Source organism: Gouania willdenowi, chromosome 7 (genome assembly GCF_900634775.1).
Source record: "Gouania willdenowi chromosome 7, fGouWil2.1, whole genome shotgun sequence".
NCBI classification, from domain to species: Eukaryota; Metazoa; Chordata; class Actinopteri; order Blenniiformes; family Gobiesocidae; genus Gouania; species Gouania willdenowi.
This window is the reverse complement of record NC_041050.1, coordinates 921,419-972,001: the sequence shown is the minus strand read 5'-3', so window position 1 is coordinate 972,001 and position 50,583 is coordinate 921,419. Positions and strand designations below refer to the sequence as shown.

Here is a 50,583-nt window from a genome sequence, read left to right as displayed (position 1 = left end):
TCTCTATGTTATTATTATTTTTATTATTATTAATAATAATAATAATAATAATAATAATAATAATAATAATAATAAATGTTCTCTATGTTCTTCATATGAAGGACGACAGCTCTGACCTGAAGCTCCAGCTCCACTTTGCTAAGGAGGAACTAGCGTTGATGTGTAAGAAGCTGACAAAGCTGGTGTTGGAGAGCGAGACCATGAGGGAGGAGCTAAATAAGTACCAGGCAGCGTTCGGAGACGCGGAGGCTCTGCCAAGCTCGGGCCATAGCAGAGAGGTGGAGGTCAAAGGTCATCTGAAGCTGGTGGAGGAGGAAGCCATGCTCCTCAGCAGACGCATCGTGGAGCTGGAGATGGAGAACAGAGGACTGAGGGCGGAGATGAATGACCTGAGGATGAAGACTGGAGCACGAGGAGAAGAGGAGGATGAGGACGGTAGAGATGCGGAGGAGCAGAACGGGTCTCTGGGAGGACCAGGGAGGAGCAGAGAAGAAGAAGAAGAAGGTCTGACACCTGGAGCTGTGACATCTGAGCAAGAGAAAGAGAAAAATGAGGCTGAGGCGTCGTCCAGAGGATGTGACATCACACGAGAAGGTCCCATAGGAGGAGAGTGGGATCCTTCAGACCCTGGAGAGGAGAAACCTCTGACAACATCCAGGTCCATGTCCACCAAAGACCTTCAGCATCTCCTTCAGCTTAGAGAACATTCCTGCATCCTCAGCTCAGCCATTAAACTCCTGACCTCCAACGGCCCTTCTACGTCAACCCTCTGTCCCTCTGAGGGGACCAGGACCAAGGTTGACCTCAGTGAGTCTCTGGAGCTTCTACAGGCCATGCTCTCAGCTTTCATCCAGAGGGTGGAGACACTTCTGACAGAGGACGAGTCTATGGGTCTGTGTCATGTGGACGGAGGACAGACATGGGACGAACAGAAGGTCCTGATTGGACCAGGAACGCAGAAAACTAAGAGCTACGACTCAAAGACACGCCTTTCACTGAAGGTTCTGTGGATTGTTCATCAGTGGAGTCAAATAAAGGGAGAGGACACTCACACTGAGGTGAGGGCATCAGACCATAGTCCTCATTTATCAACCGTTGGTACGTTCAGATCTGTGCGTTGGGCGTACGACTGGGAGATATGGAGCAAAAGATGTCTCCATATACGATATAAATCTCAATAATTTTAATTCAAATGACGTCTGACCAGAAAGACAATTCTTGGTTAAATTACTGATGCATAATGCCACACAGGCACATTTATTAACAAACTTTTGGCTTTTTCTCCTCTAAGGGACAGCACGTGTGAGTGAGTTCTGTAGTGTGGCTTGTCTAGGGGAAGGTCTGGGTCAGAACGCACTCAGTGAGCTTGAAATGATGTTCTGAGAAGTGATGAAAGCAACAACTTTTAAAAGAAGTGTTTTAAAACAAAATAAGCTATATACAATATATCTTAATGTAACCTTTATTCGTCACCGTAGTGAAATTATTCTCTGCAGTAGTTTAGTGGGCTGCTAATTTCAGGTGCCCAGGGAGCAGTTGGGGTGTGGTTAATCAACATCCCACAGCAATGGCCCAGATGAGATTTGAACCAGTGACCCTATATCAGTCTGAGGCTGATATAAATGTCATATTTCCATTGTGTCTCCAGGATCTCTGTGTGAGGTTTGGTCCCAGTGCACACAGGGGGGCAGACATCACCTGCTCAGTAGCTGATCCTTTACAGAGCGTTTAAATGAGCTCCTTTAAGTCCAGTTTTCACACGTTCTAAAAACTCAACTCAGATGTTTGACCTCAGTGGGCGGGGCCTCCAAAACAGGAGGGCGTAACATGTTAATAACGATGGAATTCAGCCGCCGCATTTATCACCACCTGATCATTGGTGCGCTGGGATTAGTCAGATACCAATGTTTATAAATCACATGTTGGTCCTGTCCTACGACACAGTGTGAACTCACATTTACACACAAGGTTGATAAATGAGGGACAATGTTTATATTTCCTGCTCTGATCATGGACTGGGTTCTGTGTTTCTTTGTTCTCACGTCCAGACTCTGTCAGCGCTACGGGATTTGTTGCGTGAGCTGAGCGTGGAGCTGCAGGAGGAGGAGCTAAAGGAGGAGCTAAAGGAGGACGGAGCAGTCGAGGTGAGATGATGATGATGATGATGATGATGATGATGATGATGATCCGTCTCCTGGCTGCTCCTCTGCTACAGTATTGAGGTCAATCTCCTACAGCTGCAGCCAAACGGGACGAAGCATCAAATCCAGAACACGAAAACACCAGTTACTTCCTCACAAACTGAATCATTTAAATCAGCTTCTGTCATCATCATCATCATCATCATCATCATCATCATCATCATCATTCTTCCTCATACTTCAGACTGACAAATAAACAAAACGCCCTCAGGTTGTTATTTCCTGGGTTGATTCGTCCCTCGTCTTGTTTCCGATGCAGATTTGGATTAAAAATGGATGAAATTAGAGAGTAAATCACAGACTGTTGAAGTCCTTCTGGTTGGGAGTCCTTCAACAGTCTGTGATTTACTCTCTAACTTCAGCCACCAGAGCGTGTCAGCACACTGTTTAAGGGAGAGTAAAGGTCCCCGAGGAGAGCTCTTCCTCTCTGCTTCGTTGTCTACCACCAAACCTCAGAGTTGGAACTGTCGCCCCTGTGGTCACAACTATTTTTATCCTCTTTCTGTAAACAAGAGGTTTACATCAACATCTTTAACTTTTCCTGTTTTTTTTAAAGCAACTAAAAGCAGTTATTATTATTAGGGTCCGATGTCCCAGAATGGGACAGAGGAACCTATTGTTTTCGCTTTTATTTCCTATTATTATTATTATTATACCCCGCCCGCCTTTGATCGTTAATTCGACCCCCTAAAAATGCCCGAAAACTCACCAAAATTTGCACGCACCTCAGGCCTGGCGAAAAATTTGATAATTTGGTGGCGTAAAAAAAAACGGACAGAAAACGCACGCATAGCGTGCGTTTTCGCCGCCAAAACAAACGATGGAACCACACGACCGCCAGATCTGACCGATTTGCACGAAAATCGCCACATGTAGTCTTCGCCCCAGAATGAGCAAAAAGTTACATTGTGACCCCGCCCAAAACCAAACAGGAAGTCAGCCATCTTGGGTCAAAGGTCAAAAATGGCGTTTCGCCCTCGAAACGCATCTGTGCTATCTAGTCTGAGGGGATTCATACGATTCGCTTAAAACTTGGCAACACCACATAGGAACCATTGAAGATGAAAAGTTATCGAAAGAATTTCCGTATCTGTCACGGTTTGGTCGTGGCGCCGCCACAAAACTGCAATGCTAATTTTCGTTAGCACGCAAAAAATTCCAAATCTCCATAACTCTGACACACAAACTTCGATCAGCTTCAAATTTCACACAAAGGACATGTGCCCAAGCTTGGTCATGACTGCTTTGAAACATTTCCCATCATGCCTTGTGTTTTCGACCGGTGTCATTTAAGGTCATGTACACGGTTAGCATTTACAGAACGCCGTTCTAGGAAAAAGCTTATAACTCTAGAATGCAAAGTTCAAACTGCTTCATATTTGATACACATGATGACCGTACAGCCATTAACAAAACTCGAGAACCAATTTACCCATAATGCCTTGCGTTCTCAGAGGGCGCCGCTTCTGTGGTCGTCCAACACGAGCAGCTGTAGCGGACAGACGATATGTCGTGTTGACTTCAAAACACTGTAGGATGAACCTACACAGAGGGTAGCAAATTGCTATGGAAGAAAAAACAGGCTGTGATCAGTGGGAGGGGCCTATAATGACACGGGAGAATCCTTCGCCATCAGCACGCTATAATAGGAAAATGTTTATAACGCTTCAATGCAAAGTTCAAACTGCTTCATATTTGATACACACGATGATTGTCCATCCATAAACAACGCTCGATGACCAAATTACCCATCATGGCCAGTGGGAGGGGCCTATAATGACACACAAAAATCCCTCGCCATAACTACGCCGTTATACGAAAATGCTTACAACTCCAGAATGCAAAGTTCAAACTGCTTCATATTTGATACACATGATGACCGTACAGCCATAAACAAAACTCGAGAACCAATTTACCCATAATGCCTTGGGTTCTCAGAGGGAGCCGCTTCTGTGGTCGTCCTACACGAGCAGCTGTAGCGGACAGACGATATGTCGTGTTGACTTCAAAACACTGTAGGATGAACCTACACAGAGGGTAGCAAATTGCTATTGAAGAAACAACAGACCGTGGTCAGTGGGAGGGGCCTAAAATGTCACTGCAAAATTCTTCGCCATCAACACGCTATAATAGGAAAATGCTTATAACGCTCCAATGCAAAGTTCAAACTGCTTCATATTTGATACACACGATGATTGTCCATCCATAAACAACGCTCGATGACCAAATTACCCATCATGGCCAGTGGGAGGGGCCTATCATGACACAGGAAAATCCTTCGCCATAACTACGCCGTTTTACGAAAACGCTTACAACTCCAGAATGCAAAGTTCAAAGTGCTTCATATTTGATACACATGATGACCGTACAGCCCCAAACAACAAACGATAACCAAAAACACCCACAATGCCTTGCGCTCTCGGAGGGCGCCGCTTCTTGGGCCGTCCTACGCCAGCAACTCTAGCGGACAGACGATATGTCGTGTTGACTTCAAAACACTGTAGGATGAATCTTATTAGATGGAAGCACATTGCTATGGCAAATAGAGCAGGCTGTGAAAAGTGGGAGGGGCCTATCATGACAGGAAAATCTTTCACCATTTCTTGGTAAATGCAATATCTCAGTTGTTTTTACACCAATTTACACCAAATTTGCTCAGGCCAATTCCCAAAACAGTGGTATACGTGACCGTGGGTTACCGCCCCCGGCCGCTTCATCGGAACCTATGACGCCGCTCGCGGCTTTAATTATTATTATTATCGTTATTGTGACTGAAAAATCTACTAAATAATCAATAAATGTTTCACTCCAATAGAAAACAATGAGATGTTTAGAGGCAGTGGGGCCGTGTGACATCATCAATCACATGATTTCAAGATGGAGGAACACAGGCTCTAAAACTGTAAAGTAGTGCATATTTTTAAAAGACAGTTAAATGAATATGGTGAATAATAATGTTTTGTTAAACATAAATCTACTAATAAGTACATTTAGAAGATTTTAGACACATTTATAAAAACAGTGGAGGATCTATTTAAAGAGAGAGGGAAAGTCATAAAGAGACAAGGCCCCCTGAGTGGAAACAGGAAGAACCCAATCACTCTGACATACCAGACACAGACAGAGACCAAACTGGGACTTGAACCCACAACCTTAGACTTAGATGATCATCTATAAATTAATGTTCCAATAATCTGAACTGTGGATGAATTCTGCTCACTTCCTTTGTCACTTCCTGTTTCTCTGGTTTCAGTCGATGTTCCGTGAGGATGTTCTTCTCTCTGATGGAGGTCGGCAGGTCATCAGGTCAGTGCTTCCTCTTCTTCTTCTTCTTCATCCTCTCACTGAGGAAGACTCTGATTAATGTTTGGACTCCACAGCTCCAGGAAACCCCTGAGGCAGCGCTTTTCTCCACATGGCTTCACTCAGAAGAAGAACTGGTGCTTCCTGCTTCCTGAGCTCCCTCAGCTGAACGGAGAAGACCCCATGAAGACGTGGGACCACCCTCTGATGCCGCTCAGCTTTCCTGACCTGGACTTAGAGCGTTTGCTGAGGGGGAGGAGCCACACGGCTCCAGAGAAGTCGTCTGTGAGGATCTACTACAGTCCTCCATCAGAACGTAGAGTCCATCAGAATCAGATGAAGCAAAGCACTGAGTCAGCAGAGACGCCGTCTGATTGGTGCACGCCACCCACCTCCTTCTCGCAGCTCTGCCTCAACGATCTGAAGGAGAAGAAAAGTCTGGAAGCTCCAGAGAAGGAGAAATGCTCAGATTCTCAAACCGTGGTTCGGCCTCGGATGGTGAGCGTCGCTCAGCAGACGGACGTCCCTCAGGTGAGATAAAAAAATACGTTTATACGTCTGTGAAAAACACAAACTACAGTAGAAGAAGCTCTCGCTCTGCTGTGTAAATATAAAAATAAAACTTGAAATACAATCCTTTAGGACAGGGGTTCTCAACCTTGGGGTCACGAGACACTAGGAGGGGGTCTCCAGATGCCTTCAAGAAACAAAGAATATTTTAGAACAATTTGAGCCCTATTTTTCTTAGTTTTGCCATTTTTCTGCAACTACAACAAACTCACCATATTTGAACCTATTTTCATCACTTTTTCTTGCCATATTTTTGCTCCTTTTAATGTATTTTTGCTACATTTCTCCCATTTCTGACACTTCTACATCACATTTTAATGACTTTTCCACCTAATGTCACATATATTGACCCATTATTGTCACTTTTAACCTCTTTTCACCAGATTTCATGATTATTTTTGCCAATTTAACCAATTTTTTTGGGAACTGCTGAACCATTTGAATGTCCCCCATTTGTTGATCAATAAAGTTTATCCTCATCCTTATTCACGATTTTGTCATGTCATTTTTCCCACTTTTTAAATGACATTACTACTATTTGACGCCCAGTGGACAAATTAGGAGTAGCAGATACTGTTGGGATAATAAATAATTCTGTTTTCTATATTTTTACATTTACCCTGTCGTGACCACAGATTTAGGAAAAAAAGAAATAGATCATGTTTTTATTTTGAAGGTGTTTTATTTATTGATTGACAAGCTATTTAGAGGTTTATTTAAACTGGATTGAAAGTTTAAATTAGTTTGATTTGTGGATTAAATTCATTACTAACTCTGTGTTCACAGGACGCTCTTCTAGGACCTTTATTATCTCAGATCATTTGTTTCCAGGATTTTAGATGATTTGTGTGTGTTTATGATCACTGATGATGACCTTTAACACACATCATCTTGTTTTGTGTCTCAGGTGATCAGCAGCTCCTTCAAAGTCCTGGACAGGATCTCAGGTCGAGCAGAGAGGTTCAGATCCTCCACATCATCTCCTAAACTCTACCGTAGACCCTCCTCCCTCCCCTCGTCCCCCAGCCTCTGCTCCTCCTCCAGGGAGGGGACGCTGTGGAGTCTGTCCAATCAGAACGCAACAGGCCCCTCAGCCTGGAGTCGACAGAGCTCACCGAGAGGAGGAGCCATGCCAGGGGGAGGAGCCTTATCGAGGGGAGGAGCCAGTTCGAGGGGAGGAGCCAGTTCAACACACAGCACATATAGTACTAGGACGAGCAGCAAACCTGCAGGTAGGAGAAAAGCTCCAGAACATCACGGGAACACCTGAATGGAAACAAAAGGGAAATCTACGCAATTGCTTTGCACTTACACACAGACAAGAGACGGAGTGGAGTGGAGGGGGGGGGGAGGTGCTAAACACACCAATGAACAGAAAGAGAAAAACTCAGCAGCTAAACAACATCTGATCATCAGAACAGAAATAAATAAATAAACACTAAATCAGTCACAGCGTCTAATGTTCCACCGTAGGTTCCTAATTATTCACAACGAGTGTCATTTGATTGGTCGTCTATCCTCCAATCAAAGGCAGTGATGTCAGAGCTTGTGATAAATGTTCACAAAGAAGGACAGGATTTAAAATCTGTTTAAATAAAGCAGGAGACGCTGAAACACTGCGTTACTGCAGCTGTAATAAACAAATGTATTCATATTTAATAAACAATCAATAACAGTGTTAATATTAATAAACAAGTGTATTAATATGTAATAAGTAAACAATAACAGTAAGAATATTTAATAAATAACACAAACTGAACATGTTACATCTGCTCCATCTTTTTTCAATGACTTTTCCTTTCGCTGCCTCTGATTGGAGGATTATCTGCCAATCACATTCCATTCCTATGCCCCGCCCTCCACACTTATTTTAATTCAATTGCGTTTAAAGTGATGGCGTTTGTTTGGAATATGAAACGACGCTGCACAGAAAGAGGAGGAGATGTTTAACCTCTGTGTGCTTCCTGGGACACTTACAGGTTCTCACCGCTGTGGCCTGGTGACGGAGTTCCTGCGCAGAGTGAGTGGGCGGGGGGAGAGGGCGGAGAAGGTGGAGAGGGCGGGGCCTGTTCAGAGGATGAAAAGTCCCAGGACAATGGAGGGGGTCTCGAGGCCGCCCCCCCCCCTGCAGCGTGCCGACAGCGTGACCAGGATCGTGAACCAGAGGTTTATGAAGCAGAGGGAAGAGGTGGGGCCAGTAGAGAGGGGGCGGAGCCTAAAGCACAACCTGAACGCTGCCAGGAAGGAGGTGAACTGAAGCTTTGCAGTTTTTATATACTTTAGCATTGTAGTTTTAGAACCACAAAGTGAATCTGAACTGTTTGTAACTCCATGAATTTATGGCATTCTTTAATATTTCTGTAAACTTCATTTAAATTACGTTGATGCTATGTTTAAATATTGTGGTGAATCAATGCCTGAGGTTGATGGTGTGACTCCCTGTTCTGTTCTGTGTTCTTCCTCCAGGACAGAACCATCGACCATAGCTCCAGCAACTCTCTCTCTTTCTGCTTCGCTCGCCCAAACAAATCCTTCCAGAAACAAAGTTTGATCAAAACTCAGAGAATGAGAAACGCTCAGAATGAGGCTGGAGCTGCTGTGAAGCCCTGAGCACCAATCACAGGTGGTCACATGATCAATCACAGGTGGTCACGTGATCAATCACAGGTGGTCATGTGACCAATCACAGGTGGTCATGTGACCAATGTGATTGTCTCTGGTCTTTGGAGAGAGCAGACGTGTTTTCATTTGCTCCGATAACACGACCTTGGCTACAGCTGAACAGCCTGAAAAACTGGGCCCAAGACTGAAGGAAAATGGTGAAAAAACTGCAGGGAGGCCCTTCAGAACCCAATTCGGGTTTGGAAGAGGTCAAGGAGATGATACGCGAGGGTCTACGAAACCTATCTGCCGAGATAAAGTCGTTGGAAAAGACGCTGGAAAACTCACTGGAAAACCTACAAAGCGAAGCAAAGGTACTGAAAGAAAAGAATGAAAGAAATGCTGAAGAGATAAAATTGTTGAACGCCAGGGTTGAACAGCTGGAACAAAAGGAAAGAGAGAAAGATGTCATCATCACAGGCCTAAAGATAAAACCCAGGAGTTACGCGAGTGACGAAGAAACAAAATCGATTGAACAACAGGTCATTGACTACCTGGAGTCGAAGGACATTGTCCTGAACCCTGACAACATCAACTCCTGCCAAAGAAAAATGATAACAGAGCTGTAAAAATAACCTTCACGAATATGAAATTCAAAGGAGAACTACTGAAGCAAGGAAGAAAGCTAAAGGAAACGAAGGTTTTTATTAATGAAAGCCTGACAAAAAAACATGCAAGCATCGCATGGAAGGCATGCCAAATAAAAAAGGAGGAAAGATTTTAAAGAAGTGGACAAGGAACTGCAGGATTTACATCACACCACTGGGAGAAGAGAACGGAAAACCAATCCCCATCAAAACGATGGAAGACTTGGGAAAATATGAAGGATCCACCTAAACAATAACATTACTGATGGTAATCATGGATATGGACCCAGATCTGTATAAACACTGGAAACAAAACTCACTGTGATTATTTTACGGAGACTGAATTAAATGTGGAAACCAAGAGTAAAAAAGGTCTGTCATTTATTCATTTCAATTGCTAGGTGGTGGGGTGATTAAGGATTACATTAAATTTAAATTCAAAGTGTTTATTGTCATATGTGCAGTTAGAAACACATTTTCCTGTACAATGAAATTACTACCTTGCTTATGAACTAAAATATAATAATGTGTTTATACAAGTTAAATCTAACAGTGGAAAATACAACACTGCTAATAGAACTAACAACAGCTGGATTAACCTTGATGTAGAGACAAAACAAGCTGCAAACTTGTGTGTCCAAAAGAGACATTCCCGAGTGGTGACATTATGGATGAAAAGGGAAAAACCTTCCAAACACCTTCGAAAGAGGAACTATTCTTGAACTGGAGGAATGCTAACAACGTCTGGCAGGGAACAAGGCCAACAAACAACGATAGAGAGGAGGAGGAATAAAAACAAGACAACACTGACTACAGATGAGAATACACAAGAAAGGACTGTTCAGAACAACTCAAGAATGTTTGACCAGAGAGACATGTAAACCCATGTAAATTTGCGATGGTAAAACAGGGGACGGGACCCAGATAAGCAAACTGCTTCTCTCGTCTCCTTTTCGGCATGTACAAAAAAAAAAAAAAAATGTAAAAAAAAAGTGAATGTAACCATGTCGGAAATAAACTCAATAAATAAATAAAATAAAACAAATGTGAATAAATATGAGAGTGATGTTGTGACGTGTTGGTCTCATCCTTCACAGTAATCTGATTACATCAGACACTCAGAAAAGGAAAGTGCAGCAGTGAAACCGTTAATGGGATGAAAGTCGACCTTTGTGACCCTAAGGAGTGATAATCAGCCAATCAGAGCCAAGTATACACCAGGAAGGAATTATTCACTTTACATTGATCTGAAGGTCACATGATCAATATTCATTGTTAGCATTCATATAATGACCAATCAGAGCAATAACATAGAAAATAACAGAGTTTGTGTGTTTTGTTATTAATCATTTTGTGTATTTGTTTTGGTGGTGACAACTAGAGTGAGTCAAACTGTACTTTTCCACATGCAGTTATAGACCAATGAAAATAGTTTATATAAACAGTATATGTTCATATCCAGAGTGTGTGTCTAGAACCAATGTATATCTGTGACTAATCATTAGTGATGTGAACAGTCTATGTTCATAGCTCTAAGCTGATCACATTACAGGGAGCTGAGACATATGCTAAGTAGTTTACTGAAGACCCAAACATGTTCCAGAGCCAAACACACACTGACTTTGTGACTATTTAGAGGAGCTGACATGTCCACCAGATAGGATGTATAGCAGATCTATTTCTATATTCTGAGAGAGTGGGTGGAGCTTATTACTATACCATATTTACCTTTCTATGTGATGAGTTACAGATATATTGGAAGATGAAAATGGAAGATAAATAAGGACCCCCCCACTACATTATCCATATCTATAAAGTATTGATCAGATCAAACTAAACATTTACAGTACAGTGAGAATATTGAATAATCACTGAACAATTGTTAAAAAATTCTGAATTTTTTTTATACTGAAGTGCGTGGAATGTGCTGAAAATGTGTTGTTATTACATGGAATGACCCTTAAAGCTGATATCCAGAGTTTCTGAGAAATCTATGTTTATATATGATTCTTTTGAAATTCATAAAAATCCCTATCTAGTCTATTACTATGGTCTACTGCTGGTGGTCATTCATATACATTAATGTACAGTATATAAGTCCCTCCTTCATCCTATAGACCCCTATACAAATGGAAACGATCGCAGAGTACGCCCAGCCAATAGGCTTCCACTTCCTGTTTTTGAGACTGTCAATCAAAGTGAATATAGAATTGTTCACAGAAACAAGGCCGCACGTCACAAACGCAAACAGATAAATATGATTTTGGCTCTTACCTGACCATAGACATATATCAATATGACCTGATGCAACCTTGTTTTGTTCCACGATGCATGTGCAGAAAAATAGAGGCGTGGCTTCTGGTAGATTGGCAGAGGCAGTGAGAGGAAGTGGAGCTGTTTAGGGCGGGACATGGAGATGTTTCTCAGAAACTTCGGATATGAGCTTTAAGTCGTTTGTTCATAATAATTTAGCCAATTTTAAAGTCTGTGTAAAGCAGAAATAAATGTGTGTTATGAGTTTGTAACAACACAGAAACGTGTCATTAACCACTGAGACACATTTGAAAGATGAAGAAATCTTTAAGTATATAAAATTATGTCTCAAAATCATGGAAAAACAAGCACTTCTCTCTGCTCTGAGACACTGGGGGCGTGTCAGTTAGAAGCACTGGAACCACGCCCACATGCAGGAAAGGCACTGTCTCCTTGTACTGTGTCTATGGGAGAGAGCAGTGTGAAAGTGGCTCCAGCAGCGTCTCTCTCCCATTGGTTTTGCCAAAGTGATTGGATGGGGTGTCAGTGGAAGGGTCTGCTTCGCCCGAGTCCGAATATGTGCATCTCTCCTGGGTAGAGTCAGAACTGCGCCCGCTTGAGGCAAAAAACACAGTCGCAGTGCAAGAAAAGTGCTCATTTCATGGAAAATGTGGCACCAGCGGATGCGTTTTATTCCCCTGAGTCTGAATATGTGGTTTGTTTTTGGCTAGGGGCTGAATCGCGCCCGCTAGGGGCTGAGGATGTTTGATGTGCTTCAGCAGCAGGGTCAGGTTTATGCTAATAAGGACTCCGTTACGTAACGTGGCTATAATTTCTGACCCGCCCATTAAATCCTGAACACAGAAAAGTGAAACACAGTGTTTGAAGCCTAGCTCCATAATTACATTTTAAATGGTTGAATAACTTTGTACATGTTTTAAGAAACACATTTATGACCTATTTAATGTGTTTGGAAGAAAATGTCAGAATTTGCTTTATATGGACTTTAATAATCCTGTCATTCAGTCTTATCCTGAATAATATATTTTTATTTTTCACCCACAACATGCTGGAATAAATGTGATATAAATATCACCAGTGTAGTGAGCTGTTTCATTGCGGGCCTGCAGGGGGCGCTGCAGCCTGTTAACGCTCCACACACGGTCACGGACTGATTGGTCACCGACATGGATTCAGAGTCGGTTTTTACTCGGTTTGAATCGTTCGACTTCGAAGCAGATCGGCGGTTTGTGGACGGTGTGTCTTCTTTACACCGTTTAAAGGACGGAACCGAAATCCTGGATCTGAAACTGTTCTTTTATAACCGGTGAGACACATGGTGTTACGGTTCTTCTGGTGACTCTTTTAACTGGTGGCAGGAAGCGAGTTAGTGTCTGACTATTTGTATTTAAAACTGGATTAAAACATACAGCTGTACACATTTAAATCCTGTTCTGTTTGTTAGAGCTTTTAAAAAACGGTTTAAACAACCCCGTGAGCTCAATTAGTGACATTTAAACATGAGACGCACAATAAACATACATTAACCGCGACGGCGTAGAAAAACAATGCGTTACATTAAAAAAAATTCCAATTCCTGTTTTAAAGGTTTATTTTGCGTCTATATTTGGAAAATTCAACAGGTGCAGTCACCTACGGTCACCAGTTGTAACGGTCACCAGTGGAAGAGGAACACCAGCCATAACTCAGACCAGATGGAGTTGTGACAACGGAAGTCCAAAATGTTTGACCGTCACGTGATTCATGTAAGGCTGAGTTTGTTCCCGGAAGTCATTGGTGGACCATTGGAATCCATTGATTCCTAGTGACATAACTGGGATTTTCGGTAATTTGTCATCAATAACTGCATTTATTGACAATATTTATACAGTACACCGTCATATGTATGTGTATATACAATATATGTTTATGTAGTTCCATAAATAGTTTTTTTTTTCCTAACGTAAATTCGTATTAATAGTTAGTGTAAACAGCATACCTGCTTTTTTGACATATTTAAGGCCAACATTAATTTGGTTAAAAAGATTTATATGTATTGTATACAGGATGTATTGCTTTGAATTTTCTTTTTTAAAAACAAGGGGGGGGGGGGGGGTAATTAAAAACACCAGCACACATTGAAAAAAATATTTATTATGTTCGTACATATATAAAAAAAATAGACATTAGATTTTTTTTACTATGCACTTATGTACCAAGATAAATTCATTAAATAAAGAAACATTAATAACTTGTCATACAGTTTGCTGTGCCGTGTGGGGATGCTCCAATCGTTCTGAAATAGGAGTGAAAATGTTTGGCTTCAAACCGAACCAGAGAGTAGAAAGAAATGGTTAGCATTAGTAATTTACTAAATTAGTAATCTAAAAAGAAGATATGTAGATTATGTGTGTAGATAATACTGTGTGAAGTAAACGCTGAAGTAAATGATCCCTTAAATTTCTAAGAAGAATTTAGAATTTTTTTCTTTTGAACTTTTCACAATGGAAAAAAAATGATAATAGTGATAAAAAATAAAAATACAAAAAACGAAAATAAAAATAAGTATTTTAGCGGGGGATAATCCACTAACATGCCTTAATGCACACGTTAATGGGTTTAGATACGCTGATAATAATAATAATAACGTCTTAATGTTCAAAAGTGCATCACAAACCGTCTAATCAGCTCGAGCTCCATTGGCTACAATAGTAAACTGATCACTGCCATGAGCCGCCATTGCTGTTAAAAAACGAACCATTGGAGTGAATGTTGATGCAACTCTCTCTATATACGGCTCTGGTTCAGCTATAAACAGGTTAAATTAACCAACACAAGTCCATCAATATGTTAGATTTACATTATAAATGAATAAATCACCTCATCCTGCTCCATATAAAGACTGATCTCTGTGTGAATGAGATCTGATCAATAAAAAGATCTTTAAAAATATTTAAAGATCAAGTTTGGGACGAACTGTGACGTAGTAATGACTGAGGAAGTGATCCATTCACTATCAAACTGATGGCTCGCGACCCAAATCCAGCCTGCAGGAGAAAGTAAAACACGAATCATTGTGAGCACCTGTAAATGTTGAGTTTCATTTACACAATGATCCTGGTGCTTTTATCACATGATCGCAGTCATTTCTAATGTTAAAATGTAAATTCTTACCAAAATCCTTACATTTTCCTGAAATTATCACTTATTTCCTTTAATTAAATAGAAATTGGTCACAAAATCAAGGAAATGTAAAGTGTAGATCGTTTTGGGACTGATATCTGTCACTTACTGAAACTAGGGAACAATAATGTTTAGATTAATAATTTTACCACTAGACATCAAACTGCTCCGTATTTGGCCCCTAACTAAAATGAGTTTGACACCCCTGGCTTTAAGTCATTCTATGGTTGCCATGGTAGCATAGACTTCCTGTTTTAAGATAATGGCGTCCAAATGCTCCACCCACCGCCATTTTCAAAGTCCCATTACTCATTTAACAGTCATGTGGAGACAGGACCATCCATAAGGGGGAATAAAGGAGAGATTTTTGGGGTCCATCCATAAAGTCAGTAAAATGATGGTCTATTGTTCTATGAATCTGTGATAACCACATTTATTTATTCATCTGAATAATATCCACTGTTATCCAGGAATGTTTATTATTATTATTATTATAGTCATCTTAAAGATGGAAATCCTGGTTTTAATCATTAATAAAATGGTTCAAAGTGACCAAAAATGGTGGAAAAGGAGGTGAAATGGGATTTTAAAAAACACAGAAAATGGTTAAAAGTTGCTAATTATGGTGGATAAAAATGTACCATGTTCCCGAGAATTCAGTAAAATGACTCAGTTCCACCAAGTAAAAAAAATGGGCCCCGTGACACGTACAGTGTAATGGGCCCCATTCATATATTGGTATATGTCAAAGATTCGGTACCACCAGCTGTCGCAATATTTAACTCACAAATAAATGAGAAAACGACTTTAATAGAAATTGCCGAAAAAAGAGGGATGGGCTGCCTGGCCCCTAATCAAATTGTGTGAGTCACAATCATAATCTATGTTGTATTACCTTTGAAACAATATATCACACGACTATGTTCCCATAAATTTGGAAGTTACTGGAAATGGGGGGTGGACCCCTCAGCCCAATCTCAAGAAAGGGCTCAGGGCGTCTCATCATTCATTCATAGAGTATTCATACCAAACTGTATTCTGATCCAAGGAGAACTAATGAAAGTAGTCATTTGAGACGCCCCCGTGACATGTAGGGGTAATGGGCCCCATTTATATATTGGTATGTGCCAATGATTGGGTACCACTAACCGTTGTAATATTTGATTGGCAAATAATAGCTACCAAATATCAGTCCCATCCACAAAATATTCTTAGTTTCTTAAAGACATCTGGGGACCCCCTCCCAATGTCCCACAACCCCAAGGTTGAGAACCCCTGATCTAAAGAACATTATGGGATTTTAAATTAGTCTGATTGTTGTAATATTTTCTGTCAGGTTTGTGGAGCCCATCGACAGGAGCTCATACCAACGGTGGAGGAGCAGCTCTACTCCATCAGGTGGTACCGTGGGAACAAACGAAGCTTCAGAGACGCAGCGACTCTCCTTCTCTGAGGTGATGAAACTGGTTCTGGATAGTCAGGAGGTTCCTGGAGTGAAGAAACCAGACGTTCAGCCCAGTAATCAGAGTCCGACCCCGCCTCAGAGGCCCCGGATCCTCAAACCCTGGGAAACGGCCCCGTCCTGAAGCACCGTGGACACGCTGAGGGAATGTTCGCTGATTGTTTACATTTTTTTTTAATCGTCCCATGGAGAAAAAATGAATCCAAATATCAGAAAACTTTATAAAAATAATGAATATTTTTCATTAAAAACAAAGCCGTAGATCATGATTCAGTAGAAATGTCACACACACTTTATTCTGTTTTTTCTTGTTTTTCTCCCACACCATCACATTTTCTCTACATCACAAACACAAATCAACCAAATGTCGATAAAAAGCAACATTTGGAAACAATGAGGATTAAAAAACTATACAAAGATTAGAAAAATACAAACTGCACCGTCAGTGTCGCCTTCACTCCTCACAACAACTCCTAAAATCACACACACACACGTTTCTAATCCACAAAAGAAAGAACAAAAGTAAATATCAAGTTTCACAGTAAAAAACAAAAAACATTTGCATCAAAACTCAGCATAATTATTTTTTTAATTAAGATTCTGTACTCATTACTAAAGTTAATCATTTTATTTATTTTTAACTTGTTTCTTTACATTTTAAATTATTTTCTTCAACTTTTCACTGATTTTATACCTTTTATTTTGGATTTCTAACATTGTTAATTTTAAATTCCTGCTTTTGTCTCTTTCCCTCTTTGTCACTGATTGATGAACTTTGTATAAATGTTTTAAAAATAATAAAACTAATCAATCACTTCACAGTATTAGGGCCTGGATCATTTCTTTAATCATTAAAATCAGGTAATTTAAAAAAAAAGGAGACGAGATCATTATTTCTAACATTAATGTTACATTTATTTTCTACATGAAATGATTAAAATCATTTAATGGTTTGATCCTGAGAAAAGTCACTGCATGTTTAAAGTTTAACATCAGGTCCTGGGGGGCTGCTGTCCTGCATGTTTATGATGTTTAAACATTATTTTTGGTCATTTAAAAAAAATTAAGATGAATCACATTTTACATTTTTAAAGAATATTTTTCTGATCTTATTTGTGATCACATTTTTAAATGTATTTCTCACGTCTGTTTTATTTTCTACATTTGGATTTTCTGGTTTGTATGATTTTGTATTTTTTTAACAAAAAATATTTTCACAGATTTTAAGTCTAATTTTGTCTCTAATTTTTAATTCACATATTCTCTGTATTAATCTTTTTTTTTCTTGTCAGTTCGTAGTTTAGATTTTATAAACTCTACTTGTTCTTTTATCAATTATTATTTATTTAAATGATTTGATCTGAAATCTCTTTAATTTCCAGATTGTTTTTGTATTTATTTGTTGTTATACATTTGTTACCTTATCATTTAATAATTCTAATGATTTTGTTTCTTTTCTTCTTCCTGTTACTTTTGTATAAATTGTTCCTTTAAAGGATCCTCCACTGTTTTTATAAATATGGCCTAAAACCTTTGAAATGTCCTTATTAGTAGATTTATGTTTAATCAAACACATTATTATATTATTTGCACTATATTCGTTTTATTAACTTTTAAAACTGGGACTACTTTACTCTGGGCGTCGCCATGTTGAAATGACATCACTGATGACGTGGTTAGTCCATTGAGTTCTATATGAGGTGAAGCATTCAGGATCATTTAGTGGCTTTTTCAGTCAAAATAATCAGTAAATGTTTATGTAAAGCTCTTTTATTTACTGAGACATGATAAATTAAAACCATGACCCAAAAAAATCTGTGAGCGTGTGCGTGAAATAAAGGTGACCAGGATTCACTGCTGCTCATTACAGTAACAGTAGATTAAGTTTTTTATGTATTTAATGCACATGGAGCTCTTCTTCTCTCCTTAATGGCATCTACGACACAGCAGAGTGGGAACTGTCGCCCCCTGTGGTCAGATTTTTTTGGGTCATGGTTTTAATTTAATTTAAACAAAAGAGCTTTACATAAACATTTACTGATTTTAGATCAAAACAAAGCAGCACAAGTTGTTATTTTGACTGAAAAAGCCACTAAATGATCCTGAATGCTTCACCTCATATAGAACTCAATGGACTAACCACGTCATCAGTGATGTCATTTCAACATGGCGACGCCCAGAGTAAAGTAGTCCCAGTTTTAAAAGTTAATAAAACGAATGTAGTGCAAATAATAATAATAATAATAATAATAATAAGTTTTGTTAGACATAAATCTACTAATAAGGACATTTCAAAGGTTTTAGGCCATATTTATGAAAACAGTGGAGGATTACTTTAAACCCAGAGTTGATTTATGTACAGTAACTGTTAAATTATTCTGAAGCTAAAAGTTTAAATTAAAATCCAGGAGCAGAAACAGAATCATTATAAATAAACAGTTTAGGTTGAGTCTGAGGTAGAGACGAGTCGTTCTATAAAAACAAACTGTAGACGTGATTAAAAAGTTAAAAACATTGATTTCTGTGGTCATGTGACTAAAGTAGCACCGTCAGCAGCATTAGCTTCTGAGTTCAAGTTTGAGGTTTTCTGATCCTGATCCTAATTCTGATCCTAAAGTGAAACCAGTCTGAATCATGTCTCACACGTTAAAGCACCAACATCTGGTTCCTGATTGGTTAAAAACAACAACTGTAAACTGAGAGGGTGTGGTCACCATGACGACCAGCTGGGTAAACACAGAGAGATAAACCTGAGAGTCGTCACTTCTCACACTCAAAGTAATCCCTGAGAGGAGAGAAAAGGTGTCGGATGACGGGGACGCTCCACGACCGACCCAGAACCTTCTGCCTCTGCATCCGACCCATGTTGTTCACATCTGTGTAGTGTTTGGGGAACCCAAAGATCCTAGAGGAACAGGGTTAAGATCCATTATCATTCTAATTGTGTGAATAATAATGAATTATTATGGCATAATTATAATTGTAAATTAAAAACTCTGTTGCTGTTGTAATTGTAATTAAATAGTAATTGAGTTTAGATAATGTTTCATATCAAGCTTTCACACATTTTACCATTTAAAAAAACTAAACCTGATGTATTTAGTGACAGAGTAAAGGCTCAGACGTCCACACCATTAATATTAAAACCTATATTTTCATTGATTATGAATCCTAACAAGGTGATCAATAGATAGGAAATAAATTAGATGATAGATAATAGTTTTTAGTGTATTTTACAGCTAATTTAGAACCTGTTAGCATTAGAGATGCTAACAGAAAGCTAACACAAGAGGAAGCTTCACTTTTATGAAGTTATTCATGTCAGGCTCAGTAATTGTGATTAATAGTAATTCAACTTTAGTAATTGAGAACGTAATTGTAATTGACTTTCTGAGGATAAAAAATAATTGTAATGTAATTGGAATTGGAAAAAATACAACCAATTGTAATCGTAATTGAATTGCAATTGAAGATGGGTAATTGAAAATGTAATTGTAACTGAAACCCTGGTTAGAAGTCAGTGCTGATGGAAGTTTATTCATTTCTAAATAATAAGATTTATTTCCTGTAGTTTGATGTGATGTCACTGGAACAATTATTTTGATTATTTTCATACTTAAGCTAGGTGCTGAGTCACCTGCTTCAATTTATCCTATGACATCACATCTCACCTTAAAACAGTCGATTCTTCCCCACCCTTTCCATTGCCCTACCCTGACTCCCTCTCCCCTGTTCCCTTCCCCCTGACCTAAGTGTAACACTGCCCTCTCTTTATATAATGAAGTATTTCTCACGCTCCTTAGGGACGGCTGCTGATGGTCACGATTATACATTAAAATACATTCATTTATTGTGATGCAATAACTAAACATGCATTGCTGTTGTAAAAAAATTAAACTACATATATAATGTTGACCTTTGACAGAATGTGCAGCGAAAGTGGAAAAACTAAAAAGTAGTGATTATTAAAGGTCAGTTATGATCTTACTATAACGATGATTAAATGAAGTCTTACTGTTCCATCTCAGTGCACCACAGATAATCCTCCTTCCCGTTCATGTCCACAGGCAGAGGGCCAGACTTCCCCTGTCTGATGGAGTTACTCTTAGTGGTGATGGTACGAACTTTATCAAACTGTAGGAATATGATTAACGTTTAATGTCATACACCACTCAAACTGAGAGATGCAATCTGAAAGAACATTTTCTCTTAAATGCAGTGGTTTTATTTTAAAATTTTTTTTTAAAAAAAATGACATTTTATCTTCATTCTTAATTTGAACAAAATAATATTATCTTAACAAAAAGCTAGTTTTACTTCCACAAATAAAGGAATGAAATGTTGAGCAGAAAATCATCAGTAACAAGAATTTATGAATAAACATTTCACACTGAAAATATAAGAACTTGTCAATTTAAATTAATTATTAAAAAAGTCTTTGTTACATCAATTAACAAATAAAAAAAACAAATAAGATTCTTTACCTCCAAAATGAACATCAATGATCATATTTTAATTATCATTATTATTTAGCAACACATCACTGTTAAAGGTTAGGAAATAAAACTAACATAGATTTTAAATTATTTTAGTTTGCATCACATGAAATATCAATAATAAAATCATCATCAGTAAAGAATTGGTTACCTTAGCAACGCGTCCAGTTTCCAAACAGTCCTGAAGAATCAATTTATCATCCAGAGACGTGGCCAGAGGTCTGACACACACACACACACACACACACACACACACACACACACACACACACACACACACACACACACACACACACACACACACACACACACACACACACACACACACACACACACACACACACACACACACAGGTTAGCATCTATCTGTGTGTCTGTTGTTCAGGGACAGACAGAGCTGAGACTTTCAACATGGCTGCCTTTAGGCTGAAATGTGTGCAACGTCAGATTTGTTTGGACTGCAATAATAGTGTTAAAGTATTATTTCATAAAAATTGTCCACCGGAGCGAGACACGTGCCACCCCCACTCCTTGGTTTTGAGCGGAGCAGCAACCCGCTGTGTGTGTGTGTGTCTAGCTAGCACACACACAGTGGGCTGGGCAGCAGAGGCTCTGTGTCGGGATAGCAGAGCTGAGACGGGGGCTTCACGGCCGCCCTGTGGCGTCCCGGCCGGCAGAGAACCAACACTGTGTGTGTGTGTGTGTGTAAACGTGAGTGTCTCAAAGTGTTTCTCCAGTCATAACTTCATGCTGCTGTGTTGCTTTCTTCCAATGAATTCATTTTAATCTATGAAAACACAATAGTTGTCACTGACGTCCAACCTTCAAACACAACCTTATTTAACCATCCATGAAAAAGCTACTGAACCTCCCACTTTATTATAACTATAAATACTTCCTACGGGCACTGACCTAATATAGACACACACACACACACAGCGCCCCCTGCAGGGCGTGGCTCCGTCTCACCTGTTCATTCCAGGCAGGTTTCCCCAGAAGTATCTGGCTCTGTTAGCAGGACTGACTTTAACAGCATCGATGAGGATGGGGTTACACTGGAGAGAGGAACAGGAGGAAGAGGAGGTGAAGCAGATGTTTCAGATGTTCCAGATGTTCCAGTCTAACAAACCTCCAGGAATCTGCAGATGTCAAACTTATCGTGAGCGCTCATAAACACCACGTTCTCAAAGAGCCAGAAGAACGGGCGGTTATCATCCTCTCTGGGCTTCAGTAAAGTCAGAATCCTGTAGAACTCAAAGAACAGCCTCCCGGTTCCCTCTGAGGAGGAGATCAAAGCAGAGCATGAGGAATAGCTCCTCCCCCTCACACAGGGATCATTGATCTTACCAAACAGTCCTTTCCTCAGAGGGTTGACCATGGACAGGTCGTTACAGGGACTTCCTCCAATCAGAAGGTCAAAGGGTCCCCACTCAGCCAGCTTTACACACACAACAAAGTCATTTATTGTTCATTTTTAACAGAATAGAACAGATTCACATTCCTCTGTATGTGAGAATAGTCCCAAAGACTACGTGTCATATTAATGTGTACTTTAGTCAATCTCCAAATAATAGAAATTACAAATGAAATAAAATGTCATATGTAGAGCTATAAGTTAGCACATCATAAACAGTAAAAACACTTTTCTGACACCAAACCTGTTGCTTTTTCTCTCCTTCAGATAAAATTAATCACGAGTTTATTCATTTGTTAGTCACGGCGTGCTCGTAGCATGTAGCAGTTAGCACCGTCTGAGTGCCCGTGCTAGCTGTCCTCGCTAGATGTCCGTGCTAGCCGCTACATTGAGGTGGTAGCGGATGCTGCAAAGCTCTGGTGAAAAGTAAACTAACTCAAACAAAGCTGAGCAGCTCAGCATTCTCCCGTCTTATTGTAGCGTGTGCATCAGTATTATGGTATACCAGATGCTGTTTGGAATGCTAATAAAAAAAGCAATTAACGGCATTATTTTTTCCTGTAATTAATTAATCGCAATTAATGTTTTAAAGTGACAGCCCTAATCACAACCCCCTCTGTGGCTACTACATCATCAATAAGCTCACAATGATCAATAACTCTATTGATCAATAAAGGCACATTTATAATATATTTATAGCTCCACAAAGACTTTTTAAAACAACAATTCCACCTGATAGCAGAGCCTCGCCCCTTTAGACTCAGCCAGTGTTGCTACATGCTAAGCTAACCAAACATGTGATTGGTCGATGTTTGGAAGAAGAACTTTTACCATCTGTAATAAAACTAATATTCACAGAGTAAAGAACTTATTCTACGTTTCCTTACGACTCGTTTGGAGGAAATATGAAACGGTCGCTGAGAGGAAGAGGAGGAGTGTGTATTATTGTGACTCACGTGTTTCCTGGTGATGGAGCGAACATCGTTGACGTACTCCACCTTCCCTTCATGCTTCACCATCCCCACAGCGATGGAGTCATCACAGATCTCTGAGGCGATGTAGCGCTCCACCTTAAAGCCCAGATCCTTCAGCACCAGGTATCCTGTTAGAGAGAACATCACTAATATATCATCACCCAACATTTACACCAATGAGTGGAGAGAGAAATGACACTACAGCAGCTTCAAATAAGGTTTAACAGTTTTTTTCTTTAATAGTTACACTAACTGGTCCAACCACACAGTGGTGATTAATCCACTTTATTTATTCAACCCTCGTCATAAACTAGTTCTCAAAATGAATAAATAAATATAACAACGACAACAAAAATGAGGGCTGCTCGATTATAGAAAAAATAATAATCACGATTATTTAAGTCATAATTTAAATCACGATTATTCAAACGATTATATGTCAACCAAAAAGTGATTAATTTTTTGTACAAAAAAAAACATAAAATATATTCTTTAAACATAAATAAAATCCTCCAAAAACTAAAATAAAGTATGTTCACTTTTGCACAAAACCAAACACTTGTTAGACGTGACGTGTCTTTGCTCTAGATCTTCATCATCAAACACAAAGTGTTCCATAAAGCAGAATTTAACTTAACACTTGTTTACCAATGTTTTTGCTGCTTTTCTCCTGCCATGTTTCAGAGGTTTAACCACTTCATCATTTTAAAGGTCGATTTTATGTGCATACTAGTCAAGCCGACGTCGACTAGTCGATGACGTCACCAAGAGCTGAAGCCGAGCGCCGGTGTTAATGTGTTAACCGAAAAAATCTGTGACCGGAGGTGGCGACAGTTCCAACCCCTGCGACTTCTCAGCGGACATTTAGTCCTTAAACACGTTTGTGATTCTTCTCCAGTCTGCATTTCCCAAAGTGGAGTTTTTAGTGTAGCGCAGCGGTGCTCCGTGAAAACGTGATCAGCTTTAATCATCTTCACCTGCTCAGTGTTGGATCTGTTGTGTCTGGCTAACTAAGAATAACTCAGTCCGTGTTGTTCGTTAGTTCTTTTTATTCCAGCCTTTAGTCCGTACCTCGTAGCTACACATTCACAGTCAGCGAGCTACCTCAAGTACAACTGTTTCAGTGGGAACTTCTGGTTTACAAAATAGAAGTCTGTTGGAGTAACGTTATTAGAATGTTACATTCTAACAACATCTCAGAGCTACAGAATTAGGTTAATTTAAACTAAACTTAATCAATAAATCTCATCAGATTCAGTAAACTATTGATACCTGAGAGGAAATATGTTAACATCAATGCTGTTCTCATACATCTTTATATGACATATATATAATTTAAAAAGAGCAGTCAGAATAATCCATGTCACTACAACTTATATCTACCTTTTAATTGTATCTTGCTTAATTTTTTACATAAATGTTGTTTAATTATGGGTTTTTATTTATTTATTAGTATTTATTGTGTTTCCTCACAGGAGGTAAAAACTAACATTATCTTTAAAAAATTATAAATATTTCTTAAAAAAATGGAATGAAAAAAATTAAAGTGGAAAACACGGAATTTGGGAAAAAATAAAATGGTATTTGAAAAAACAAAAACAAAAGGATTTTATTGGGCCCTAGAAGTCGCAGGGGTTGGAACTGTTGCCACCTCCTGTCACAGATACTGGCACAACAGCTCCCACTAACGGAGCCTCCGTCCTTCGCTGCTGATGTTTTCCAGATCTGTTTAATACACAGACATGTGACCACTACAGCTAACGCTAGCATGTATATTATATATAATATACATACAATATAATATAGTATCTGCCTACCAGCTGCAGTTTGAGCACAAACCAGGAAGAAGCAAAAAAAACTTGATGTGCTGCTTTGCCGTGCAGGGGAACTAGGACCCTCTTTCGCTGTGTTGCGCCGCCATCTTGGGCAAAAGTCTGATACTGCGACAAGTCGACGTCACATGGACAGAGTCGCGAGAAAACACTTAAGTCAACTTGTCGACTAGTCTGTTTAACCCCTACTAAGTATATAGAACTATGTCTCAAAATCATGTTAAAACAAGCACTTCTCTCTGCTCTGAGACACTGGGGGCGTGTCAGTTAGAGGCGCTGGAACCACCTTTTATTCCTGAGTCCAAATATGTGGTTTGTTTTCGGCTAGGGGCCGAATTGTACCCGCTGGACGCCGCGGAAGTTTGGTGTGCTTCAGCAGCAGGGTCGGGTTAATGATGCTAATGATGGCTACGTTACTTAACGCGGCTATTATTTCTGACTCGCCGATTAAATTCTGAACACAGAAGTGTGAAACATAATATGCACAACTATAACTTCACATCTCACTTTAAAATAATCAACTCTTCCTCACACTTAACATCTCTCCTCCCTGCCCCCCCCCCCCCCCCCCACCCAGGTGAAACACTGCTCTCTCTTTCTACATTCTCCCTTTAATAAAGTGTTTCTTACCCTTCCTTATGGAGGGCTGGTGATGGTTACAATTATGCAATAAAATGAATTAATTTATTTAATTGCAATAATAAAACATGCATTGCTACGTTAAAAGAATGAACTTCTTGTAGTGTTGACCTTTGATAGCATGTGGAGACGAGGTAAAAAAAAAAAAAGAAATGTGAAACCCAGTTTGTAAAGCCGAGCTCCATAATTACATTATACAGTAAATGGTTGAATGGCTTTGTACATGTTTTAAGGAAAACATTTATGAACTATTTAATGTGTTTAGAAGAAAATGGCTGAATTTGCTTTCCACGGACTTTAACATGTGATTAATAAACTCACCTGTGGCGATGCCGTCAAACAGTGAGAGAACTCTGATTGGTCTGCGCTGATCAGCTGGGATGGAGGGATACACTCTGTGAGGCTCCTGTTACACACACACACACACTTTAATGAGCACAAACTAACTGTGTCTCCTTGTAAACACTGAGGAAACTGGTTTATACTGGACGAAGGGGAACAAGCCTAGGAATTATATTAAACACGGTCACATTCCTCTGTTCGATCCTGACCTCCACCTAAAGCATGTGTGCAGGTGTTCCAATTCAAATGGTGACTGTAGCAACAAAGACGCTTTAAACTAATGTACCTGGCCTCAAAAGATGCGTCTGTGTGAAAAGCACGGCAGGTGATCATGTGACCGCGGTGTGATGTCACCAATGTAGGGAAAAACGGCGCTACTATCGGCACTACCTTTTTGGTAACAAGTAATCTAATTAATTACTCTCCTAATCATTACAACGCCGTTATAGTTACTGGGAAAGTAAAGTGGCATGTTAAAGTTTGCTTTAATGACGCGGCATCGAGGCAGCTCATCCTCAGAGGTTTTCATTCTGCAGGAAGCAGCAGGACCGTGGAGAGCAAATGGGAGAGCAGGGGTGGTGATCATTGGCTAAAAGTTTGGGTGGGCGGAGTCTCTGCTCACCCAGAGTTGGTCGAGCCAATGAGAGCCGAACAGGAAAAAACGTAATTTCCCCTGTGCTAAGCAGTATCAAAACAAACATGGCGGATGACACGAAGAAGACCATCACAGCTGTACTCTGCTCTGTTTTGAAACACCTGGATTTATTGGTGAAACCACAACAAGAAGAGGCTTTAAAACCATAAATCTGTACTGTTCTACGCGCTTTTTTCATCTGCTGGCTCCGTTTATGGAAAAAAACTACGCTTGTCACGCTATTGTCATCAGATCTGCTCATTGTTTGATTGGTTACTTTGAGGGTGATTGTCCCGCCCTCACTCAGTTACCAGAACTCAAACGCTTAGTGAGTGCTTCCAGACTAATCGCCTGTATGAATAATCCAAGGAGATTAGGATGATTCCAGGCTACATCTTTCCATGGATTTTCGTCACAGTCTATTTACGTCTCATCCTTTATTTGTTGATAACTTCAATCAATTTAGTCATAGTTTTAGTCTCAATCAATGACTTATTTTTTAGTTTCATTTTCATCCGCAAAAATATATTCATGATGAAAATAATGACAAAAAAATTTAGTCAACAAAATTAACACTGTTTGACACGATAGTATAAAATATAAAAATAACTTCATAATTACTTTGCAGAGTAACTAATTGCTTTTACAGAATAGTAACTGAGTTACTAACTCAATAAACCTTTTTAACACTTCCACATTTTAAACTGGAAGTGGTGTGCAACAACTTCCTGTGGCTATAACTTTAGCATTAGACAGTGACAAAAATGGCTCATTCTCGGCATGGTTGCTCTAGTTCTGGTCCTGGTTGCTCTTGTTGGGTAAGAGAACAGCATTACCCATCTAACCACGCTTTTCTGATGGACCCAGACCAAAGGAGGCGGTGGATCTAAGCAGTTAGGAGGAATGAGGCTCCGTAATTCTGTTTAAAACCAGGGAGCACTTTTGTATGACGCCAGCACTTCACTCAGGAGGATTTAGTCAGTGGATCCACCATCAGACGCCTTAAAAGTGGAGCTGTTCCATCTTTCTTTCCCTGGAATATTTTTATGTCACCACCGTAGAAGGAGTCTGACTTTGAGAGGGCTCAGAAACGGCAGCTTGTCCTCTCACAACAAGCTAGCTATGCTAAAGCTGCTACTGCGGAGCACCATTATGTGGAACATCCACCCACCGGTAAATATCAAAGATGGTAATTTGTATATAAGATCATTTTAGTCAAATATAAGGTATGTAGCATCATCCAGCATGTCATAACCAATATCTAGCACATTTTCTTTAACAATTTAAGACAAACACATATCAGAATGTTAAAATATAATTTAAAGGTCTATAACATGTCTCTTTAAACATTCTGAATATTTTAGCAGACTAAATTAGATTACTTCATCACAATGTTTATACTTCATATGTTGTAGATAGCGGTTAGCTCATGAAGCTACTTCTTTTCTTATCTTGATAGCTGTGGATACATTCTTCATGGAAGAACTTATACTCCTTATTAAGTTTATTACTTAGGGTATTCACTGCTGCGATTGCCTCTGCATCAGCAAACAAATAAGCTGGTAAGTTGAGCAACGCTGTGGAATAAACAAGAATTTATTTTCCCTTAGACCCATAATAACAGGAAGTTACTCAGCACCAGGAGGCGCTACTTCCGGTTGTCGTGAAAAAGGTCAATTCCTTTTTGGGAGAAGTAATTTGTAATGGTGACTAATCACTTTTTTTAAAGTAAAATGTTAGCCTAGCGTTAGCCTCTGTCGCTGTCTGATGTAACACAGGACCCATATTTCACAACTTTTCACTCTGAGCTCACACAGCAGTGTGTGTGTGTGTGTGTCACCAGATAACACAGTCACCATTCGTACTGGAGCAGCGACCTTTCCTACTCTTGTCATAAAATATTATGTATTTTCCTCCAATATTTAAATCATAGATTCATTACAGTTTAACAGAAACTTAGAGTCACTGACTTTAATTCTATATCCTGTCACAAACCTCCCACTTATTTATTTATTATTCATTCACATATGCTGACATGTCCAATAAGGTGGGAGGAGCGCAGCCCGGTGTGGTGAGCGTGAAGGTTAGCGTGCTACGTACGAAGGCCATGGCGCTGTTGTTAGCGAACAGATCCTGTACTTTAACGCTCCAGTCCTCTCTGAGCTTCAGGTTTCCTTTACATTCTGATGGTTTACACATGTAGCAGCTCCAGGGATCCACATCCTTCAGCTCAGTGAAGGTTCCTGGACCAACCAGGATCTCCAGGCAGTCCTTACAGAAACACCTGGAACACAACCATTACACAAAAATGTAAAGACTGTAAAGATTGAGCACAACAGTAGAGAGCTTTTGTTTGCTCCACAGACATATTGACTAACAATAATACAAATGTATTTATAGAATACTTTCAATCAAAGTAGAGCAAAGCAGAAATATTTCCCAGTTAAAAACCAAGAAAATATCTAAAAAAAGGTGAACTCCATCATATTTTTGTATCTCGAGATACAACACAGTGTTTTCCTGTAAACACTAGTTTACAGGAAAACAAAACAAAAGTAAATGTGTGATACTGTCCTTAAACATGTAAGAGAATATTTAGTGTCATATCACCATTTTCTGTTTGATTTATAATATATATATATGTTTAAATATTGCCTTTCTGTTTCAGGACGGGAATTCCATAATTTGCATCTGTTTACCAGCGATCACAGAGTAAACAGAAATAATTTACAGAATTAAAAAATGTGTTAAAATAATATTATCTATATATAATGATTATCAATATGCATCAGGAACAGGTCAATACTAAAACATTGTAAATGAAAGTTGTACTTTTGACATTTTAATCACTGTCATGATGATAAATCCCCTTTAAAATAAAAGCACAAAAGCACTTCTGTGACCCACAGTTCCCCATTATGCTGTCATTAGCATTAATAAGATGTCATTAAGCGTCATTCACTAAATGATGCCACATTTGGAGCTATGTTGTCATTTTTTGGGTTAGGTGGAGGGATCTAGTGGAGTTAGGGTGATGGACGACACTTAATAACAGCGTTCATGACACCTTATTCATGCTAATGACAACGTAACGTCTAGGGGTGGGAATTTTTAGGCACCGCACGATTCGATTTGATTATGATTAGATTATGATTCAAGGGGCTTCGATTCAATTCTAAATTGATTATTAATGTATTTTGATGCATGTTTTATTCATAAAATATCTGTTGTATTCACTGTGTCCATGCACTGTATAAAATATATATTATTTGTAGTTAGAAACAAAGAGATACATTACCATTAATTATCCTTTATTACACTAATGGAAGAAGTATGTGAACTGAAAATGTACAAGTTTTTAAACAAAGGTAGTGGCAGCTTTCCTTGTAACATAACTTAAATTGAAAAGAAAAAAAATCTTCCAGTCATTAGAGATAAAATACACAGTTATAAGATGTCTACACATCACATGTCACTGTTATCCTACAGGCTTTCTGCAGCGATGCTATGACTTCTTGTGAGGGCTGACCCCGCCCACACACTGGAGAGCTGTCACTCATTTAGCTCCAGGGTGTAACTTCCAGGCTCCACCCCTATGGTCTGAACCATGGCAGGACATGAGGGGAGATCTGGAATGTCAATTTAAGTTTATTATTTACAGTTTATACATAATTTGCTAATATTATTTGTCAATGTATTTTACTTGCCAAATCTTATTTGCTTATTTAGATTTAGCTAATTTACTTACCAATTTATGTACCTAATTATGTCTGTAATGTGTCTGTCTAGTCACCCCCTTCATGTTTGGTCTGATCAGCCAGCTTAAATGTCCCCCCTGTGTGTCATTTGGTAGGTCTGTTGGGTTGTGTCATGTTCAGTTGGAGTTCAGTTTGTTCCTTCTGTTAACATTATTTTTTGGCTAAATAAAAGCCGTAAACTTGAATTGCGTTGGTGTGTTCCTACTTTGACCCTCGGTCCCTGACACTTCTGTTTTGGTTGGTTGTAAAGCTTCAGGATGGTTGTATCAGTAACGTACCGTAGAGAACAGATGGTATATCTAGGCGCCAAAGTATGAAGCAGCGAACGAAAGCCCTGGTTTTCTACGACCAAGTAAGGACGTAAATCCTTATCAATGGACTTGTTGATCCACTTTACCTTTTCTGAAGAGGGTGGAAGCTTTGTTGTGACTTGTTTGTTTGTTCTCTGGTCAGCAGAGGAACTTTTAGCCACGGCAGCAGCCGACTTTGACGACTCCTCCTCCAGGTGAAAACATGCTATAGAGCTTCTCATGTTAGTTGTGTTCTTAAAGTTCTTAATGTTAGTGTAACAGAGCTAACGTACAGCGTGGCTCTTGTCCAGTTCATTTCCACCGTGGACATTAAAGAAACATCAGATTTAAAGCTCCATAGGGCTGGTCTTAACTCCTACACGTCCATGCTTCATTGTTGTGGTGCTCTCTTTAAAGTGTCCCTCTGGAAACGCGCTGCACGCCACAGTTCCGCGGCCTTCGTGTTCTGCCTTTTTTTTCAGACTTTTAAACGGACTCTAAAATTTAGATTTTCGATTACTGGAAATTAAAGAATCGATTCAGAATCGTCCACCTAACGTCAGCCTAATGTATAAAACTAGTGTTACCAGAAGAACCTGTGTTATAACAGATAGTGTTGCTGTTGTTTGAATGTGTTTAAGTTGAGGTGATGATCTGACCTGCAGCAGCTGGGGTTGTCACACAGAATCACCTCCAGTCCAGCGCAGCACACGGTGCAGTACGACTGGTATCCGTCCTCATCGTAGCGATACAGCGTCTCTGTGAAGTTCTCCTGCAGTGATTAGTTTAGAGGAAACGCTCAATGTTTAGACGGTGTGAGAGCCATCGCTGTGTACGGGGTCCAACATTACCTTGCACCTCAGACAGAGACCGCCCTCAAATAACGGGTGGAGAACGTCAACCTCAGAAGATCCACATGATAAACAAAAGTCTGAAATAAAGAACAGTTTGAGCCCATTTTTGCTTATTTTTACCATTTTTCTGCAACTACACCAAACTTTTCATATTCTAACCTATTTTCATCACTTTTTCTTTCCATATTTTTGCTCCTTTTAATGCATTTTTGCATCATTTCTCCCGTTTCTGACACTTCTAAATCACATTTCAAAGCCTTTTCTGCACATGTTCACCACTTATAAACCCTTTCCACCACTTTTCCACCTAATGTCACATATGTTGACCCATTATTGTCCCTTTTAACCTCTTTTCACCAGATTTCATCATTATTTTTGCCAATTTAACCACATTTACAATTTGTCATGCCCATTATTTACCAGATTAAACTAATTTTTCCAATATTAAAACTTCGAACCCTTTTTCTGTCTGTTTTTGCACACTTTAATTTAATACCTTTAACTAATTTCTGTATTTAAAATAAAAAATCCCATTTCACCACCTTTTCCACCATTTTTTGGTCACTTTGTGATTAAAACCATGATTTCCATCTTTAAGATGACTATAATAATAATAAACGTTCCTGGATAACAGTGGATATTATTCAGATGAATAAATAAATGTGGTTATCACAGATTCATAGAACAATAGACCATCATTTTACTGACTTTATGGATGGACCCCAAAAATCTCTCCCCTTTATTCCCCCTTATAGATGGTCCTGTCTCCACATGACTGTTCTTCAATGTTCATGTCTGTGTTCAACCACCTTCAGCTACAGTGGGGGTCCCCACTCTCTGGTCTAAAGAACACTTCCACAGATGAAGAGCTTTGGAATCGAACCCTGAACCTCTGGTTCAGAGGACGACTGCTCGATCACATGATTTGGGTCACCTCCTGTGGTCTGATGTCATGCATGGCAGCAACTTAATGTATTCATACAGAAACGTGATCATTTACACAGAAAGTTTAAGCATCTGATGACAAATTAAAAATGTTTAATTTTCACTTCATCTCCAGTTACTGAACTGACAAATGTAACAACAATGTCAATCAATCAGGAATTTCATACCTTCAATGGTCTTTCCTTTCTGTTTCACGTTGACGATGATAGATTCTGTAAATTCAAGTAACATATCAAATATAAACAAGGAAGAAATCCAACCTCAATAAATAATCAAACCTTAAGTGTGTGTCAGTATCAAAAAAAATAATAAAAAAAGGTGAATCCAAACCTCTGTTAATTTTGAGGGCGACAACATTCTGCTTATGTTTGAAGACGTATTTCCTCTTGGCTGGAGGCTGATGGTCTGTAGAGCTGTCTGAGGAGGAGAGGAGGGCGGGGCGGTCTGCAACAAAAGATCAGGAGAGAGTTCAGAAAAGAAGTTCTGTTCTTTAAAGGGAGAATCCTGGCTGTCTTTAATGATGCAGGATTCATTTTCTGCTCCAGTTTCTCAAAGTCTGCAGCAGATCTACAACAAACACTAAAAATAAACTCCACCAAGCATGAAAACCAATGGATTTGAGTCAGTGAGTCTGAGTCTTCTAACCAGGAGTGAATCCTTCAGGTCCGTTGGGTAGGAACCCCTCAGAGGCCCAGTCCATCATCAGCTTCAGCTCCTTCTCTTTATCCCCGTCCACCTGAGGGAAGGTTTTCCCACAGCGCTCACTGGCCAACTACAAAAAACAACAACACAAACACAGCCCATTATCAAAGTCATAAACAAATAATGTCCCTTTCAGAATAAAAGCAGAGTTCTCCTCTGATCTAACGAAGGGTTTACCTCCAGGATCTCAAAGAGGGCTTTCTTATAGAGAGGAAAGCTGACAAAGGAGTTTTTACAGAAGCACTTTGTGAAGGAACCAAATGCGAGCAGACCCTCAGTGGAAATCTGAAAAAACAAGAGTGTCAGTGTGGGAACACAACCCTACGTTATAAACCACATCACGTCTAACAGCAGAAGGCTCTGACCTCTGAGAACATCCCATCTCCAAACCACTCCACCCTCCTCATGCCCACAGGAGAAGTCTTGGTCTTCCAGGGAACCACCATTCCAGGCCACCAGGAGAACCCTTTGATTTTCCCCCAAACCAGCTCTTCATTCAGGAATCCTTTCCCATCCTGAGAGGAATGTTAACCAACACATCACATTAACAAACATGTTAGGGTTTCAACTGTTGAACATTAAAGAGAGAGAGTAAATAACATCACATTTGTTTTACGCTTTTATAAAAATCCAAACTGAAAAATTGGATTTTACTACAACATGGAGTCAAGACAACAGATCTATCTTTACAGACAACTATGAGCAAATAATAATAATAATAATAATAATAATAATAGAGTATTGTCTACACCAGTGGTTCTCAACCTTTTCAGCCCACGACCCCCAAAATAAAGGTCCCAGAGAGTGGGGACCCTCCAAAATAAAGGTCAAAGAGAGCGAGGACCCTCCAAAATAAAGGTCCCAGAGAGCGGGGACCCTCCAAAATAAAGGTCCCAGAGAGCGGGGACCCTCCAAAATAAAGGTTCCAGAGAGCGGGGACCCCCACTGTATCTGAAGGTGGTTGAACACAGACATGAACATTGAAGAACAGTCATGTGGAGACAGGACCATCTATAAGGGGGAATAAAGGGGAGAGATTTTTGGGGTCCATCCATAAAGTCAGTAAAATGATGGTCTATTGTTCTATGAATCTGTGATAACCACATTTATTTATTCATCTGAATAATATCCACTGTTATCCAGGAACATTTATTATTATTATAGTCATCTTAAAGGGACATATGATGCTAAATCCACTTTTTTAGCCCTTAAATGCATTTTGTTGTATATTTAGATTGTTTAGAAGTACAGAAAAAATCAAATTAGTCTCTTCAGGTGCTCCGTAGATATCTTTATATTCTGTTTTGGTGATATTTTTTAATCTGTTTAGATTTTTCGATTCTCTATTACGTTTTTTGAACTATTACATCACAGTATTTGCAGCTGAACTGCCAAATTAGTTCATCAACTCTAGGTCCAACACTTCGAGCAATCCGCCATTTTTATTTCTGGCTTTTATTTTGTAGTCCAAGCTCCAGGATGCAGAAGTTACGAGAGGATAAGTCAAAATTTTATAGAAATAAAGTTTTATTTTTTATAGAAATGTACCACATCAGTGGGTAAGGTCATTTTTGTGTGTGTGAAGCACTTCAATGATGACTGCTTCATCAACCTCCACCAGTATAAAGAAGGATTTACAGAAAGACTTTGTCTGATTGAGGGTTCAATTCCTTCTATCTTTGGAGACGATGAACAGAGCACTTCGGTAAGCTGTAAATAACGCTAAAAAGTGATAAGACGTCCCCGTCATTGTTTTGTTAGCATTAGCACCGTCTTCATATGTTAGCGCTGTGTGCTCGTTTTAGATCCTTGATGATATGGCCTACGTGATTTAATTTAAGTCTAAAGTTTTCATTAGTCATTTCATTTTGCCGTTTTTGTCTTTGAAAAGATTGTATTAAAATGCATTTCGTGACGTTAGCTTGACGCTAGCGTTAGCTTGGTGCTTGTGTTAGCTCACTTGTTAGGGTTCTGCAGGTTCATCATCTTCATTTTCATCTCGCTCCACTGGGTCATGTAAGGCTGGATGGACAAGTCTAACGTTGTTGACATTTTGTAAATAACCTCTGAATAAAAAGTTTATGCCCCGCTACATAGCCGTATCTCTTCTATCAAACTACAAAAATGGCCGAGCAGGGTGGAGTTGAATCTGGAGAGGTGGCGGGGTATGAAGTGTCTCATTTGCATTTAAAGAGACCACACCAAAACGAGGTGCTCTCAGAAGCACATCTGAAAAGGGTAGAAAAGGGGTGGAGCCAAAATAATGAGGAATTCAGACCCAAGCATTGCAGTTCCGCTTTATATAGACCACAACTGTTTGATTTATATGTAAAAAGGAAGGATTTAAAACCATGATATGTCCCCTTTAAAGATGGAAATCCTGGTTTTAATCACTAATAAAATGGTTCAAAGTGACCAAAAAATGGTGGAAACAGTGGTGAAATGGGATTTAAGTGTCCATTCCAGCCTGTGATTGGCTGATCTGGTTATATCTGTGAAGCTAAGCAGGTCTGGTCCTGTTCAGTGGATGATGGAGATCACTGAGAATCCAGGTGCCACAGTGGGGGACAGTCACGCCCGTGGTATCTGTCATTGTGTCCTTTGGCAAGGCACTTCACCCACATTGCCTAGTATGAATGTAGTGTGTCAGTGGGTGTTGGTAGTGGTGGGAGGGGCCTATGGTTCACTATGGCAGCCTCGCTTCCGTCAGTCTGCCCCAGGGCAGACAATAGTAGCTTACCACCACTAAGTGTGGAGTGAAAGAATAATGCCTTAATTCTGTAAAGTGACTTTGAGTGTCTATGATAAAACGCTATATAAAATTGATGTATTATTATTATTATTATTAAAAAACCACAGAAATTGGTTGAAAGTTTTAAATTAGGGTGGACAGAAAAAGTGGTAAAAGGGTTCAAAGTGTCAATATTGGAAGAATTAGTTTAAACTGGTAAATAACGGGCATGAGAAATCTGGTTAAATTGGCAAAAATAATCATGAAATATGGTGAAGAGGTTAAAAGTGACAATAATGGGTCAACATATGTGACATTAGGTGGAAAAGTGGTGGAAAGGGTTTATAAGTGCTGAATATGTGCAGAAAAGTCATTGAAATGTGATGTAGAAACGTCAGAAATGGGAGAAATGTAGCAAAAATACAGTAAAAGGAGCAAAAATATGGCAAGAAAAAGTGATAAAAATAGGTTAAAATATGGTGAGTTTTGTGTAGTTGTAAAAAAAAAAGCAAAATAAGCAAAAATGGGCTGAAATTGTTCAGAAAATATTCTTAGTTTCTTGAAGCATCTGGTGACCCCCTCCCAGTGTCTCACGACCCCAAGGTTGAGAACCCCTGATCTATATAACACAATACTGTTTATAATCTTGATTAAAATGTAGGTGGAAAATTAATTAAAACGATGCATAGGAATAATCAACATGATAAACAGAACAATATGTAAAGTTTATAATGCAGCTGTGCATCGTGGGAAATGTCTGTTAATCATTTGTTTTGGTTTATATTTGTTTTTTGTGGATTTATAAAAAAGTCCTCATTGTCCCTGTTTTGGGCCGCAGCCCTCGTGTTGGAGACCTGTATCTGGTACTTCCTGCTCTAAACTGGAGTGTCACATGTTCATGTTGCATTCAGGAGCTGCAGGACTCTAAACGTTACCTGGTAGCCATGGCGACGGCGTCCTCTGGTCGGTGTAACTTTGTTGGAAGAATTAGTTTCGTCAGTCTGTAAATCAACCACAGTCACTGAAATAAACTCATACGTGGACAACATTGACCTTCAGTGTGTATCTGGATCTGAAATATAACATATGTCTGCATGTGTTGTCTGAGGTTGACACTACATGTAGTGCAATCTTTTCTGGACAAATATGCATGTTTTTTTTCTTGCAGTGACCACCAAACTAAAGCACCAGCTCACTAGGGAAGGGTGGGATTAATTTTATTAGGGAAAAACACTGGAACAAAAGAATGAGGAGCATTTTATTCTCTCTGATAACGAAATGTTTGAGGAAAACATGTTTCTGTCTCTGAAGTTTTGCAGATATGTTTTGTGTGTAAAACATCCAGTGAAAATCATATTAACTGTTAATTCCATGGAGAAAGATAATGTGACCTAACATGAGGTTGGAGGGAGGGAGTCAGTATCAGTATCAGTATAGCATCTCTAGTTATTTGGTTCTAGTTTGTATATTTATTAGGGGTGGGACGATATACATGGTTCACCAGACGATAAACGATACTGGGCTCATCATAATAATACGGGCCCAAATTTTTGGAAAGAGAAAAAATAAAATAGAAGAATAATCATACTTATAAGCATACTTACTTTGGTTATAACATTTTCAACTCAAGTGATAATAAAATATAAAATAAGCAAGAACTAAAATAAGACCAATTGTTTCTATTTAAACTGTAACTAAAACCTGCTTTCTCCTGACCTGCCACTAGTAATGAAATTTAAAAAAAGCCTTGATTATGCTAACTCGCTACTCAATACTCACTATAGCTTAATATTCACTATTTTCTCAGTCCAACCTACTCACCACAGATTGTAGAACCCACAGGTGATAGTTTTTATAAAAGAGGCGGAGCCAACAGTGACACACGATGGTCCAATGATGAATCATGAATCTTGTTCTCAGCCAATAGCAAAATTCAATTGTAATATCCTGGTTTTAACCCATAGAGGGCGTTCACTGACATTTTACAACTAAATACCACAAATGTAAATAGTTTTGAGTACAATATAGAGAGTTGGACCAGCATCAATAAACTGAACTACTTCATACACAATACATTTGATTTAAAACATGTTATTAAAAGTTCATGCGCAAAATGAACACAGCCCAGATTTCAGATATGAACACGTTCTATTTCAACAACATTAGCATGGCTACATTTTGTGGCAGCAGTTAGACGTTTGGACATCGACTTTGATGCACTTGCTTTGGACAGATGTAGCAGGGATGGTTTTAGTATCACAATATCTTCTAGCGTAATATATCATCTCACCCCTAATCTTTAGTAATCTGTTTTTTTTTTTTTTTTTTAAATCAGTCATTAAAACAGGAGAGGATCAGATCTATTTTTTTTACATCTCTAACAACAGAGGAAAAGTCCTCCATTGTATTTAAGCGTTTTGTGTTGAGCTTTTTGTGTCCCGTGCTGTGAAATCCTCAAACTTCCTTTGTGTTGCTGCGTCTATATCTTGTTGTCATGACAACCCGTTGGTGTACTGGTACTGGTAGTATACCAAAGTATACCTACCAAGTCGTCTTGGCTCTCCAGGCCACTTGGGCTGTCCTGATAAGGATCTAAGGCCCCGCCCTCGGCGTTAACACCAGCCTGAAACAGCGTACGGGCTTTGGGCCTCTGGCGTAAGCTGGTCTCCCAACCAAAACTCCCTCTAACGGCCTCCTGAGAGACAGCACACTCTCAGTACACACTACACACTCACACACCAGGCACATGCAAATGGAAACCAGAACACACGGCTTTCCAACTGGTGACTAGGGGTGCAACGGTACATGTAACCCACGGTACGGGTAACCCACGGTACGGGTAACCCACGGTACGGGTAACCCACGGTACGGGTAACCCACGGTACAAGTAACCCACAGTACGGGCCGTACCAACCACCACAGTAAACTTACTAAGTTCACACTGCAGGTCTCATTTAAATTTGAAAAGCACAACTTTGAATCAGTCTTTGAATCAAATTATATTTGTTGTCTCTGCTAATCTGACACATAGTGGACTGTCACCGTCTTTAAATATCTGTTAGCCAGGAGCTCCAACTATCTGTGGTCATTGCAAAGCTTTGTGTCTGAGCCAAATCACTTTCACATCATAACATAGGTTGAGTGTTTTCATTAAAACTGCAGTATGCAGAATTGTGAGACTTGTACCTGTATAGAAACATCCCCTCTCTGTTTCCAAACCTATGGTCCCTTACCGGTATCCTAATGAATGCTCCAACTGTGGAGTTCTGAGAGACTTTTTCCTCCATAGAGACTAGTAACAACTGTTTATCTGGTGTTAGTGGGGAGTTGTATCCTGTTTTAGAGACTCTGACATGAAAGCATGTATCACACTGTAGTTATTGTCCTGAGCAGCACCTGAAGAACTCCGTTTGGAAGAAGATCTCTGATTGGCAGAAAGGTCATGTCACACTCCTGGATTTCTAAACTACATATACAGGCATCAGAACGCTTTGAATTACAATATGATCAAAGGTGATTATGGATTTTTGATCAAATGAAGTAAAACAAAAACTTACATACTGCAACTTTAAGTGAGGGAAACCCCACATCTTTTACCACAGAAAACATTAACATTACCATCAACATTAACTGGTAGGGAGGGCTTCACCTGCCGTGACAGGCATGCGCGCACACACGCACACGCACACACACACACAGGTGGACCGAACATTTTACCGAGTACCGTTGCATCCTTACATGTGACTTTGTGGGGACAGTGGACAGACATCAGTGAGTTTTAGGTGTTCTGGTTTGATTTATCACGTGCAAATGACAGAAGTTACAGTCACATGATGAACTCACAGATAATCACGTCATTAAAATGTGATTTTTAGGAGTGCATGACTTATTAATAAAGAAATACATTTCTCACCTCCATCCAATGGAAACCATTCTTTCTCTGTGAGCCGTCGTGGTCCACAGACGAGCCTTTAGAAACACCAGAGCAAACACTTTGATTATTGATTTAAAAAAGGTGAACAGGGCTGCTCGATTCTTGGATGCCAATTCAACTTAAATTATGATTCTGATTTTACAAGTATTGCGATTGTACAGTGACGATTATCATGATTTTTTTGGGGGTGGGGTGTATTCTGTTTTTTTTATTTTACAGAAATGCTGTACTTGAATTAAGTTAACAGTAGCATAACCAACTTAGCATCTGCATTGCTTCACGCTGTTTAGACCGGACGGACGGGACCTGGAAGTTATGATGGGCAATGGCCGCTGTATTGAAAGCATTATAATTGCTGATATTTTCACCACGTGCTATATAACCAGATGTGTACCTTGGATGTAGATGCTGAACGCACACAGAGTCGTTTAGAGAGAGTTCAACAACCTGTGACTAAGTATGTGAATGCGTGCGGCTGATGCGCATGTGTGTGAGAGAACCCACGGAGGAGATGGAGAGAGTCCCACAAATATAGTAAATGAGTAAAATAAAACAACAAAACTAAACAATATTCATATAAAAAAATACACCAAACAACAAAAAAATATGAAAATGACTCAAAATACACAAAACTAAATATTTATAAAAAAATAAACAAAATGACAACAGAAATGCACAAAACTACACCAAAAAATATACAAACACACACAAAATGACTCCAGAATCACACTACAATCATGGCAACAAAAAACAATAATTGTACAAAAAATGCACAAAAACACAAGAGAAAGATACAAAAATACTAGGGCTGTAGTCAACCAAGGAAATGGTTGGTCAACCAAGATGAATGATCAGGTGCAGAGGAGGACGAGGAGATAGGAAATTAGATAAATATTTAGTTTTGGTGTTTTGTGGTGCTTTTAAACACAGACCATTTATGATATGAACCTTATTCAAGTTTTGACCAGAACCCGACAAAGCAAAAGTGAAACCTACAGGTCTGACAGACATTATATATTTATATCAGAGCCTGACCTGAAACACACAATTAAAACCTTTTATTTCCTCATATAAATGACATATTTACATTTGTTTTAGTGGTAAACCTGCTTTTATTAATAAACAATGTCAACATCAGATCAGCACACGGGGAAACAATGACACGTCAAACACAGGTGTACAGTGTGCCCCGCGGGGCCAGAGACAGCAGTGGATCTATTTACATATACCACGTATGAAATATAAGGATAATCCATGTTATTGTGCAGAAAAAGGATTGATCTAACAATGGATGCTGGTGCTTCAAGCCTGTCTTAATTTGTTCCCTCTATGATCTGATCTGATCTGATCTGATCTGATCTGAGTACAGTCACTGACACATGAAGCAACACTTTTTTTTTTTTACAGCCAGCGCTCACTCACACACAGCTGTTGTTGGACATAGAATCATGTTTAGGCATTAAGTTGATATTTAATTCTTACCACCTAATTAAGTGCATTGCATTTTTTTTAAACGGTATTGAAACTGATACCGTTGCTGGTCGACCAATGAAAATCTTGGTCGACCACGACGGCATTGACCAATTAGTCGACTAAACAACCAAAGTTAGCAGCCCTAAAAATACACATAATGACTCCAAAAAACATACATTACAGATAAATACACCAAACAAAAACAAATATAAAAATGAGTAAAAACAAAAAACACATTTATCATGTTCATGTCTCATAGAATTAAACCAGATAAATCACACACACTATTTTATTTTACATCCACAAATAAACCCCTTAAGAACACTACAGAGAACAGAGTATGTACACCTCTATGTACATCCAACCTTCAAACACATACTCATTTGACCATAATTGACAACTCAACTTAAGCTCCTCCCACTATATGAATAGATACTTCTGACAGGCACTGTACTAGTACAATGAAAGAAGAGTTTCTTACCTTGCAGCTTGGTCAGATGGACTTTACACGGCCTCAGGTGGACTCCGTTCATCTCTAGAAACACACGACAGATGTGCTCAACATGAGAACTAAACGCACCCCCTTCACCTAAAGCTATTTTACATTTCCTAAGGCCTCTGTTCCATTTATTTTGTCATGTGATCAGCAAACCAAATTACATGTAAATGTTAAGTGACTTTGTTCCTTGGGCATTACCTTCAGACTCTTTGCAACCGGTGTTGTCTGACAGCACGTCAGAGTCGCTCTCAGTTAGCAGCTCACTCTCAGAGATCAGAGGAGAGTTTTCACTGTTGAAAGCCTGAAATAATCAAAGCAAACGGTTTAAAAAAGATCCACCAACTTAAACTAGCCCTGCATCGTTTTCACAACATGAAGATAATGAAAGTCTTTCGCATACAGTATCTCCCTCAGAGTCAGTATCACCCTCTCTGCTCTATTTTGACCTTCTAAGTAATAATGATAATATTTTATCAAACGTATTTCATTATTTATGAAAGTCAACGTCTGTACTTCCATGTAGGGCTGTAGACAACCAAGGAAATGGTTGGTCGACCACGGTACACCGTGGCTATGGCACACATAGTGATCAGTCGACCAAACGTAGAATGAATGATCAGGTGCAGAGGAGGACGAGGAGATAGAAAATTAGATAAATATTTAGTTTTGGTGTTTTGTGGTGCTGATTTGCTTTTAAACACAGACCATTTATGATATGAACCTTATTCAAGTTTTGACCAGAACCCGACAAAGCAAAAGTGAAACCTACAAGTTTGACAGACATTATATATTTATATCAGAGCCTGACCTGAAACACACAATTAAAACCTATTTTTTCCTCATATAAATGACATATTTACATTTGTTTTAGTGGTAAATCTGCTTTTATTAATAAACAATGTCAACATCAGATCAGCACACGGGGAAACAATGACACGTCAAACACAGGTGTACAGTGTGCCCCGCGGGGCCAGAGACAGCAGTGGATCTATTTACATATACCACGTATGAAATATAAGGATAATCCATGTAATTGTGCAGAAAAAGGATTGATTTAACAATGGATGCTGGTGCTTCAAGCCTGTCTTAATTTGTTCCCTCTATGATCTGATCTGATCTGATCTGAGTACAGTCACTGACACACTCTGTTGTTGGACATAGAATCATGTTTAGGCATTAATAATAATAATAATAATAATAATAATGCATCAGTTTTATATAGCGCTTTATCATAGACACTCAAAGTCGCTTTACAGAATTATGGCATTATTCTTTCACTCCACACTTAGTGGTGGTAAACTACTATTGTAGCCACAGCTGCCCTGGGGCAGACTGACGGAAGCGAGGCTGCCATAGTGCGCCATCGGCCCCTCCGACCACCACCAACACTCACTCACTACATTCATACTAGGCAATGTAGGTGAAGTGCCTTGCCCAAGGGCACAATGACAGATACCACTGGGTGACTGCCACCCCACTGTGGCACCTGGAATTCTCAGTGGTCTCCCATCCAACTACTAACCAGGCTCAGACCTGCTTAGCTTCCGAGATCTAACGGGATCAGGCAATGACAGGCTGGTATGGCCATTAAATGCATTCTATTGATATTTAATCCTTATCACCTAATTAAGTGCATTGCATTTTTTTAAAACAGTATTGAAACTGGTCGACCAATGAAAATCTTGGTCGACGACATTGACCAATTAGTCGACTAAACGACCAAAGTTAGCAGCCCTACTTCCATGTATCGTTCACCCTGTTAGATTGTTTTCATTCTTTGTTACTTGCCTATCAAAATATCTGATGATAGATAATTATTATTACATAATAATACTAAAAACAGCTATGTTTAGAATTTTTTAGAAGCATGAAAAAATATCTAAATGTTTAAATAATGTTAGTCTACAGCAAAAGTCTCTACTGCTCAAAATATCAATCTTGCCTTTTATTTAACGTTTAAACAAAAGCGATATATTTATTTAACAGCATTAAAAATAGTCCGTCCATCTGGATATTTTGTTAATTAATCAAACGATAAAAAAGCTGTAAAATTAAAAAAAGAAAAGTAAACCTACAGCATCTTTCACCCTTTCTAAGGGTGAAAGAAAAAAACTATTTGTCGACATATCACGATATTCCACTGCGCGATATCGTATCGATCCTTAAAATGTGCAAATAATTTTTTAATCATGTTTTTTAATGAAAAAACTAGGAGTGTCCTGATCTAATATCAATATCAGTCCGATATCAGCCTGAAATCGGATTTAAATTTTCGGGTTTTTTTAGCAATTAATTTTTTATTTATTTTATTCAATTATAGAATACCACTACATATTATGTTAAATGTTAAATTTATGTACCAAACTGGTTAATAATTAATAATAAATGTGTCAGTTTTTCTCATCCCTATTGTTGTCTGTTTGAGTGACATCACATGATCAAACTTTTCATATTCCACACTACAAAATAAGTCATAAAAGTATGTATGATTCATGCTGATATCATATCGGATCATTGCAATATCAATATCATTTTGGAAATGAACAAATTTTTATAGGGACATCTCTAGAAAAAACCATTAAATTGTGCTAACATATCTTAGCACGTAAACTCCCGGTAACTAGATGTCAGTGAACGCAGCATCACTCCTCAATGACTTTTAGTTTTATTTTCATAAATACTTAATGGACACTTTTATAGATGTTTGTGGTCAGTTTTTATTCAAGTATTTAAGAACTTAGAATCAAAATCTGTTGTAGAAGCAAAAGTTAAATTTTTCGAAAAAAATTAATTTGACACTTAGATAAACATTCCACTTGTTTCTGATATTTGTATTTGAATTACAGTTAGTTACCATTTACTGGTTCTCACAAGTTTAAAAAATGAAATACATTGTATTTCATAGCATTTTGTACTTGTAAAGGTGAACTTTGTAATCATTGATATTGCGATTATATTGTATTGTTTAGTATGGGGATAAATCATATTGTGACATGTAAATTGTGAATCACATCATCAGATTCAATGCACAGCCCTAACCCTTTGCTATGCTAAACACATCCTAACCTGATGATAACAATGAGTTGTTTTAATAAACATCTATCAGACGATGATTACCTGACTGAAGATGTTCTCAGCACTCAGAGGACGACACGGGAACGACAGCAGAGTCAGCACCAGCTTCCTGAACACAGACGTAGGTTTGATGTCCTTTAGAGCGTTGGCCCAGTGCTTCTCCAGTGGAACCAGTGCTGAGCTCTCATTAGGCTCCTCCCTCTGCTTCTGGTAGTGGAGGTAGTCAGCAGTGAGCTGCGTGGCGTCCTCAGGTGAGCTGCAGACTCCAAACGTGGCTCCCAGTTCCTCCAGGGCTCTGGTCTCCAACCTGTGGCGCGGGTCCAGCAGGTGAGCGACAGTGCGCAGCGTGCGGTCACTAACAGGAAGCCTCGCCGCGATACAGCTGCTCACTGCGGCGTAGAATGAGGACGCCGCTTCACTCAGCTGTGGCAGCGCCTCAGGAACGTTGCACTGCGTCAGGAAGTCCTCCACGGCGTTCCCGTCCATGCTGAGTCTGGGGCTTTGGAGACGAAAAGCTTTGTTTCTGAGGATGTCCAGGTCTTTGTTGTTGAGGAAGCGCGTGGCAGCAGGAGGTGTTAGGAAACATGAGGCATAGGAGCTCAGCAGGACGCTGCTTGCCTCAAACATGGCCACGGCGTTGGCCCGTGGGTCGTTCCCTGTGTGACTCTGGAGGCTGTGCAGAGGTTTTAAAGCATGTTGGAGGAAAATGAAGAAGGCCTTCACCGTGGGGTCCTTCAGCTGAGAACACACAGACTTCACCTTCTCATTCTCTTCATCAAAGGAGCTGAAATACGACACCAAATCGGTCCACATCTCAAGCAGCTTGGTGACCAGCTGGCAGAAGGCGGAGCAGCTGAGGCTGAGATAGAACGGCATGCTGTCCTCGCTGTTGCCTGAGCAGAACAGCGCTTTGATGTTGTCATTCTCGTTGGAGCAGGAGAAGTGATGATGGTGTAGGTTCACCAGCAGCTCCTGGGCCTGATTGGACAGCTCCTTCACTCCAGCGTGACAGGCGGCGTCGGCCATGGCGTAGAAACCACCCAACGCTGTCACGTTAGGGTTCAGCGCCCTGAGCTGTGAGCAAAGCTCCTCTGAGACCGTGGCGTCACCGTTAAAATAGAAGGCACCGAGGTTCTTTGTGGACAACTCAAACTTGCTGATAGTCTGGAGTGCCGCCGCAGCCGTTTCAGATGCCGACTCAAAACAATCCACAAAGCGGAGGCGGTAACTCGAAGACTCTGTGTCAAAAAAGCCAACATGGATGACAGAAACCACGTCGTTTTCAGCTGCAGCCACCACGCCCTCAGCCACAAACAGGCAGTACGGTGTGTTCTGGCAGACCAACCTTACGTCGTTAGGGTACTTTGACCCTAGTTTAGAGCGAGCAAAGAGTCGAGCAAAGTAATCCGACTTTGGAGACCCGGTGTGGCCGCGGCTGTAGATGAAACGCAGTGCGGCGTCGCTGCACTCCAGCGACTGCACGCTCAGCTTAAACGCCATCTTGGACCGTTTCCTGTGTTTGTTTGTGAGCTCGTGGCGTTTCAGCTCAATCACGCCTCTGTTGGACGTGCTCAGGTTGCTCTTACAGACCGAGCAGTAGGTGTAGTTGCTTCCCAGAGGGCTGGGCTCCGCCCACTCATGCGCCTCCATCCATTTCTTACGGAAGGGAATTTTCTTTGTCCCGTTCTCCTCATTCTCTGAGTCCACTTTACATCGACCTGCACACAAAACATTAGCTTTTATTTACAAACAAAACAACTTGTTAATTTTATCAATAAAAGAAACACACACGTACCGTCTCTTCGAGCGGCCATTAAAGGGATGATGTCACAGCTGTTTCGTGCTTTCACTGCGTCGTAATGATCACTGGTGACGTTAGCAGCATAAACACCTTTAAACCACTTCCACGTATCAAAAGTGCTTTTAAAGGCTCCTTTAATGAGCTGTTCCACTGGAAGGCTCTGTGGGAAACAAACATCATGTGATTATTTAAATACATCTGTACCTCACTGATAGACGTTTGTTTTACATTAAAAAAATAAAGGAACTATAAATAAAGTTTGTATGACATGAAGTGTCCTAGTAAGGTAGTTTAAACCCAAATTCAGATTCAGTTTACAATGATATGAACTTTTCTCCTTCTTTTTAGTCAGTTTGTTAATTTTTTTTTACTTTGACGAAGTGTGTACATTACAATAAAGATGTGTGTACATTAGGGATGGGCGATGTGGACTAAATAAATTATCCCGATAATTTCTGGTATCTATCACGATGATAAACATCACGATAAATAAAAAAACTATAAATAACTAAAACAATTCCCAACCTAAAGTGTAAACAAGTTCCTTACAAACACATAAATCTGAATACATCACTCTATTAGTGTTATTGTATGTAATTCATTCATTTACTCACTTAAAATGAAATTATTTTCAAAAAAAAAGCACAAATAACTTAATCAGTGTTTTACTGCTGATGAATCTTGTTTCATTTATCTGATAATGAGTTACATAAAGTTAAGGTTAATAAATAAATCTCTAATTTCCAATAATTAAACCAGATCAAGCTGATGATTTAATCATTCAGTATATTTAGGTGTAATAATCTCAATAGTTACATTAGTCAATGAATAAATACAATTTTGACATTAATAATAACTGGAATATATTAATAACACTACACAGTGAAGGTACTGTGAGTTGATTCTTAAAAGAAAAGTCAAATAATTAAAAATCTTCTCCCAGTGCAAATGAAGGAGTGGTCTAGAACACGAGTCGTACACACCTTGGTGATGCTGTTCTTGTTGAAGGCCTCGTGCACCAGGTTAAAGTTGTGTTTACAGTCGTCCTCACTTTGTGCGTCAAACTTCACTTTGTTCATGTCAACAGACCCAGGAACAACGCAGTCCATGATCTGGCAGTAACATGCACCTGTTCACACCCACAACCACACGTTAGGAAACAGTGATTGGTCAGAAATATAATGTAGGCGTGGTCTGTGTTGTTACTATCCCACCTTTGGGTCAAATCTTAACATATAATTCAAAAAGAACTTGCTGGAATTAATTGATAACTTTGTAATTGAGTGATGTTTATAAAATTGGTTCCCACTGAGTTTCTGTAAATCCTCTCATTCCTACAGAGAACAGACTTTAGCTCATCTCTTTTTGTACTTTGGAATGATTATTCCTTTATTATCTCATAAACACCATATAGGTGGGGGTGGGGGCATTGGCTCAATCCTTCACCTGATGCCGTCTCTCTGACATCGTTGAAGTTGGTCTTCAGGACGGCGTTGATCCACGTCACTAATTCAAAGCGGTTGGATTTGTCATTGGAAGGGTTTGGGGTCACGACCGCCGTGCTTTCCATCTTTCAGCCCTGAAACAACAACAAACCTGACTTTAAACACTCATTATTTCATACTTCAATACATTTTCTTTTCTTTTTCTAGTTCTGCTGCTACAAGTTTAGATTGTTGGGAAACATTTTAAAGTTCCACAGCTGTTGTAATCACAGCACTGAGCGTGATTTCTCTGAAAATGAAATGAAAACAGGCAAAACTAACCCAAATGTTCCATGTTTTGGAACCATTACATACACTTCCATGGTATTTGTCCTTATAAAATGTATGGCTGAGTGTCTACAAGTGTAATAATTGTAGAACATGTCAAATTTCTTGTACAGTAACCCTCCCGGCTTCCGTAAGTCATTTGAAGCATGAAAATATAAAATCAATAACTGTAGTTGAATCTATTAATCCTATTATTTAAGACATTTGGTACGATTTCACTTAGTTTAATAGCAGTAAAGTCTCTAAATAAGGAAATACCATGAAACAGGAACTGAATAGAAAAAACTAACTTCATGCAGAAGTGATAAACCCTGAAATGGAAGTTGGGAGAAAATCAGTCCATACAAATTAAAAACTTCCTCCCATTTACCACAGATGTTTTATTCTTTAAAATGTCGTAGAACTACACAAACACAAGAAAATGGCAAAATAAACGGTTACTACAAGGTTAATACAAACAAAACAAAGCCAACAATAAACATAATCAACAGGGTTATAAGTTATTCTTCCTCTTTCTGTATAATCAATGTGCTTTAATGAGCAAGATCAACAACAAAAATAATATAAACATTAGATATTAACTCAACAAACGTCTCCATGGTTCAAACTGTCCTGTTACCGCCACCGCCCGCTCAGAGTCAAAGAAACAACAGGAAGTGCCAAAGAGCATCACGAGAGACACCTCTAATAAACTACAGCGCCCCCTCTAACACAGTGGCCAAACAACAGAACTACACTCACTTCAATGCAAACAAAAAGCGAGATTAGACACTGCATTTACAATAGAAACATAAAAGTTTTATTTTAAATCAGAAAAACATGAATGAATGATTTATAATCCCAGTTATTGTTTATTTATTTACAGTTTAATCTATATCATGTCCTTATTTTAACACTGCCATGCGCTTATTAATCACTTATTTAAAAAAAAAAGTTTAAACTAGTGATTAGTATTTTTCCTAGAATTTGTATATCCAGTAAAATTGTCCCATGACCCAAAAGGGATGCATTAGCTGTCCCTAATCTGCCTACGTACCTCGAGTTCAACACCCCCACATGACAAATATTTAGGGTACCTGTGATGTATGAAGGGGGTACAGGACGGTGGGGGTTGGGTCACCCTACTCTACAAACATCTGTCAGCTTCACTAATACCATTGGTTCCCCCCACCCTGACTGATTAGTGGGTGGGTGTCCTAATCTCCCTTTGTGTGATTGGTTAGAAAGGAGAAAGGCTTCACTGTTGCCTGTTTGATCGAATGTTATTACCATCTAATAATCACATTAATCAATACATTATGTAGCTTAGGCACAGAACGTACCATCCTGCAATTTATTGTACGATTAGTGGACATAAAGCTCAATGAAAAGTTGTGATTTTCATTATTTTAAGTTGACTTTCACTCACTTGCACGTAAATGTGAAAAGGTGTAACTTCACTGACTCTAAGGAAAACAAACGGATCCACGTGTGAGTGCGCTGAGTGTAGTAATAGTAGTAGTAATAACGATGATAATAATAACAATGTGTTGATGCTGAGGACGTGTTTAAACACAGGGACAGTGGAGGCACATGCTGCTTCATAAAGCCACATAAAGAAAGAAGCCACGGAGCTGCGGCCATTGTTAACCAGCGAACCTCCTCTTTACTCTTTGAATGTAACATTCAGCCCGGGATTTTCAACCCGGGCGTGCGCGTGTGCTACCGTCACACGGGCTTTGTTTGGTCGCCGCTGGTTGCCGGTTGTTATCATAGTGTAAAGAAAACGCGTTAAACCGTATCTTTCTTACCTCGGTGTGTCCTGTAGCCTCGGACGGACCCCGACTCCGTCCGACCACGATTTGCTCCGAAACACCGGGGTGTCGGCGCGTCACGGTGCCGATGAGGAGCCCCCATTGGTCAGCAGGTCCCCAGGGGCGTGGCTAAAGACGGGACCGCTGTCCTGTTACCGCTGTAACCTGACACCGGACGATGGACAGAAAATGTACGGTGACGATCTGGTTAAAATGGACACCGAGTCCGACACGAGCGAAAATCCAACGTTTCACTCACAAATGTCTAAAATCATACGAATATCGTTATAGTTGCGATCTGACACCCCGATACGAACCTGGACAGCTCCGACTGACGCGGTCACCGACTTTTCTGTTACTATGGAGAAAATACAAGTTAACACCACTTTCCCATCGTCATCGTTT

General features: G+C 39.5%; 2 protein-coding genes and 1 pseudogene across 5 annotated transcripts in view; 1 reads left to right on the top strand and 2 right to left on the bottom strand.

Moving 5' to 3' along the window:
• Window positions 1-8,331, top strand: part of LOC114466504 (uncharacterized) — a 17,223-nt gene extending 8,892 nt beyond the window's left edge. Inside the window, exons 6-11 of the mRNA XM_028451971.1 lie at window positions 102-1,058; window positions 2,049-2,144; window positions 5,455-5,507; window positions 5,582-6,035; window positions 6,982-7,306; window positions 8,054-8,331. Coding sequence (XP_028307772.1) covers window positions 102-1,058; window positions 2,049-2,144; window positions 5,455-5,507; window positions 5,582-6,035; window positions 6,982-7,306; window positions 8,054-8,331 — 2,163 coding nt within the window. The remainder of the gene's footprint in view (window positions 1-101; window positions 1,059-2,048; window positions 2,145-5,454; window positions 5,508-5,581; window positions 6,036-6,981; window positions 7,307-8,053) is intronic.
• Window positions 8,332-18,445: 10,114 nt separating this feature from the next.
• Window positions 18,446-50,271, bottom strand: dnmt3ba (DNA (cytosine-5-)-methyltransferase 3 beta, duplicate a). 4 transcript variants are annotated; one of them, XM_028453292.1, is made up of 26 exons: window positions 50,176-50,271; window positions 48,060-48,192; window positions 47,597-47,742; window positions 46,608-46,773; window positions 44,855-46,530; window positions 41,936-42,038; window positions 41,720-41,773; window positions 39,745-39,800; window positions 38,377-38,526; window positions 36,767-36,832; window positions 33,466-33,615; window positions 33,278-33,385; window positions 33,044-33,170; window positions 32,729-32,842; window positions 32,566-32,610; window positions 31,451-31,530; window positions 31,259-31,371; window positions 28,652-28,835; window positions 25,897-25,981; window positions 23,087-23,232; window positions 22,064-22,154; window positions 21,846-21,994; window positions 21,686-21,771; window positions 20,868-20,937; window positions 20,236-20,354; window positions 18,446-19,125 (listed from the first exon to the last, which is right to left on the bottom strand). In XM_028453292.1, the coding sequence occupies exons 2-26, from the start codon at window positions 48,181-48,183 to the stop codon at window positions 18,981-18,983; spliced, it is 4,353 nt and encodes a 1,450-aa protein (XP_028309093.1). In that variant the 5' UTR covers window positions 48,184-48,192; window positions 50,176-50,271; the 3' UTR covers window positions 18,446-18,980. The 4 variants fall into 4 exon arrangements, with proteins under 4 accessions (XP_028309093.1, XP_028309094.1, XP_028309095.1 ...); XM_028453293.1 differs by lacking the exon at window positions 50,176-50,271 and adding an exon at window positions 48,968-49,019; XM_028453294.1 differs by lacking the exon at window positions 50,176-50,271 and adding an exon at window positions 48,977-49,008.
• On the bottom strand, window positions 43,212-43,329 carry LOC114467716 (uncharacterized; annotated as a pseudogene).
• Window positions 50,272-50,583: the final 312 nt, after the last annotated feature.

Coding starts and splice junctions, on each gene's coding strand:
- dnmt3ba (XM_028453292.1), bottom strand. CDS start 48,183: ATGGAAAGCACGGCGGTCGTGACCCCAAACCCTTCCAATGACAAATCC. Junction 20,938..21,685: donor AACCTGCCTGGAATGAACAG/GTGAGACGGAGC, acceptor TGTGTGTGTCAG/ACCTCTGGCCACGTCTCTGG. Junction 19,126..20,235: donor TGGTGCACTGAGATGGAACA/GTAAGACTTCAT, acceptor CTGTTCCTCTAG/GATCTTTGGGTTCCCCAAAC.